The following is a 72,089-nucleotide window of genomic DNA, read 5'->3' on the forward strand; positions in this document are numbered from 1 at the left end:
CTATTCTGGTTTTTGCCCCAGATTTCACTTCTTTGAAAAACTAGCATCTGAGTGGCGACAAGAGATCTAGCCATTCTTTTTCCTTTAAAGGATCTTTGAGTTGGCTCTGTACAACCTGCAATAAATCATGAATCAACACTATATGTTTTAAAGAATATTAACCAAAGGATCTGTGAGACAACTAGGTCAGCAGTGGGCAAGATGAGGTAGGGAATGGAGACAAGTGTCCCGATCAATCAGAGCAGGCGTCACTCGATTTGAGGTGGGGATTATCTGGAAAACCTTCTCAGCTGTCTGGTTCATTTGCAGTGCTTGCTCAATAAGCCATTGTTATGAACATTTTTAAAAACCTTCTAGTCTGCCATGAAGGTTGGGGGTTGTAATGGTCCACAAACTTGGAAGTGTGGAAAGAATTCCTTTTTTTTAAAAAATGCATGAAGTCCACTGGCTTAAACTAATTATGATAAGACAATGCCTTTCACAGAGAAAATAAACAGGTTATGGAACCATGCTTGCCAGCTACCCTGCATGTGCCATCCATCCAGCTAGCTCTGAGTGTTATCTCCTCCGATTCTCAGAACTACCGTGTGAGATCAGTTTGGTTACCCTGAAGCAGATAGGCAAAGGAACTGAGTCTTGGAGATGATAAAGAAAAAAAAAAAAAAAAAAAAAAAAGAGGCCTGATCCCAAAGCACAGTTAGTAAGTAGAAGAACCAGGATTCGGAGAGCAGGTTCTTTGCATTGCATGCTGCTACTTTAATTCCCAGCTCCTTCCTTCCATGACTTGAATTTTTAAAACTTACAAATCTCAGGGAGGAATAAGATGTACTCCTCATTCATCTTTCATAGAGAGACCATAGAAAACCTGGAAAGTTCTTAATGAAGTAGTCTAACTGTGCAAGAAGAGCAGAACCCAAGCATCCTAATGGCCAAAATTGATGGTTTTTCATGGTATCTTGTTTTCCTAAAACCAAAAGAGAGACTGAGTCATACCATGTTCCAGAGCAAGCTGTTTCTCTGTGGAATCCTGGTTAGGGCCTGACAGGTACAGGAGTCAGGATGTCCTCAGGCAAATCTCTCTCTCTCTCCATCTGGTTTTGCCTCTCTGGAAAGCAGAGTCATGAAACTATCTTCCAGCCTGGGATACTTCTCTAAAGCAGGCTGGGAACAGCCTGGTGATGTCGGTTCCCTGGATATTATTTTGCAGGAGTTTAGGCATCCGTGGCTCTTTACCACACCCTGAAAAAGGCATCCTCCCCAGGCACTGAGTGACTACCTCGCTTGCTCTCCTTGTGGAGCAGCCTTCCCTTGGCCCCCCTTGGTTTGGGCTGTGAAGAGGGTGGTGCAGGAGGGAACTCCATCAAAGTACAGTGGGGAAAGGTGGTAGTGAACCTGTTCTTGGAGGATTCTCTGAGGAGAGAAAAGGGAGGAAGATACCAGGGGGAAAACTCCTGGTTTACAAAGTACCAAGGTGGGCATAGCAAAGAGGGTGCCCTCAAACCTGTGTCTTTCTCCATGTCTGTTGCTTTGTAGGAAAATAAGGATTCCACGTACACCCGTGGGCCAGGACACATCCCAAACTGGCAGCAGTGTTTCCTTTGGGGAGAAGAGTGAGGAACAGGACTTGAGCAGGGATTGGAGAAGATTGTAGTCTCATAGGTGAAGATTTCATTTTTAAGAGGAAGAAGAGGAGAAAGGGGACCTTGTCTGATAATAAAGAAGCTTAGATGTCCTGAAGGTAACTCTCTGACATTGGGTTCTTCAGAGAGAGAGAGAAAACAAGTGAGACTCCAACATTGCAGATCTAGCCCTAGGGCAGGACTGGACAGTGGACCCAGAACCCACTTAGGGAAAGTATATAACCTACGTAAGAATATATAGTTTGAATGGGAAATTATACCCCCTACTCATGGTTAGGCCTCAGGGGTCTCATCTGTGAAAGGGGATTCAGAAAAACTTGTCTAAACACAGGAAGTGATCTTTCTGCCCATTGAAGGGAGACTAAATTTCTGAAGGGCAGAGCCCTAGAGAGCTTCCATTTGCCCCATTAGAAAGGTGCCTCAGGTGACAGTGTCTTCCTTTCTTGCAGGTCCATTTAACCCTGCACAGAGCCCAGTCTCTCTGCCTTCCAGCCCAAGATAGTCCCGTACCTGGCATATCCCAGCCTCCCCAGGACACTGCAACTCTATGCGTACAAGATGTTTCAAAACTGGAGCCATCACCCCCACAATCTGTGGGATGTTCAGAGGACCCGGCACCTGGGGAGGGGGGAGGAGACAGGCAAACTGCCAGGCCAAATACCTTTCCTGAGGCCCCATGGAGGAGAAACCATCAGTCGGAAGGCAGGTCCCACTCAGGTAGGCAGCATCAGAACTGGAGGGGCTGGGCCAGATTCGGGACGATAACAGGAAAGTCTGCATGTAGCCACCAGCCCAGGCAGGGATGCATGTGCCTGAAGACTCAGGGCCCCCGAGAATGGGTGCAGCCATGCGGTTTGCCTTTCGTGGTCACAAGCTACCTGCCAGGTGGCAGGAGACTGCCGTGGGTGGTTGGCTGGTCTGGGAAGTGTAGTCCTTGCCCTGAGAGGGGCAGGATGGCACCAGGGAGCCCATGTGCTGCTCCTAGAATGGGCACACTGGAACCCAGTGCCACTGGGCACAGATTTCTTATCTACAGCTTCCTGAGGTTGTTTTTGGCTGGGACTCCCACACCTCTCCGATCCCGGCATTCATTGGCACTCATTGCTATGTGGAGTGACAGCCTCTGCTTCTGGCTCAGATCTGGTTGAGCCTCCTAAAGAGGTGATTTGGTGGGGGGGGCTAGGGGTCGAGGCCACCGTGTGTCACTCCTGTCGTGGCTTGAATTTGCTGTACATTTTGAGAAAGTCACCTGACCTGCTATACCTTGGATTCCCCTGGTTCCACTTAAACTCCTGGTTTACAAAGAACAAAGGTAGACATAGCCATTCTACCAATCCTGACCGTGTTGAGGAATGAGAAAACTAGTCTCTCAAAGATGGAAAATGAATTATTCAGGACAGAAAGTGAAGCTGAGTCTGCTGATTTTCACTGGTAGCTATTAGCCCCTTCTTTAGAAACAGAATCCTAAATATTGGGATTCATAAACTAAGCAGAATAAAGATGACATTTATCAACCTCCTTGTGGCCAGTAGAATTTAGGGGAAGTGTCATGGGAAAGTTCCAGAAAGTGTCTTTAAAGGGAAGAAGCATGTCCTTCACTACTTCTTGTTTCTGCTGGTGGGCTGCTGCCAAGAAAGCTGGAGCTCAACAGTCATCATGAACCAGGAGGCAGGAGCCAAGTTCTGAGAATAGCAGACAAGATGGAAGGATCTTGGGTCCCTGATGACCTTAGGGAGTGCCCCAGGACCCCTTACTATCTCCTCCAGACTTCTTCTATGAGACAGAGAAATGTATTTCCATCTTGTTTAAGCCAATAATATTTTGGGTTTCCATTACTTGCAGCCAAAGCTATAACTAATTGTTGCAAGAAGACAGTATAGTACATTTAGAAGGAATAGCCAACTCTAGAGATATGCTAGATTTGGACATGCTACTTTATTTTGTGTAGAAGAAAGTACCCAGTAATCTTGCAAAGGGAGGTCTCTGCAGGTTGAAGACAGAATCTGGAACCCTAAGTGAAGATCTCAAAAGGGATTTCTGTTTTTATTGATTGAATAAAAGAAATGTCTTTTGGAGAAGTTACTGCCCAAAAGGAGCTATTTGGGTGGTATTAATCCCCATGCCTTGTTTAGGATCAAGAAGGTAGAAGGGGAACTTTACAGTACATAGGTCATCAGCTCCTATGAAATAGCACATTTGGGGATCCCTGGGTGGCGCAGCGGTTTAGCGCCTGCCTTTGGCCCAGGGCGCGATCCTGGAGACCCGGGATCGAATCCCACGTCAGGCTCCCGGAATGGAGCCTGCTTCTCCCTCTGCCTGTGTCTCTGCTTCTCTCTCTCTCTCTGTCTATCATAAATAAATAAATAAATCTTTAAAAAAAAAAAAAAAGAAAGAAATAGCACATTTGCGCAGCAGGCAGGGAGGAGACCCTTTCAGAAGTGAAAGGAGATGGTAAAAACAGTCGAGATAATCAAGTCACATAACCCATTGCATTATGGTTGCTTATTTGTGTAGTTTATTAAGCAGCTATTATACTCAAGGCAAAAGAGGTTACAATGATCAGACAGATCCAGTCCTTATATGCCTAATAAAATCTAGTAAAAAAAGGTAAGACATAGTTAACCTGTAAACACATATATAAAGTGATACCTACCTGGAGAGAGGTTTGGATCAGGTGGTGTGGGTCTGCAGAGGGAAAGAGGTCCCTGCCAGGTATGTTTCAGGGAAGCTTTGCAGAGGAGCAGGGCTTTGTATGTGGTCTTGGTGGATGGGTAAGATTTGGACATGCGGGACTGGCGGGGACAGAGAATGCCTCCTCTTTCTCCAAATCACTGTTAAAATGTTGACTTTCTTCCTGTGTGATGACTAACCAGGCCCTCCCAAGAATATGGATATTATATATATATATTTAAAAAAATTTTTTTTAGATTTTATTTATTTACTCACGAGAGACACACAGAGAGAGAGGCAGAGACACAGGCAGAGGGAGAAGCAGGCCCCACACAGGGAGCCCGATGTGGGACTCGATCCCAGTCTCCAGGATCACACCCTGGGCTGAAGGTGGCGCTAAACCGCTGAGCCACCCGGGCTGCTGGAATATGGATATTACAGTTGCTTGTTAAAGGCAAGAGTGTAGACTGTATGAATGCAGATGGTTTGGGGAACGTTGTTATGACCCGCAACTGAGGGAAGAAAGATCAGGTAAGCCCTCGGTTTCTGATTTAGACACACTAAGATTTGTGCCTTAGCTCAGTTCCTAGAGCTCCTTGGGACTGAAGGCTCAGAAGGCCTGTTGAGAATGCCCAGTCAGCTATAGCCATGCCCTAGAATCAGGACTTGGGAGAAGCCGAAGCAAGTGGTTGTAAGGGGGTGTCTAGGGAAAGGCTTGGACTGGTTGTCTCTGTTTTCTGAGCTCCATTAATCCACTTCCAGGGCCTTTGATCAAAGTCATGATGTAGGAGGTGCCTCTAAAAGCAGGTGAAATTACCTGGGGGATAGATTGGATGAGGGCCTGATACACTGACAGCCTGGTAGTTGTAGGAAGCTGGTGGTCAGACTGTTGGGGATACTGAAGCCAAATTCTGAGAAGCCCCTGGTTCTGGGCTTCCTGGTAAACAGATGTGCTGACTGGTAGAGTCGTGGCTTTCCACAGTTCGAGGTTTCCTCCTTTTCCTTTGAGGACGACTCAGTGTAGACCCATGATGATTCATCACCACCACGACCAGAATGTACGTTTAAATACCTAAGGTCCAGGCTCAGTCTACCACCTTGCCAACAGAAGCCAGGGTCCTTCTTCATCTTTAGTTTACGAGTAAATTAGAGGCAGAGGGATGAGGGAACAGGGCAGTGATCAGTAAGGAAAGTCCTTTGCCTCCCTTTGCAAGAACACTGAGGAAAAAACCCAAAAACTCAATCTCAGTCTGTGAGGTATTTGTTGCTCCAGAGAAGAGCATGTCTAGGGGCCGGGGGAGCAAGGGAACATTTTACTGTTCTTCTTTTAGATCTTTGCCTGGAAACAGGAAGTTTGTTTGGCCCACTTTACCTGCTGGGGCCACTTGCTATCTACCTCAAGGCACAATCTGCTGTTTGTAATATCACAGCCGGTTGCCATGGAGACAGTGACGTGAGCACATCAGCCTTCTGGCTGTAGGAAGGGAACAGTCTGCTGAGATGGGGCCCCGTGTACAAATAAATACATTCCAAAGCAACAGGTGAGCCTCAGAGAAGCCAGGTCTCTGGTTTCTACTGAAATGTTTCTGCCATTAAACAAACATTGGAGGAAACACAAACATCTGTCTAGAAGCAAAGCTGGGAGCTCATGAATTCCAGGGCTGTGCCATGGCCCCTGCATCTGATTTCCTGTGTGGGCTGAGACAATTGGCTTAACCTCTCTGTGTTTTAGGTAAATTGGCTCTCTCTCCTTCCTGGCTCGCCCACCCCATGGTGGGATTAAGAGGGCGGATGCAACTGGAAAAGAAGAGGAATGGTCTTATTCCACTGGGACTCTAGGCAGAAGCGGGCAGGAGAGGTGCTTTTATGAGCCCCTGCCAGGGCTCATAAAATCATCTCCACCAGCAAATTACCATCATGTATTAACCCTTTTCATCTCCAGTCATTTTGCTACACTAATGCAGGAGGAAGCTCCAAAGAGAAGATGTCTCTTGGGGAGATCTGTTTCTCAAGGGCAAAGTCACTCTTGGGGAATTTGGCATGTGAAATAGTTCATCAAGCCTATGCACTTGGTTTCATTATATTTTCAGTGTGTCCCTAGATATATGGTTTAGCTAATGTACAAGATATACCATGTTAGCTTAAGAACAGCTAGCAGTATTGTGGGGACCCAGCATTTTCCTGCAAGCCCCAATCACTGATGATCTATTCCAAATTTCCAAGCCTCCTCTTGACATACGCAGACTGATACACCAACATAAATAGTCTGACTTTACATTGAAAGCCAAATATGCGTCTGGCCTATGTTCGCCTCTAATTCATAATTGAGTACAAGTGTTGCTTTGCACTTAACAGGTACCAATAACTACTTAATGAATTAATTAGTGTTAGCATTCACAATCTGGGTGCAATGCTCTGTATGTGTGTGCATGTGTGTTACAGAGAAATATGTAATCCTAACACTTTAGAGTTGGAAGGGACTTGAGAAGCATTTGCTCCAATACCTTTTTCTACTCAGTAAACCTGACTCAGAGAGATCAAATGACTTGCCCTAAGCTACAGCTCAAAGCACGGTCTGGACCCGACTCCATAGATTTCCAGTCCATCGCTTTTTCTGCCTTTTTTCTCCACATTCTCCCCTGCCCCCACCACCAACTATTTCCCTCTTGCTCAGGTCACAGGCGCAGGAGGCCTGAACAAGCTCCTGAAGTCAAGCAAGCTCCTATTGGTTGCCCTGGCTTGTGCACAGACAGCTCTTGACCACTTGTGCCTGCAGTGGGGCCCAGCAAGGCCCCTCACACACCTGGGAGGCCCCTGTGGCCAATCTGGTCCCTTCTCCTCCTAAGTTACTCACCCTGCTCTGAAAACTAGGTCTCTTTGAAGCCTGAAGTCCTGTGTTTGAGTTTCAGCTCCATGATGGACCAGCTGTATAACCTTGGCCAAATCCCTTCAATTCTCCGGGCTCAGTTTTCTCATCTGTAAAAGGACAGTAATGATTTCTGCCTTGAATGGATCCCAAGTTTTGGAGGATCAAGTGAGGTAATACGTGTAGGAAATGTACCTGTATCAGGACATAATAATATAATAAATCTTGTTATTGTCATGATTTGCAGTAATTTCTTACCTGCGAGTAGTGATATGCCCAGTCAACTGTGTCCTAAAGTGTTTCTAAAGCATATTGACTCCACCTCCATTTTTCTGGCTTCCTTTCCCCACCTCACCTCCCCTTCCAGCCTTCCCAAGTCCCAAGAAGCCAGTGCTTCTGGCAATAATCCTATTGGCTCCTAATCATTATTGCTGGTGAAGACAGCAGAAGCCCAGGAGGAGGGGAGGCATCCTTCACTCTTGGGGGATAGGAGAGCTAATGCCACTTGCTTTGAACCCTCTCCGCTTTGACTAGTTTCTTTGGGATTCACATATATAGGGTTGATGTTTTTTGTAATGTTTGAGTAAAATGAACCATAAACACCAAACAGCCCTTAGCCTGTACCTCTGAGAAGCAAGATGGATGGCTTCTTCCTCTTCTGCTCTTCCTGTTAACTCTGTAGGAGCCCGAGCTTACAGCTGTGGAGCACCCTCCTACGCACAATGTTTGGGACGGTGTAGGCTGCTTATGGGGGCTCCCACCCCCAAACGCCTTGCCAGAACTTGCCAGAATCCTCCAAACTGAGCTGTCTTATTTATTTATTTATTTATTTATTTATTTATTTATTTATTTATTTATTTATTTATGATAGTCACAGAGAGAGAGAGAGAGAGAGAGAGAGAGAGAGAGGCAGAGACATAGGCAGAGGGAGAAGCAGGCTCCATGCACCGGGAGCCCGACGTGGGATTGGATCCCGGGTCTTCAGGACTGCGCCCTGGGCCAAAGGCAGGCGCCAAACCGCTGCACCACCCAGGGATCCCTCTTTTTTTTTTTAAGATTTTATTTATTCATTCATAGAGACACACAGAGAGAGAGGCAGAGACAAGGCTCCATGCAGGGAGCCGGATATGGGACTCGATCCAGGGTCTCCAGGATCAGGCCTTGGGCTGCAGGCGGCGCTAAACCGCTGCACCACCGGGGCTGCCCTGAGCTGTCTTCTCAATGTGAAACCTGGGAAGCTTGCTCCTTCCTGCCTTCTACCCATCCTTCCCAGCAGAAAGGATGGATCCGGGAGGATTGAGTACAGGGTCAGGAGAATTGTATCACCACAGGGAGGTCACATAACCTGTGTTTGTACCAATTTCATCTTTAAAATGGGGCCATTCCTGTGCTGGTTTACATCAACACGTACGTAAAGATGATTGTTATTTAGGTACTACCATCATTCTCCTTTTCCTTTCTGACGCCTCCTCATGCCCATATTGTACCCCAGATTATGCTCCCCCTTGGGACCTAGGCACACTTTACACATACCTGACTTTTGTCTTCATCGGTACCATTTATGTTTTACTAGGTACCACATGGCTCGTCAGTGTGTCAGTCTGCGATACACAGAGGTGCTTGATGTGGTCACTTATGTGTACTCTCATGTGTGCATGGGCCTGGCACACGCATTGTCAGGTCTGGGAGTGGCGAACTGGTGTATCCAGTTCTCTCGTTTATCAGATAGAATTGACTGAGGTCCAGAAAAACTCGTAGTTGAAGGATATCCCTAGTGCTCACTCATTACTCTATGGTAGAAAATCTTATCTCCCAGTTTTTGAGGAAGAGGACGCAGGGGAAACAGCCCATCTGGAGCTGATTGAATGCAGTAGGTTGGGTGCAAGGGGCCCCAGGGTGACGAGAAGTCCTCAGCCAAGAACCCGATGCAGGCTAATTGTCAGTCCCATTTGCCCGTCCCTCGCCGAGTGTACAAGTGCTCAACAGCTGCTTCTTTGTACCCTTAAATATTTGAGCAGCCTGCAATCATGGCCCAGTGCTTGCTGCTGCCTGCGCCTTCCAACCCGGAAGGAGCCCAGGTCTTGCTGAGGCTACCCCTCCTTCCCATGATTAGATATGGTGCCTGTCAGGAGATAAAGAGGGGTCAGAGGCCCTGAGGGGAAGAGGGAAGGAGGCCGTATCTTCTTTTCCCAGGAAACAATTCCCACAGTTTCTGAATGTTATTAAGAAAGTATGAATGTAGAATTCAAGTTCATTCTAGCACCCAGTGGGTTTGCCCAAGTCTAGCCCAGGGGGTTTTGTGGGGCAAGGATTATGACCTCGACTGTCCATCACTGAAGTCTATGTATTAAGTGAAGGCAGGTCCTTCTGTCTTGACAAAAACAGCAGGAAGAAGCTAACTTTGGAGAGAAGGAACTGAGAAGTGGGTGCGCTCTGGTGCACACACGTGCGCACGCTGCACTCTTCTATTGATTGATAAAGGCACCACTGCCCTCTACTGGCCACTGCCTCATTTTTATCCGTGTTAGAATCTGCGCGGGAGTCGCGGTTTCTTCAGGAAATAATTTAAGTACTTATTGCAAATATTTTTTCAAATAACTTGCAGGTAAAGTATTTTTCGTAGGTTCCAGACAACTCATTCTTTCATTCGTTCAACAAGCAGTCACCGACGTGGGTAGGATGTATATGTCCCTGATCTCAAGAAAGTTATAATATCGTATTTCTGAAAGGTGGAAGGGAATGCTAATTTATGGGGTACGATTTATTTCACCTTGACCAGATGTGGTACCCAAATCACAAACCCCCCGAATAACAGAGCAAAACTTCGGGCCTACCAGTTTGTACCCTCGGCTCTGATATGAGCTCTTTCTCACTGTCCAAGAACATCTGGACTGGAATAGCTAACTATCATGGAATCATGGGTCTAGAAGGTCGGTCAAAATTCCCGTAAGTCAGAGTGTGAGATTTCCGAGTCCAGATGGAAATGTGTTCTCACCACTGTCAGTCTGACACCTCCTGCAGCTTGCGGAGGAGTGCTCAGAGTGCTCGGTCTACCTCTTGCCTCAGGCATCTTCTTGGCTTTGGATTCTCCGAAGCTGTGATAAAGCATTCCCTTTGCCTAGCCTCCTTCCTGGGATTTTCAAGCTCTTTGTTCCCACTGGGGTTATCCCAGGCAACCTAAATAGGCATGTTTCCATCCAAAGCTTCTGATCCTGGGTTTTCTTCTTGTGCTGTTCTTTAATCAAATTAGGCAAAGTACCGATCTCTTTTTCCTCCAACATTTTTTTGGATTAGGTAATGCAATTCACATGGTCCAAAATCAAAACAATGAAAAAACTTATGGTAAATTTCAACTCACCATGTCACCAGCCTACCCTTTCGCCTCTTTTCCCTCTCTCCTCTGCTAGGGGCAACCATTGTTATTAATTTCATGTGTATTCTTTCAGTATTTCTTTATTCATATGCAAACACATGTAAATATACATTGTTGTCATCCTTCCTTTTAGACAAAGAGGAAGGACACTATGTACACATTTTGAACTTTTTCCACATAACGATTTATTGCATAACTTTCCATATCTGTATACTCTGGAAACTTCCTCATTCTTTTTTATTGATGTTAATATTCCACTATGTGATAATATTGTGGTTTCTATAGCCAGTCTCCTATTGATGGATACTGGATATTTAGGATAAGTGCTCTTGAGGTTATGTGAGTGAAATATTTTTGCTCTTTTTCTCTCCAGCCTCAGCCACTATTTGATGCTATTTAAAATAGTGTTACTGAACCATTGGACGGTTTCCTGCCTGATACATACCCTGGCCATTCCTGGGGACTCACTCCTGAACATCAGCTGCTCACGCGGAGCTCTGTCAATGCTCCGAGGGTTGCAGAATGCAGGGCTGAGCTCTCTGTGGCCATGTGCACAACACTGCATCTTAGGACGAGATCTGCTCAGACTCTGGCAACTGGCATGGTGAGAGAGTGTTCACTTCAGAAATCCTGCGAGAAATGATGGTACTTACTGGGGAAATGGATGAAGATGATCCAAACTGTGTGGTCCTTGCATAGGCACACCAGCCCAAGTAGTGAAGGAAGGAAAGAAATGAGGATTGAATGAAACAACATCAGCCAACAAGCTTAAAAAGAAAAGTGTAATAGATATGTTTGTCCTTTCCAAAGCTGTACCATAACATTCGAAGACTATTGTGATCCTCTCTGCTCATGTCAAGACCACTGGGAGATTCCCCGCAAGGACCAACGTGTTTTGTGCGTGGTTTGTAGCAATCGGGTCATAGACTGACACTGAAAACAAGTTATGACCACTGGTGGACTCAGCTTACACCTGGTACTCAGTCTCCAGCCTGTCCACCCAGACAAGCATGAAACAAGATGACCAAAGAGGTGATGCCTTTCATTACTATTGCCCATAACCATGATCCCCAAAGACAAGTTTCAGTTTGTCCATGGCGGTGTAACATACCATCCCATTACCTTGTGGCTTAAATAACAATTTGTTATTTTTCTCAATTCAGAGTTTCAGGAATCAGCACTTAGTGGAGCAGTTCTTCTGAGAATGAGGTGTCCTCTTGGGTCATTCACTCAGTTGCATTCTGTGGACAGCTGGGCTGGACTGAAAAATCTATGAAGATGTCAGTCACGTGTCTGGTGACTTGGTGCTCCTCCACGTGAACTCTCAGTGTGGCTGCTTTAAGCCTCCTTGTAGCATGTGGGCTGAGGCTAGCTGGGTTTCTCACATCCCTGCTGGCTTCCAAACGGAGAGGAAGCAGAAGCTACTAGGCCTCTGAAGCCCCGGGCTTGGAAGTCCCAAAATCTTCCCTGTGCCAAAATCTATGGGTCAAGGCAAGTCACAGGCCAGCCCAGATCAAGGCAAGGGGAAAGAGACTCTGCTCTCATTGAGAAGAACTCATGCAAGTACAGAGAGGGGAAGGATTATGGGGAGGGCCAACTTTAGAGGCTTGCTACCATAAACAGTAAACTGAGAGGACTGTGGGCAGAAGATGCCACAGAATTTGGGAATGTTTTGAATAAGACCCATGGGCTGTCAGTATCTCAATTATTGGTTTTTATTTGCATATTGGAGGTTGAGGGGTTCAAAAGCCTTTCCTCACCACCAGAAAACTACTCCTCTCCATGGCCTCGCACAGGCTGGAGAAATCCCAAGTCTCCATGCCACAGGCTATAGCAAGAGTAGAAAGGAAGCTCCTTAGAAGGAAATATGGGTGGAACCCGTGCAGGCTTGGGGACATGTACCCTTCCAGGGGCACACCAGCTTGCCTCTCCCAGTGCCAAGTTCAGAGGTTACAGTTTAAGTGTGGCCATTCTCCCTTCTTCAATCAATGCCAACACTCTTCCCTTGTGAACCCAGATATGGATTTGGAATTCTTGTTAACACAGCACCTAGATGACACAGATAGATCTGGATTGGCATATGCAAGAAAATCTATTAACTGATACAGGCTATCTACTCTGGAAGGCATCAAAGAGACACTCATGGTCCCCTGCCCCGAGATAAAGTCTGGCAAATCTTCGACTGGACATGCTCTCCTCCATCTAGGTTTGCACTCAACAAGAGAGGACAGAAGAGCATGGGAGAGAAGGATGCACTCCCAGCAGGTACTTTCCTGAGCATCACAGGGATAGCGTGCCATTTGAGGTTAATCCGAAACTGTGCTCAGGTGTTCTTGGAGCCAGCGGGCAGAAGAGAAAAGAACACTACATAGTGCACATGAGATTTTGTTCTATTTCAAGCTTTCCTCAACTGCTGAGAGAGCTGGTCATTTAATTGGTGAGATCATGGGCACTTTGGAGTGATGCTTGGCCCCCGGGCTCTTGGTTTCATCATCTGTAAAGTCATGGAGTTTTTTTCCTATGATCCTTTCCAGCCACAAGATGCTATGGCCATATAACCAGATGAACTTTGGAGGTCTCCCACGCATCGAAAGATTGGTAGCTTTTCAAAGCAGATGAGGGAATGTGATCACTAGCCTCCCTGCTTCCCACGCAGTGAAACTGATGTGGAGAAGAATAGTAGCTTGACCAAAATTGTACTTTGCCAGAGTCAGAAATGAAAGACTTCTGGGAGTGGGCATGACGGCTGCTGGGAGGTTTGTTTGTTTCCTGTGACAAGAGTCAGAGGTTGGTAGGGGCGTGACGGGCTTCAGGCCTCTGCCCAGGATCCAGGTGTCCACACTCTGGCCATCGGTTTGCCTCACCACCAGTCTCCTGACGAAAAGAGCCCCTGTCACTAGGGGTGGGTTTAGGAATGCCCATAAAATCCATTTTCGTCCCCACAACTTCTTCCTCTCAACATTTTCCCCCCTTTTTAGACTTGCACCTGGTGTCATTGACTTTTCCAGAAAGACTTAAACCTTGTCAACTTTGAGCGATGATAAATCCCACCCACCCACCCACCCACTCCCCACAGCCCCAGTGGCCTGATTAGGCTTCAGGAAGAAGGTTCAAAATCCTCAAAGATGTTAATCAGAACATCCCAATCCTTGAAAAAGAGGAAAACACAAGTTGAATTGGGCTCTTGAACAAATCCAGATGGAGTGGAATCCTGCTGAATGAACCAGACTGTGCAAGAGGGAACAAGAAAAAAGAGGAAGAGCACAGAAAGTGACAAAGAAAAGGCGAAGAAAGATCTCAGGAGACAGCTTTTGGGGACTCAGAGACTTGAAAGGCCAGGATCCTCACTCTAGGCCATGGGGACAGGAGCCCTGTGAATAGGGGCCAGGCAGTCTCTGCCTTCCCTGAGAATGCTCGGAAGGCGAAGATGCAGTGGGGTGGGGACAAGGGGGCCTAGCGGTGGGGGAGCCTCCAGGGCTGTGACATTGAGGCGGTCTCCAAGGCCTGCTGGGGCAGGGACAGGCCTCCCCACACGGTCTCCTCAGCGGGGCCTCAGCAGCCTGGCCCCACAGCAGCCTGGGCCCCAGCCCCAGCGGCGCAGCCCTGCTCCGAATTTCACACCATGCCTAATCCAATCACCAGCAGATTGCAAGCTCTCTGCCTACCTCCCAGATAGAGAATTCTTGGCTGGCTCCGGTGATAGGCCCCTTCCCAGCCCAGCCGGCTGTCCTTTTGCTCATCCATGTAAACCATTCTGTAGCTCACCCCCAGCCCCCCACCTCCCCTTCTGGGCCCACAGAGTTAATCCTGTTTGCCTGGTCTGTCAATTTAAACAGCTTTAAATATGCCTCACCAGGTCCGGGTGGCAGAGCCCTGATGCTTATAAAACAGAGGCCTTGCATCAAAGGGAGCTGGGGTTACAGGGGCCACAAGGGTGTCATTCAGAGACACAATAACAACCCCTTGTTAAAAAAACAAAAAAAAAGCAATTCAAATGAATCACACACGCTTAAAGGGAAAAAAATCACCCCCCAACAAAATGGAGTTCCCTGTACTAAGTGCAAAGACAGCTCCAAAGTGGGGTGATGTTAGAGGCGTAGCTGGCAAGGCCATGGGTACGGGGGTGGGGGGTGAGGCGGGGGAGAGGTGTTTCTCCCAGGTGAGCAAAGACAGATGGATCAATCCACCTGGAGGAACATTCCTACCTACCTTCAAAGTCACAGGACTGGGGTTGGATCGCTGGGACCAGCTCAGAGAAGTGTGTGTGGTGTAGGAAGAGATTCAGACACTTGGACACACATGATCTTGCTCTCGGTTGAGGTTCCTGTCCCAAAGCTGGCAGTGAGTAATGGAGAACAAGCCCTAGCCCGGTGCATCTCAAATTTTAATGTACAGATGAATCACTTGGAGATCCTGATTAAAATGCAGAAGCAGATTCATTAGGTTTGAGGTGGGACCAGAGACTCTGCTTTTCTCCTGAGCTCTCAGCAGAAGCTGATGATACTACTGGTCTGTGGACCACTCTCTGAGTAGTAAGGGTTTAGATGGAGCCTAGTGCCCTTAGCCTTGGACTCAACTGTTTTGATTTTGACTTCCACTCCTTCCTCTGGTCCTCCTCCAGCCTTTTCTATTCTGTCTCTACAAGGAATAAGACAAGAGAAACTGATCTTGCATTAGAGCATATAACATCTAATCCAGATCTCCAAAAGGTGGTCACTGTCTGTCACATACTCGTGGAGTTGCTCATCACTGGAACAGAAGTATGAATAAGCAGGGGCCACTTCAGGGCAGACAGCCAAGGGGCTATCTGTAGAGGAGTACAATAAAACTTAGCTGGAGACAGGGGAATTCATGAAATGACCCTTGAGGGGGCCTTCCTAACCCAAGATTCTGTTATGGTAAGTCACGTCCTTGGTTGTGATAAGGGAAAGGCATCTGTCCTCCCTCCATCTGGGCAGAGGGTGACCCGGGGTGCTGGCTAGAAACTGGTATCTGCAGAGGACTTGAGCTACAAGCAAAGCAAGGGAGGTGGGGTGGGGGTGGGGGCTTGGGAAGTATGGGACAGAAAGGCTATTTGCCCTGGGTTTTCTAAGTTTTGTTTTGACTTCTAGAGAGAGGGGCAGTTCCACTGTCCCGCGGTAGCTAGAAAACAGATGTCTAACCACAGTGGCATCTATACTGCCTTTTAGCATACTCCCTCCACCACACCTTTCCCAAACTCCACCTGTCACCCCAAATTATCATCTGCACAAAAGAGAAAGGGCCAGTCCAGTCCACTCTGCTGGAAATTTCTCTATACTTGGACTACTTACTGCAGAAAGTGAATGACAGGAGCCATGAGTACAATGTCTGTGCCGGGGAAAAGAAGCAGGGATGGATGCTAGGGATGGTCAGGTGGCCAATGCTCCAGGAAGACAGGGAAGTGAGCTTCTGGCAGGACAGCACTGGGGGAGGTGACCCCAACCAGGATGTGGCTCCAGGCAGCAGCCACACTGGGGATGGGGAGGTGGGGAGGCACTCTCGGTGGGGGAGGCTCAGGTGGAAGAAGCAGGGGGGCTGGTATGAATGTAAATGCTATTAAAGTTCAAACCCAAACCAAATGAGCAGTGAAGCTCAGAGCACCCAGTTAAGATCTCTGCCTCTTTACCTGGAGCTTTACCTCAACCATACGTAATCATCCCCTCAGACAAGCAGAGGTCAAGGGTGCAAAATTTAAGGAGGCATTTGTGCAGGTATGTCTTACTTCCTTCACGCTAGTCCTAGCCCTGTTTTCAGTCCTGAGTTGGTCTTCAGAGGAGAGAGGCAGATGTTGATCCTGGAGGATTGTTTTGTCTGCTCTAAGTGGAATGGTAAATATGGCCTGTGCTGCTCCATTTTGGCCAGAAGTGGAGGTTCACGTTATTTTTCTAGACCTTAGTGTCTTCGTCTGTAGCATAGAATTATTAGATTAGAAGTGGCTTATATATTCTCATTACTCCAAGCCTTCCCCTCAGGTTAGCCCTTTAGTAGTTAGTTCTTTGAATAAATCATCGATAGTGCAAGACTCTCAGAATGTCATCTACCTTATGCTTTACTAAAACTTACACTCTTCTGATAATCAGAGGGAGATTCCTCAATAATCCCTGCTTTCCTTCCCTCAAGTCTGTTTCTAGATGTCTCTACACAGTTGCTGGTCAGGGAAGATCCTGTCTGAGTAAGATGTGGGATCCTCTAAATGCTGGTGGGTCAAGGACAAGCTTCCTGGCCCTTTCCTCCCTTCCCTATATAACTCCCAACACATGTTGAGCTCCTGTTCCATCTGACACTGTGCTAGGCTCAATGACGAGATCTCTTTGCATCCTGGAGAAATAGCTGCATGAAATATAATTTCCAGCACCCACGCAGCGTCTGAACACTACACTATGTGAGCCTTGGCCCACATGCAATGGCCCCTTGGAGTAATGAACAGAAACTCCATTCCTTTGTCATTCTCTTAGTCTTAACCTCTGTGGGATCACTCAACTCAAAAGGCAAAGGGAGGGACTCCCAGGTGGCTCATCGGTTTAGTGCCACCTTCGGCCCAGGGTGTGATCCTGGGGTCCTGGGATCGAGTCCCACTTCGGGCTCCCTGCTTCTCCCTCTGCCTGTGTCTCTGCCTCTCTCTCTCTGTGTCTCTCATGAATAATAAATAAAATCTTAAAAAAAAAAAAAGGCAAAGGGCAGCAAAAAAAAAATTGCAGGGAGGGTCTGATTTTTATTTGTTCATTATCTTGAAAAAGGATGTCAGTATTTTGTTCTCTAGAAAACTGTGATGTGAAACTTCCCAGCTAGAAGACATTGCTTTTTCTTTTCCTCCTCCTCCTCCTCCTCCTCCTTTTCGTCTTCCTTCTCCTTTATGGATGAAAACTTCTTTAGATTATTAGAGCTTCATCATGTTTCTTTCATTTTATTTATTTAGAGAGAGAGTGTGTGTGCTTGTGCAAGCCACCACAAGTAAGGGATGGGCAGAGAGAGACGGAGAGAGAGAATCTTAAGCAAGTTCCATGCATGGTGCAGAGACTAATGGGGGGCTTGATCTCAAGATCCTGAGATCATGACCTGAGCCAAAATCAAGAGTCAATGGTTAACCGCCTGAGCCACCGAGACACCCTTCGTCATGCTAATTTTATAATGCTGTTGCTTTGGTGACCTGGAGGTGTGATCTGACTCTTGCCAAGGTGTTTACTATCCCCTTTGCACCAGTGTGAGGTCTCAGTCCATTGTTCACACCTTTTTGACTCGGTGGGGAAAAGAAAGCCTCCACCTAGCTACTTATTTCCCACTGTTTTGTGTATGTGTGTATGCATGTGAATGTATGTGTGTGTCTCAACATATATTTCCTCTTCCTCGGGGCACCCCACCCCCACCGTGTGCAATTTTGGTGGGACCATTCCTTCCATGCCAAGGGGTGGTACATGAATTAAACTACACCAATCTGATCCCTTTTCCAAATACTTAAGATCTTGAGCAGAGAGCTGAAAGGAGGAACACCAACAGCAACAAAAGACTGGAGTACATTGGTCAGGGCAGTGGTCAGGAGAGGTGTCCAGAAGCTGTAGTGATGCTAACTCTAGTCCCTCTTTGGGTCCATGCCTAGTGCTGCAGCTTCCTATCTATTTGTGGTCTCCCTCTTTTCCCATCAGCAGATTAAGGGAGCCAGAATTGAAATCTGTGTCCTTCTACCATGGAACCCCAGGTGAGTCAGCCACCCTATCAGTGTGTGGTACTCAGATAATGAAAATTTCCCTTCCTGCAAACTTCCAGGGAAAGCCTACTGTGCTGAGTGCTGTGACTTACTGCCCAGAATCCACTCTAGGGTGAAGCACTCATTCTCTCAGCTGCTGGAAGTGTGGGTGGTTGGCCCATCTCTAGGAATTGCCCTTTGCTGAAGCCACCTTACCCAAGCTCATGTGCTTCACAGGGGCAGCCCACATCCAGTGACACACATGTATGTAAAGGTATATAAAGACCTGCTCCCCTTTTCCTCAGGGCAGGACAACTCCTAGAACTAATCTTATCTCCAGAACCCCACATCGGGTCATCTGAGGCTGTTGGGACTGTACTACTTTCTTTACTCACCACCCCCCCACCAACCCCCAACACTGCCTGGCAAACTTTCTGTAAACCTCCAGCTCAGAGTGTTTCCTGAAGAACTGACCTCAGATACCCACTCAGGATACCAGTACACAAGAAGGAGCAGTCTCTGCTAGCACCTGTTGGTACCTGTTTCTCTTCCACATACTGTGGGGTTTCAGCAAGCTTCAGGTAAATGGAAAGAGACAGTTTCCTGGGTTTTAGCAGCATTCATCATAGTCAAGAAATGGACAGACTCTCTCTACTTTGTAGCAGGAACTGTTCCGAGTACTTTGGTAATATCAACCAACGCAAAGATAAAAAAGAAAAAAAAAATCCTGTCTTCATGGGGTTTAAAGGTGTTCTCAAGGATGGGAAGTCCAGTACTTCAAAACTTCTGCTCCAATACTTCAAAAACGTCCCCTATGGAGCTGCTAATCTTCACTTTTCTGCAGGCAATACTTTTCCCTGAGGGATGCAGGTACCACTGCATGGGTTCATTTTTTTTTTTTTTTTTTTTTTTTACGAAACAGTAATTTACCTTTCAAGTCTGATTTGCCTTCTGATTACTCCCACCCTGCCTAATAGTTGCCCTGATACACAATTTGGGAGGGGGTAGCCCTCTTCCCAGGGTAGGTCTCTCTTTGAGGATATTTATTATTTTTTTTCTTTTCTTTAAAAATAGGGGTGTGATGGATTCCCCAGGTCTGAGAAGTGAAGCTCCAACAGGATAGCAGCAAATTCTTCCTCCCAGGCTTTTCTTTATGATTGTTCTGTTTAAGCAATGGGACTGCAACTAGTGGTCTCTATCATCCCAGAGTCCCCTGCAGGTCATATCCTAACATGTAAGAAATAGTCTGACCTCTGTAAAGGCAAAGGAAAGCAGCAGATACATAGGCAGGTAGACAGTAGGAAGAGAGGAGGGTGGGGAAAAAATGGGACATACCAACTTATGGTCCCTCCAAAATCATAAATGCCATAGATGATATCATTAAAGGGATCTCCATGGATTACCCAAGTAATCTTGGCCATTGTGCAATTAATTAATACAGAAGGCTGCCATGAACAGAGTTTTGAGCAGTTCATCCACTGGGGACCATATCACACTCTGCTCAGCCCATGACGGATGTTTAATAGAAGGCAGAAAGGTCAAACTGAAGCCAATCCTCTTGGTTTCTTATGAGTTTCTTTCAGAGAAAGAGAAAATAAAGTTTTTAGAATATCTGTCAATTGCCTTTGTCATTTTACTCATTCCTTTTGCCTGCACCTGCCCCGGCTACCCACCCTCAAGAGTTGACCAAATACAGTAGCGGAGATGACAAGAGTCATGTTGCCAGTTTGCAGCTTAAAGGTCATGGCTTCTATTAAATAATTCAGAGGAAACCTAAAGTTCAACGGGTCGACTCCCTTCCTCTGTCTGATGAGAAAGCAAAGGCCAGAGAGGGAAATGGCTGGTTGAAGGTCACACAGCTGCTGGTGGAAGGGCTGCTCTTTGTGACACAGTCACCGCCCTCTTTGTCACACTGTGCTATTGACCGTCACTCAGAAGGATGGGGGCTACACAGCAAGCCTTGCAGAGGATGATGGTTTCCTCTTCCTAGCCCTTGCCGTGAGTTTAGGGGAACTGCCATCTCAAAGAGTGCTGGTGCTTGCCCTTGGGTATACAGGCTTCAAGAGCTTCCGGCAGGTGAAGAGAAGTTAGAAACGTGGAATTGGCTCCTCAGTGCTCTTTCTACAAGAATGTAATTCTTTTTTACACTCTTATCTCCCATTTAAATAACTCTCCAGTATCTACTTGTGCAAATTAGATCAATGTTCAAAATCATATAATGCACCAAGAGACTTGGTATTTAACTTCACATTTACCAAACAGTTCTGAATAAAATGCTCACTGACTAGGAGTGCCCAGATTTATTTTTAACAGCCACTAACTAGCTTTTCTATTCTGTTGTGGGTGTCTATCAGGGTTGACGTGTCTTTAACTTTTTTAACCCTATGCTCTATGTTTTGATGCCACAAGAAAGTTCTTTTAATGTTCAACAGAAAAACACATCCTGCTTATCTTGCTGGGCTTGGCTGTCTGCTAGCCCCTGTCTGTGTCTACACTGTAGGAAAAAAACTTATGTCATGTCTTTTTGATGGTTTTTCTCTAGAGAGATTTTGTCTTAATTTTATAACTAGTTAAATTCCCTTTTACCTGTTGCCAAAGATTGTTTTAAAACAAACAAGCAAACTGCCTTCATTAGAAGAGCAATGTAAACATTAGCCAGCATCACTAATCACTAAATGATAATGTGCAAGTATCGCAGCTTTACAAAATGAAGGAGTTATGACATTTCTCACTAATAATCCTAGCTAACGCTAATAATAATGGGCCCTCTACTAAGTACTTTAAGTCTTTTAATTAACCAATCTTTGGGAAAATCCTGTGAAGTAAATATTTTTATTATGCCCAATTTACAGATGATGATACTGAGGCAGAGCAAAGTGAAGCAACTTCCCCAACGTCGTACTTTCGTTACTGGTGGGCTTGGATTTGAACCCATGCGGTCTCTGCATGTGGCCCCGGACGCTTCACCACCACCAGTACTTGCCTCTTCACCTTGAACTCACTCCCATCTCTCTTCTAAACCAGGGGAGGCTGAGTCCCTCCCCTCAGCCCCACCAGAATATTAAAAAACTCAACATAAACATAGCAGAGTGGCAGTGAAACCAGGTATTACATCATTTGTTAGAAATAATAGAATATGTGAGAATACTTAGACAGCATGAGATTTTCCTTAACTTTGGAAATGGACCTTTTGTGCAAAAGTTGCTGGGGACATAACTCTAGTCCAGGGGTTGGCAAATTACTTCTGTCAAGGTCCAGAGAGTAAATGTTTTAGGTTTTGCTGGTCGGATGGTCTTTGGTGCAGCTAGTTGGTTCTGTCTCTGTAAGGCAAAAGCAGCCATGGACAGTAGGTAAATGAACAAGTATGGCTGTGTTCCAATAACACTTCATCTATGGACATTGAAATTTGAATTTCATATTATTTTCATATGCCACAACATATAATTCCTTTTTTTTTGTATAATTCCTTTTTTGATTAAAAAAAAAAAAACCACAGGTGTAAAAGTGAGAACCATTCTTAGCTTGTAGGCTATACAAAACCAGGCAGTGGGTCACATTTGACCTGGGGGCTGTAGGTTGCCGAGCCCTGCTCTAGCTAGCCCATTTTTCCACCTTGGGGGGAACACTGCCATAGACATCCGTTTACCTTCAGAGTCAGGTTGGTGCATTCCAGACACTTAGTAGAAGTTTGCTGGATCGAAATGAATTGAACCTGGAAAGAGGGAAAGGAAAGGGGCATTTTCAGAAACCCCATCCGTCTTGCCTCAAGTCCAGACAGGAACTAAACTCAAACAAGTGTGGGACATTCTGGCTTTCCTGCATACCTCCCTTGCTTTTCGTAATAGCTTTGTTCACTTTTGATTGCACTGGTACCTGGCCTATCCAGGTCTCCCCAACAGCTCTCTCTCACCATCTCTGTCTGGCAGGTCTCATAAGGCAATTTGTAGATAGAGATCTTGACGGCAAGAAGAAGAGGCTAACAGCCTCCTCAGCTGGGCTCCCTGCCAAGCTGCCCTGCTGGCACTTCAAGCAAGGGGGACCTTCCAGGGGATTTAGAGGTTCCTCATTTGGCTGCATAGCAAAGCAGAATGCTTCTTTTTGATTTCTGCTCCTGATAGCATGGCACACAGATCAAAGGAAGAAGTGCTCTAGATAATTCTGAAACCTTTTGCCTCCAGCTGCACAGTAACTATTTGGGAAGTATGTGAATCTAGAAAGTTTGCAGCTTAGGGGAGTAGGGGGTTACCTCACTGAGTTTCTCTGAAGGTGTACAAATTAGAGATCCCTGTGATCTCGGGACTTGTTAAGATCAGGGAAGTTCCACTTTGCCTATGATAGAGGGAGACTATGAGCCCTGAAGCTTTCTTCTGGTTGGGACACTTGCTTACTAGAGACAAAAGCCTCATCCTCATCTACTGGAAGTGACAGGTGACCCTGAAGACTCTATAGCCAATCAAGTTATCGAGTGCAAAGCCAATTTGGAGGTGCTTTAAGGGTTTGGGGCTTCCAGAGGATGCCTCTTTGTTTTAGTGCCTGGAACTGGTTCTTGACAGAGCAGAGTGAGAAAAGTGGAGTTTTCAGTTTGGGTGGTACAATCCCAACATGAGATTCTCTCCTGCTCCCCCACCCACACCACCTACATTCCCCAATAATATCTGCTCTGAACAATAAACTCCACAAGGGAACTTAGAAACTATCTATGTTTTTCCCCTCCTCTCTGCTCAGGTCTGCTTTTCAGAGTGCTTCGTTGATTAAGGAGGGGGTTTCCCCATCAGTGTTGTAATATGTCTCTCTGGAGGATGCACTTCCAGTTTCTTTGTTCTTTTTAACTGAAATAATTGGCACTCCCTTTTGTTTTTCCTGCCCATTCTTGCTGCATATTATTTTATTTTTTTCAGAGTTTGCCCCTGACTAGAAAGATGCATACACAGAGTAGGGGGTTGCCCAGTCTGGAGACCTGAAGGTGTCCCAAAGATTTTTCTTCAGAACTGTCTGATACTTTACTGTCACTGACTCACTTGTTTGCATTACGCATTGACCCTTTACTGTAATGCTTAAAAATCAAAACAAAAACAAACTAAGAAAAGCCCAACAAGCAACCATGGATATGACTGAAAGGGTAGAACTTGAATTCTTAATGATTTATAATTTCATTTTCTACTTGACAAGAGTAACCATCCATTACGAGAACAGTGAACACCATGGGAAAGGCTCAGGGTTCTTCGTGATATATTCCAAAAGAGGGTTCAAGCTAGAGGGAGTATAGTCTAGGGTCAAGAACACCAAAGTTCTCGGAGTTCCCAGTTAAGAAAGCACCCAATGGCTTCTCATTGCACTGTGACCCAAACTCCCAATTCCTCACCACAGCCTCACAGGGGACCCCGTGCAGCTTGGCCCTGAACCTAATTTCTAATCCCATCATGCTCCCCTCTTTTCATTGTGCTTCAGCCATAGCATCTCTATTTCTCTTTCTCAAACACATCAAGCTCATTCCCACCTCAGGCCCTTTGCAAATATGGTTCCCTCTGCCCAGAATGCTCCTTCTCTAGATGTTTGCATGGCTACTTTCTTCTCATTCAAGTTTCCATTTAAATACCACTTCCTGGTACTTAGTCTGAAGTTGCCCACAGATACTCTCCATCGCATTGCCATATATATATATATATTTTTTTTTTTAAAGTAGACTCCACACACAGTGTGGAGCCCAATGTGGAGCTTGAACTCAGACCCTGAGATCAAGACATAAGCTGAGATCAAGAGTAGGATGCTTAACTAAGCCACTCAGGCACTCTGCCTTATATTATTTTTAGGGTAGTTATTAGTCTCTGAAATTATCTTGTTTTTTACGTATGCTTCTTTCTTGTGGTTGATTCTCCCTGGATGGCAGGCCCCTGGGAGGAGGAACCTTCTCCACCTTACTTAGTAAATAAATGAATGACAGAATGAGAGTCAGTTCTTCCAGCAAGGACCAAAAGCAGAGATAGGAAGGTTTTTTAAAAAAAAAATTTAAAGATTTTATTTATTTATTTGACAGATATATATATATATATATATATATATATATATATAGAGAGAGAGAGAGAGAGAGAGAGAGAGAGAGAGAGAGAATGAGATTGAGCACACAGGGAGAGGAGCAGAGGGAGAGGGAGCCCAATGGACCCTGGGATCATGACCTGAGGAAGGCAAACACATAACCACCTGAGCCACCTAGGAGCGCCAGAGATAGGAAGTCTAAGTGGAAGCTTGAGGGAAGTAGGGCTGTGGCCTTGAGGTCTTAAGACAGGTGGCCAAGCCAATGCTGGGAGCCCCAGAGGGTGATGTTCCCTTGGAGGGATAGTGGAAGTGTCGATGTAGAGGTCTCTGGGAGGGCTCCATAAACGGAACTCCTCTTTTCCATCTCAATTCAGAACCATCAGAGATCTAAGACAAAGAAGGAAGTGATCAGGGCTAAACCATCGCTTTATTATTGATTTTTCAGGGAATGTGGTTTATATCTATGGGCAATGGGGCTAATTAATATAAAGCACCAGCAGTGGGCAGACTGCCTTCCCTGGGGACAGGCCTCATGTCAATCCAAGGACATGGAGGAGCAGGGCAGAAAGCATGCTCTGTGGGCAGCTGTCCTGCAAGCAGAAGAAGAGGAAGTGGCCGTCCAGTGAGGGAATGCAGAGAGGCCAAGGGTCAAGGATGCCCTATGACAGCTCTGGGTGGAGGTGCTTTCATATGGAGGGAAACATCAGAGGTGGGGAATACTGGCTCTCTGATGTCAACCACTGCTAGTCTCAGAGGTGGAAATGGATAGACAGGGAAGGGGGTCACTTAGGACAGAACGTCTGAGGACATTGACCACCTAGCTGCACCTGGCACTGGCTCCCCTCTGTCTGACCATGGTCTGTTCATTCAGTCTTTATTTATTCATTTGTGCATTTGCTCTGCAGACACTGTAGAGACTATTCAAGGCTACAGATGAACCAAAGGGACCTAGCGCTCCTTTTGGTGGTCCCCAGCTAGTGGAGGAGGAGACCTGGTCTGGCCCCTACTTCTCTGGCACCTCTCCCAGTGTCTTCTCTCTCCTCCCCAGGGCTCCAGTCACTTTGGCTTCCTTCAGCCCCTGTATGTGGTCCTCCCTCCACGACAAGCCCTCCACTCTTGCTGTTCCGCTCTGCTGCAAGTTCCTCCCTCTGTCTTTCGGCTTCTCAGTGACTGTTCCTTCTTTTGAAATCAGCTCACTCTTTGCTTCATCTGGGAAAACCTCCCTTACCTATAGTGATCTCCCCATTATGTGCTCTTATTGCACCATCTACGTCTTCTTTGGGAAACTTGACATAGATATAATTTTGCATTTTTGTGATTCCTGTATTTATTTAAAAAAAAAACCGTTTTTAATGGAAAATTCTAAACATTTGAAGAAGTTGAGAGAATGGTAAAAATAACTCCATTTATTCACCACCCAGTTTTAACAACTACCAACTCATGACTATTCTTATTGATTCTTTTATTGCCCTATTAATTTTCCTGAATAGAATTTAAACTCCAAGAAGGTGAAGAGAGTGCTTTTCTTTTGTGTCCGTAGTTCCTAGCACAGTGTCTTGCTCGTGTAAGGCACTCCATGTTGAATGAATAATGGCTTGAAAAATGAATGATCTATATTATGTAAAGGGGCAGCCCAGGTTGCTACAAGAGTACACAAGAGCAGCATCTAGCCTAGCTGAGGAGTTTGCACATGGAGAGGCTGCCAGGTTGGTTCTGACACTGAAGCTCTGTGAGGGCAGAGGGGAGTGTGTACAGGATGGAGGGGGATGGTCTGAGAGAGGGTCCACAAAGTGCAAGGGAGGGCAATACAGACCTGCACAGGTGTCCTGGCTACCATCCAGTCTACTTGCCTTGCCTAACTGACTTGTCATTCTTTTTTTTTTTTTTAATTTATTTTTTATTGGTGTTCAATTTACTAACATACAGAATAACCCCCAGTGCCCGTCACCCATTCCCTCCCACCCCCCGCCCTCCTCCCCTTCTACCACCCCTAGTTCGTTTCCCAGAGTTAGCAGTCTTTACGTTCTGTCTCCCTTTCTGATATTTCCCACACATTTCTTCTCCCTTCCCTTCTATTCCCTTTCACTATTATTTATATTCCCCAAATGAATGAGAACATATAATGTTTGTCCTTCTCCGACTGACTTACTTCACTCAGCATAATACCCTCCAGTTCCATCCACGTTGAAGCAAATGGTAGGTATTTGTCGTTTCTAATGGCTGAGTAATATTCCATTGTATACATAAACCACATCTTCTTCCAAGATCTATAAAGAACTTATTAAACTCAACACCAAAGAAACAAACAATCCAATCATGACTTGTCATTCTTTAAGCCAGAATGGATACTCTGGCAATGTTAGCCTCAAATAACAATTCTAAAGGGGTGCTGCTCTGGAGAGCTACTTTGTGAAGGAGGAATCATTTGCGTAGTATGATTGGGAATGTTGCTTATTCTTCACTATTCACTCTTGCAGGTTTTTCATTTCTTTGTTTTAAGTTTTAATTTGTTCTAAGACAACCCTCCCCAGATTTATTTATCTCAGAAGCCATCACCACTAACACACAACTATGAATAGCATGGGGAACCAGTGTCTGAAGACTATGCTTTGGGATACATTATAAACACGTTTGCTCCATGACTGTCCATTTCTGGAAAAAAAAAATTAAGTTTGTTCCTTTTCCTCTCTTAACCTCCCCCTCACCTTTTTATTTATTATTTATTTATTTATTTATTTATTTATTTTTATTTTATTTTATTTTATTTTTTTCCCTCACTTTTTTATTATATAATTAACATGAGGTCAATAGAGGAGAAACAGAAGGTAAAAGTAAAATAAAGGAGAAATAAAAAACTGCTTATAATTTCATTATACAAAAATAATCCCCTTACTATTTTGGTGCATCTATTTCTGGACTTTGGAAAAATGCATAGTTACTACACGTATTTCTTGAAAGATATTTTAAAAAGTGATCATTGACATTAATTTCCAGTGACAATGACAAAACAGTCTTAAAAGAAGATTGCATTTCCTGACAACTTAAGTATGGGGTTCTTCCTCAAGAATTCCAATGTGCCTTTCCACCTTTTGTTCCTTTGTTTTATTGTGAGTGCATTCCAGTTGCTTTCCTCTGTCTACCTGACATCCCCCCAGGCTAGAATTAGTCCAATTTAACAGACAGATTGCTAGCTCAAATATAGGTAGGACACCATATTTTTAATCAGAGTATGGTCCAGGGAAAGAATGCAAACTGTCTCACTTCTTGATATCAAATGACTTGAAAAGTTCCTTACCAATCTTTTCTGGTGGAGAATTGGGAGTGCTTGCTCCTCAAGATAAGACCAGGACAGTTGGGAATGAGCTTGGGCTTCCTTCCCAAGGATTTGCCTTTATAGTCTCCAAGAGTAGATTTCAACTTGGTCTGCTTTTCTTGGAAGTTGGGTGACCCAGTATTTTTGACTTTTCAGTGCTTGCCCTATTTCCCCCTCTTCTCTGAAACTGTTACATAGCATATATTTATTTGTATATGAAATTAAAATGGTTGGAGAATTTTGAAAAGAATGATATTTTGAATGGACTGGAAACCTATACTGAGAGTTCTGACATGAGTTGCAGGCATTTTTCTCTTTGACTCTACACTGTGGTATACAGATCAGTAGTCTCAGCCCTACACCCCCTGCAACATGTCTCTCCCTTGCTGTGGTCTCATTGTAGGCTGGGTGTTCTTCCCTGCCCCGGACTTTGAGCTTGGCATGTTGACTTTCTTTGGCCAACATGCTAGAAAACATAGCATGAGCAAAGGCTTGAATATACTTAGATGGTTGGTCTTGCCCTCTTGTGCACCTTTATCCTGGGATGAATTTACGCTGGAAAACCACTGGCCCAAGGAGGATGAAAGACATGTGGAGCAGGTTAGAAGCCAAGGCAAGCCCAGGTCACCCTACATCAGCTGAGCCCCTGCTGACCTATAGATGCAGAAGCAAGAAAAATGCTTATAATTGAATGCCATTGAGTTTCAGACTTTTATCCCCCCCGGCCCCCACAGCATCATTGTAGTATTGCCAACTGATACACACAGGCTGGGCCAGTGCATGTGGAAAGCAGAAATAGGATGCCTGATAAAACAGCCAATTAATAACCATTAAATAGTAAACATTTAAGAGGTCTAGTATTTTTCTAATACCAAATTACAACCATTTGGCTCTGTTTCCTCTGAGACATTCTCATCCAGGTATGAGTGATTTGGAGAACAATACCATATGTCTGGCACTGTGCTTTGAGGGGGCCATTATAGGGAACACAGAAAGGAACAGAGGCAGTTTGGTGTAGATAAAAGAGCATTGACTTTGAAGTTGGAAAATGTAATTTTTAAAATTACACTTTTTTTTTTTGCTACTTGCTTGTTGTGGGGCCAGTGACAAGCCATTTAACATCTCTAAGGTATAACACACAATGTGAACGTAATACTATTTAATATATCCCTATCTTACAAGATGTTAAGTATCTAGCACAATGTTGACAGAGAAGGCATCCAATGAAATAGTCACTCTAAAAATTATTGTTGTTAATGAAGCATCTCAAAGAGTTACTGATCATTTTACATACAGGCTTATCTCATGGAAACATAAGTAAGAATGCCAGACAGGATATGGGAGATGCTCACTGAGTAAAAATGTTGGCTGGAATGGAGGAATTCATGTCGAGGTCAAGAGAAAGACCTAGAAAGGTAAGTGTGGGCAAAAGTGGGTGTTTTCATGAATAAAGCTTGAGCTTCAGTCCCCCTCATTGCCGCAGACCCCTTCTATGACCCTGGGAAAGGCCCTAGGTATCTTATATTCTTTTTCTTAAAGAGGGCTCCACAAGCTGTATAGGCTTCTGAGATCCACTGCTACACAACCCCAGGTATGTCATGGTGTGGTGAGCCTCACGGTCAGGCTGAGAATTTCAGGTTTCTTGTGTAAATCCTGGAGAATTATCCAGTGGGGGAGGAAGTGGCAATGTTGGTGCTCCTGGAAACTGCTCAATTTCCTGGCATCCAGAGAATTTGCTCAGCTCCTCTGTATTGGTGAAGACGCCTCACAGAGCATGCCCAGATCAGCAGACAGAGAGAAAACCCTGAACTCTACTCCCCTCCCTTGGGCAAGCCAATACAGGTTCCTCTGTTCATGTGGGATCTGCTGTGGCTCACCCACGGCCTCTAACAATTTGGGGAATCTAAAGCATGGTGCCGCTTTCCTGCCGGCTCCAAGCCGGCTGACACCACCATCCGGCTAAGGAGATTAAGCAGGCTTTATTTACAGAAGCCTTCTAGTGACAGCAGCACCCACCACACCCAGGTAGAGCCTGGGAAGAATGAAAACACATTCTTTTCTTGTTGCCACTGAATGCCAGGGCAAAGGCTCCATCTGCCACAAAGATTGTCTACACAGGTACTAGAGAGTTCTGGTCAGAAGCTACCCTAACTAGCCCTCATGGAAAGATCAACTCCAGTTGTAGAGTCTAGAGCATGATGATGGCCAGTGCAGAGACCAGGTCTTGTATCCAGGGAGGCCTGTGTCACCTATGCTATGCTTAGCATAGGAAAGGGACTCAATGAACATTTGCAGAATAAATGGATGAAGGAGTAGGAATGGCAATCACCAATGCCATTGCCTCTGTGTCATATCTTTTCCCCAGTCTTCATTTCAGGAAGAAAGAGTTTTTCAATAGTAAGTATCTTTTAAACACAAGTATTAACACAAAAAAGGTGATTTTATTAATAAGTAATAGAAATCAACCCCTTAATGTGGAACTTTTATTCAAAGAGTTTAAATAGACACAAAGAAATTACTCCCCTGTCCTCCCACTGTATGCCTTTCACTTGTGTGCGTGTGTACACACACATACACACTTACATACATGCGTGGAGAGAGGTGCTACATGGCGTTAAATGTATATTCTCTGGAGTTACATACTTTGGGCTGGGGTCCCAGTTCTTTTATTTATTAATGGTATGACCTTAGGCAAGCTACTTAGCTTGTTTGGGCCCTGATGTACTTATCTTTAAGATGGACTAGGGATCCCTGGGTGGTGCAGCGGTTTGGCGCCTGCCTTTGGCCCAGGGCGGGATCCTGGAGACCCAGGATCGAATCCCACGTCGGGCTCCCGGTGCATGGAGCCTGCTTCTCCCTCTGCCTATGTCTCTGCCTCTCTCTCTCTCTCTCTCTCTGTGACTATCATAAATAAATAAAATAAAAACTAAAAAAAAAAAGATGGACTAGTGGTACCAATCACTTCACAGCGTTTGTGAGGAAGGTCAATGAAGATAATATAAAGTGCCTTAAAACAAAACACGGGAGAGGTTTTTGCTACGTACAGGGCAGCCCAGAATGAGATGGAGATGAGCACTTTGCTTTTGCTGTCATTCTGTGGGGACAAGAAAATAATATGTATTCCTGCCTACATTGCATGATAGGGCTTGGTGGATGATGTGGGGAATATTTCTGTAAATTCCTAAACCTTCAGGGAGAAACCAGTGGGAGGCTAGGAAAGACTTCCTAAAAGAAATGGTTTTGAAAAGCATATGAGATGCCTGATCTCTCAGCACTTAACCTCACTTTTTAAAAACCCAAATACCTCAGGTATCTGTGACCCCTATAAAGATACTAGTGCTAAATTATGACTTGTGTTTCTGATTTCTATCCCAAGATCCATGTGTTTTTTTCAATTTCTCCCTCTCCATGTTATTTGTGGATTTGTCTACTGTCAGTTGCATAACCAGTGGTTTTCTTTGTGAGGACCTTAGCAAACCCCTCTTGGTCAGCTTGGGCTGCTATAAAAAAATGCCATCAACAGGATGGCTTAAACAGCAAACATTTATTTCTCACTGTTCTGGAGACCTAGACCTAAGATCTAGGTGCTGGAGGATTTAGTTCCTAGTGTGAGCCCTCTTCCTGGCTGATTGACAATGGTGTCCTTGCAGAGAGGGAGAGGGAGATGGAGAGAGAGAAGGAAAGGGAGAGGGAGAGAGAGAGATAGAGAGAGATCTGATGACTTATAAACACACTAATCCTATCATGAGGGCTCTACCCCATGACCTCATCTAAGCTTCTAAGCCCAATTACATTCTAAAGGCCCAATCTCCAAATACTATCTTACTGGAGGTTAGAACTTCAACATACAAATTTTGAAGAAGACAAAATTCAATCCATAGAATTCTGTCCCTTGTCCCCCCAGATCATGTCCCTCTTGCATGCAGAGTGCATACAGTTCATCCCAATAGCCCCCAAAGTCTTAACTCATTCCAGCATTAACTCTAACATCTAAAGCTCAGTCTCATTTAATGCCACCTAAATGAAAATTTGTTTTAAAAATTTTATGTATTCATGAGACACATGCACAGAGAGACAGAGACATAGGCAGAGGTTCCCTGCAGGGAACCCAATGTAGGACTCGATTCCAGGACCCCAGGACCCCAGGATTATGCCCTAAGCCAATGGCAGACACTCAACCACTGAGCCACCCAGGTGTCCTAATCTAAATGAAATTTGAATGAGATTTGAGGTATTTTTTTTATCCTGAGACAAAATTCCCCTCTGGCTGTAAACCTATAAAACCAAATAAGATGTACTTTCAAGGACAATAGTGGGACAAGCACAGAATAGACATTCCCGTTCGAAAGAGAGAAATTGGAAAGATGGCAAGGGTAATGGGTCCCAAGCAAGTCCAAAACCTAGCAAGGCAAATTCCATGAGATCTTACAGTTCAAGAATAATCATCTTTGGCTCAACACTCCGCCCTCTAGGCTCACCATGGTGGCAGCATCATACCCATGGCTGCACAATGTGCAGTGGCTCTCTGTGGGGGTGGGGAGGATAGCCCATGCTGTGACTCTCTGCAGTGGTCCCATTCTTTCACAAAGAGGTAGAGATAGCCTTGCCCCTGCCTGTTCCCTCCAGATCCCTGGGCCTATGCACTCTGGGCCTGGGGTGGGAGTGGCAGCCCTGATGATCTCTGAATTGCCTTTTTGTTGTTGTTGTTCTGAGAATAGTTTTTTTTTTTTTTTTAAAGATCTTATTTATTTATTCATGATAGACATAGAGAGAGAGAGAGAGGCAGAGACACAGGCAGAGGGAGAAGCAGGCTCCATACTGGGAGCCCGACGTGGGACTCGATCCTGGGACACCAGGATTACCCCCTGGGCCGAAGGCAGGCGCTAAACCGCTGAGCCACCCAGGGATCCCCTCTGAATTGCCTTTGGGCCCTTCTTCCCTCTTCTGGAAGGATAGCGCAAATTCATAGCCAAATAGCTTTATGGTCTCATCTTGTAGGATCTAAGAAGTCCAACAGCTTTCATGCATTTCCTCCCAACTTTCCTTGTCCCCTTTAGTTCAAACTGGCAGGGTCTTGACTGGTATAATGCCATCTCCTCTGGCATCTGTTGAAAAGGCAGATTAGACTCATGAGTTGCACTCATGATCCTTTATTATGTGGTTGCTCAGCCACACTGTTAGAGATCTCTTCAGAGCAAACTTTATTTTTTGCAACATGTATGGTCTGAGAATCTTCCAAACCTCCATGTTCTGGTTCCTTTTTGATTAACATTTCTGTCTCCAATGACTTTTCCCCGTTGCATTTTACTGTAAGCCGTTAGAAGGGACCAAGCCACTCTTTCAACACTTTGCTTAGGAAGCTCCTCAGCTAAATAGAAAATTTCATCTCTTGCAAGTTCTACAAAGCACAAGAACACTAGAACACAAAACACTAGAACACGAACACAATTCAGCCAAGCTCTTAGCATTTTATTTTATTTAAATATTTTATATATTTATTTGACAGAGAAAGAGAGAGAGAGAGAGAACACACAAGCAGGGGGGAGCAGCAGAGGGAGAGGGAGAAGAAGGCTCCCTGCCGAGCAGGGAGCTTGACTCGGGGGCTCGATCCCGAGACCCCAGGATCATGACCTGAGCCAAAGGCAGACACTCAACCAACTGAGCCAGCCAGGAGCCCCAGCTCTTAGCATTTTATAACAAGGACTGCCTTTCCTCTGGTTTCCAATAATGTGTTCCTTACTTCCATCTGAAACCAAACCACAATGTTTTTACCGTCCGTATTTCTACCAACATTTTGTTCATGATTATTTTATAAATTCTCTTAGAAGATGGAAGCTTCCTGTACAGGTCCTCCAGACTAATACAGTCATTATGGAGATGAGATCCAGGGGCTGGCTCAAAACTGAGCCAAAGGACATTTCTAGGACCCTTTTTCCTACAGCTAACTTATCGTCTATTCTCCCAAACATCTTTCGTGTTCTAGCCACAATTCCTGCCACACTTGGCTTAATGTTTTAATCTTGGATTCCTAGTGCTCCAGGGTTGCAAGCCATTATTTTTTCTTATCATATAGAAACTTAATATCTTTGCTTGGCATTTTCTCAGTAGTTGGGCAGTCTCCTGAATTATTTTATGCTGCAAGGCAGAAATATAACAACTGAGTGCTCTGGCTTCTCAGGAATTGGTTTGGCTTACTCTGGGACACCCTTGAAAGCCTGATATATAGAAGGAGAAAAAGGCCTACATTCTAATCTTGTTTTTGCTACCAAGTAGCTGTGTGACCTTGGGCGAGTTGACTCATCTCGCTGGTCCTGAATTTGTTTATCTGTTAAATAAAATTTGAGGGTTAGGTACATTCATTCTTGCTCTAAAGTTCTATGATTCATCTGTTTTGCAACAGCGAAGGGAAAAAAAGAATCCCTGACCTTTGAATCCCTCAAAGGCACCATCCTTCCTGTAGCCCAGAGAGCTATGCTTGTGCTCTATCAAAAAGTTAATTTCTTTTTTTGTATTTAAAGTACTGTTTATTTGTGATTTCACATTAATTGGCATTACATCTAAGAGCAATTCCAGATAACATTATCTGGATACAGAGGTTCATTCTTTATGCCAAAGCAAGTAAGTAGAAGCACTATCAAAAGGTGCAAATAGTTCACTGTTGTGTTAAAAAATATTTATGCATGTTGAATTCATTTAATATACATTATACATTACATATATATACATACATTTAAAAAGTTATGGAAAAGCATAATCCACAGGTTACTTTTTATACATGTGTTGTAATACAACATAAATGATGTCGAACAGTAAAAAAATTCTCAATTACAGAATCAAGCAACTGAAAGTTTCCACTAAGAAATTAAAACATTGATTCCAGTAGTTAGTGAGATCTAGAATGAAATTTCCCAGCTCGGTTTCAACTTTGCATCATCGTACACATACAGTCAAATAGAACCAGGTCTAGAACATACTGTAACCAATGCAATTTTTTATGTCAATTCACCCTCCAGAAATAACTAGGATTATTTTTATCCACCAAGCATCTTGGATCATTGATTTTACACTGATTTGTGACATCACTTGGATGAAGAGGGAAAATCCTATAAAAAGTCTAGGTTTAAATTTGTATTTACATTTGATAGAAAGTTGATTGAAAAGACAAGAAAATTTTGTAAAAAATTAAGAAGTGACAATTTTCTCTCTGGGGGATGAGACCCATGCTTTCTTCTCTTGCTGCTTTCTAAAGATACAGAAGATAAAAGGATTTGACCCTTTTAAAACTCAAATATCAACCAAGAAATGCAATGATTTTGGCAGAGAAGCAGATTTTTGAAATTTGGGACATTCTATCGTGACTATGAGTCTTTCTCAAGTTAAAACCATCCTCCCTGTGACACTGTTTTGTTTTCTTCATTTTTCATTTTCTTATTCTTTCCCTTCTCATTTGGTTACTTTACTAGAGCTTCATTCATTGGTAATACTAAGAGAAAAATACATACTAAGGTTCAAATATGAATCTTGTTATACCTTGAAATGTTCTAATTCCCTTTTGGATACCAAGCCCCAGATTCCAGAATTTGATTTAAGTATATTCAGTACCAAGCAGTACCAAGTTCAAATATTCTCAACGGTTAAATGACTAATATGTTCATGATGCTTTTGTACTGAGCAGTGTACAAATGTCTCAACATATAAAAATTGCTGGGACGCCTGGGTGGCTCCGCGGTTGAGCATCTGCCTTTGGCTCAGGGCATGGTCCCAGAGTCCTGGGATCGAGTCCCGCATCGGGCTTCCTGCATGGAGCCTGCTTCTCCTTCTGCCTATGTCTCTGCCTCTCTCTGTGTGTGTCTCTCATGAATAACTTTTTTACTTATTCATGAGAGACACACACACACACAGAGAGAGAGAGAGAGAGAGAGAGAGAGAGAGAGAGAGAGAGGGAGAGAGAGGCAGAGACATAGGCAGAGGAAGGAGCAGGCTCCATGCAGGAAGCCGGATGCGGGACTCCATCCCCAGACTCGGTATCACACCCCGAGCCAAAGGCAGACGCTCAACCACTGAGCCACCAGGCGACCCAATAAATGAAATTTAAAAAAAAACATATAAAAATCGCTTTGGCCAGAGTTAAACTAAATAATCCACACTATATGTACAAAATCCTCTTTGTTGTAAAATAAGGGGCTATCTCAACTAATAAAAAAGGAAGTTTTCAGAAATTATAGTTCATCAAAATGACTCTTTTAGGCAAAGTTACTTCAGGTGAAATTTTATGCTAGACAAAAATTCCAAATGAATCTTAAATTAAAAAAATTATGTGCCAGTGTATGTTATTGTTAGAGATTCTTATCTTAGAAACTTTTAAAGTAGTCTGTTAATGCCCACTGAAACAATGGAACCCAAAAGGTACAGTCCATATTCATGGTAAAAAATTATAATCTAATTCCCAAATGAAGCAGATACTGAGAAATAAAAATTCTCAAAGGGTTAATTTCTTGCTCATAGTCAGCAGATGACCTTTGCATGGGGTTATATATATATATATATATATATATATATATATATATCCAGCTCCATCTTTTCTTGGTCCTTTCTTTAGGGGAAAGAAATAGGGGATGGTACCTTGTAGGCTTCTATTTGCCAAGCTGTAAGGAAGTACACACCACTTTGTTTCTATTATGTTGGCCACGATTTAGTAACATGATGAAATCTAATTGCTAGGGAGGTGAGAATATGTAACCTAATTTTGTATCCAGGAAAAGGCAGAGAACATGACCATGGGTAAATGACAGCAAAGTGGGGATACTGAGGCACCAGCTTATCTTGATGCAGCTTGACGTGGATAGCCTCTGGGAAGCTTCTGGATCTCTTTCTTTCTGCACAGAGGTTCTTGCATCCTAGTTTGGGACTGTAAGCTATAGTGAAAAATATGTTCTGTGTTTGAACAGTGGCCATGTTCATTCTTTGACTCATATGTTCATTCAGCAAATAGTTATGGACATCACATTTAGACTAGAAACTGTGCATTTACAAAAAAAAAAAATCAATATTTCATGGTCCAAGACCTCAAGGAGCTTACAGTCTAGCAGATGAGCCAGGGCAACTGCAAGAACAACTGTCATACACGGCAGTGTGTGGTAACAAGCATAGGATAGGGACAGCATGTTATAGAATATCTGGTGTGGAGAATACTGATTGATTTATGGTGTTTTATGCAGGCATCTGAGAATAGCAAAGGTCTTACAAATGGGTTTGTGATGAGAGCAGAGAGTGAGCAGAGACAGGTAGAGAGGATGAAATGACATGATGCTGAAGATGGAAGGATAGAAGTCAGGGAAGCCAACTTCGCGAGGGCCTTGAAGAGTTTGGACTGTATTTGTTAGAAAATGAAGACAGTCTTGAACATTTAGGCAGGTTGGCTTTTGAAGAGAAAGAAATCTTTAGTGTACCACACCCTCTGACCTTGGCCCAGAATACTTACGAATGCTGCCTGGTTACAGAAGAGACAAGGGAACAAATGTGCATGGTATAGGTTCCTGGAAAGCAGACCAAACTCAGATCCACCAAGGGAAGGTGGTAGTGGTACTAAGGCTAATGTTGCTGTGGACACTACCTCTCCACAGGAACCCACACTTCATTGTTAGCAAACATTCCACTGACCTCTAGTGGTCAAAATGGTGCCCAAACGATCCCACTTATCCCTGTTCCGCAAGTTTTTTCCTCGTAATATATGTTGAGGAAGAAGTTGCTTAGAATAGAGCTTTTCTTCTTCTCATGTCATCTTTTTTGTCCTGAATGATCTTTTCCCTTTCATTCAACTAAATCTATTCACCATTCTCTCAGCAAAGGTGGTTGGGGCAAGCTTTAGGGCTGGAGGAGACATGATATTTGAAGTTGTGTCCAAGTTGGTCACAGCCAGCAAAAGCTCTTTTCATCTCTAGGTTGCAGTGAAGGATGTGCACAGACTAAACGTCAGTATCCTATTCATAGTTAAATTTTATTAGACTGTGGAAGTGGGGTCAAGTCTTCCAATAATAATCACTAATGCTTGGCAATCACTATATATTAGATGCCATTCTAAATACTTGAGATATAAAAGTTTATTTAATCTTCACAAAAAACCTTGGAAGCAGGCATTGTTATCCTTAATTTTCAAGATGAGGAAATTGAGGTACAAGGGGGATAAGCTACTAGTTCAAGATTACATAGCTAAGCCCTGATGGAACAGACATCTGACCCAAACAGCTTAATCGCAGAACCTGTGCTTTCAGCCACAACAGGACATTAGTTCCCAGCATCATCTTGAATAGCCATATGACATTTCTAAGGTCCCCAGGCCTCTGCTTCCTCATCTGCTACACAAAGGGACTGAACCAGAGCAGAGATTTCACTTTGCTTAGAAGGGAAACAGACGCAGATAATAGGGCATTTGCTGTAGCTAGAGCAGGGGATCCATAACCCACCTCACTTCTCCTTCCCTCCCTCAAGGAACTCTTAAACTCCCGGGAAGGATCTCAGGACTTCACGGAGCTGGAGGGCACCAAAGAATTGTTTAGCTAGTATTTATTTAGTACTTATTGTATTTCTGGCATTGCATTAGATGTTTTAGAACTATTGTACACTTAATCTTCACAAAAATCTTATGGAGTAGCTGTTATGATTTGTATTTGACAGAGTAAACCAAAGAGAGAATTAAATATCTAGCCTGAAGTCATACAGCTAATAAGCAGCAAAACTGGATGCAAGTCCAGGTCTGTTTGACCCCAAATCTCATGCCTTTCACAGCAAAATTTGTGGTTCCTCTCATTAGTGAGACTGTGTCCTGGGGTCTGGTTTCAAACCTACTCTCAGAGTGGCTGTTCCAGATAAGGAGAAGGTGAAGATGATCCTACCTGCAGGGCAGCGGGGAAAGCTGAAGGTAAAGGGGAACTTACAGAAAGAACCCAAATGACACTGGGACATCCTCACTTCAGCTTAGGTCACGTCAAGCAGAGAGCTGGCCACCAGGGTCACTGTCAATAAGAATGGAGGCCACCTCTGCTCTTACAGAATGTTTATGTCCAAGGAAACTGTTCTTACTTAAGTACCTGCTTTCAAGGCTCCTTTCTAGATTCTGGCTCCCACACTAGGAGATAGTAAAGTAGAAGCCTTTGTCACCAGCCTAGACATGAGTTGCGTCTAGGAGGAAACTGCAAACCCTGGGTGAGCAGGGCTGTCAGATCAGCCCACATCACCTAGCTCACTTGGTGGTTGCTTATCTCCACTTGGCAGGTATGAAGAAATTGTTGGTTAGAGGCGCCCTTGGAGGCCCCCTTTCTTGAAGGCATATGTGTTGTTCTTCAGATTTATAGTTTTTGCTCTAAATCTAGGGTCTGGATAGAAAAGTAATCATCTATAGAACATGATGCCCTCTCCTAATTTAAAAAAAAACATTTGATTTTTTTTTTAAACATCTGATTTCTAAGCAGTGCGTTTTTATAGAAGAGATTCAGAAGACCTGAGTCCTAGCCCTAGCTCTGCTCTTACTGGCTGTATGATGTTGGGTAAATCTTGTTTCCTCTCTGGCCTTACAATAGGGAAGCAACTGACTAAGTGTACCCAGTAAGCTAATGCACGGTTAGGACTTAAAGCTAAGCTGTTATTCCCTCTTCATATCATGTGATTGATGGATTTACTACATAATTGGATTAATTCACTAATGCAACAAATGTTTATTAAGCTTTCCCTCTATGCCAGGGATCATGCCAGAAACTAGGAATACTGTGATGAATAGAAAAAAACAGACTCCAAACAAGAGGGAAACTCTGAAATCATCAAGTTGCTCATTTTTTATTAAAGATGAAGAAAGTGAGGCCCAAAGCGGGAAAGATAGTGACTCGATCACAGAGAAAGTGAAGTGATATAAAATAACCTTGACTCTCTGTGAGCATGAAAATGGACTATGTAAATTAATTTACTATATTTAGCTGAATTTTGTGTATGTAGGGTCAAAAGGACTGATAAAAAAATAAGGGGGGGGGCCTTATTTGGAGGCATAGAAGTCATAGTAAGAGGTCAGTACCAAATGAACCCAGGCAAGTCTTTTATTCCTCACTGTGGCTTTTTGTTCTTTAAGAATAGTAGGAATTTCTGCGTTCAGAGGAATGTCCAGTATAAAGTGTGATTTCCCTAATATGAATTACAGCTGGGAGTGAAAGCAGGGTAAAGGATATTAAGTTTAGAGAAATTGTTCCCCTATAAAGTCCTTGCTCAAATGCTGGCCACTTGATAAAGAGCAAAATGCCCTTGAGTGGTTCTGATTGTCTGAGCTTGGCAAGTCCAAGGATGCATCTGAGGATGGTGGACAATAAGCTCCTAGGAGACACACAATCTGATTGTGTGTTAGAGCCAATATTTTGTGCTTTGTGATCACAAGAAACATGTTGCCATCTGATTTCTGGCGATAATCATTTCTCCTCACTTGTAACCTGAGGATTACATTCAAGACTGGGAGCAAGCTAACATTATCTGAATGGAACCATACACAGTTTTGAAGTTCAGCATTTTACCTCATTTCTTTAAATATTTTTTTATTTTAGAGCAAGAAGGGGAGCGAGAAAGAGAGTGCTCGTGCATGAGCTGGGAGGAGAGGGACAAAGGAGAGAGAGAATCTCAAGCACACTCCCTGCTAAGGAGGCTCCATCTCACTACCCATGAGGTTATAACCCCAGCCAAAATCATGAGTCAGATGCTTAACTGACTTAGCCACCCAGGTGCCCCATGAAGTTCACCATTTTAAATTAATGTATTGCAAACCAAAGCATCACACCTTAATTTATCTTTTAAGTAGATGTTGATATTAATTGTTTTATACCAGATTATTTTTAGTGTCTGAATTATTGGATATGATGGTAGTTGAAATAAGCCCTGAGATAAATCCAAAAAGATGAAGAATAAAAGTTGAATTCCCTCTGTATGGGCTACCTACATAAACGTCACCTTCATCATTTATTTACTCCTTTACTTACATAAATGATCAAGCAAGAGCCCTCATCTTTGAGGAGTTCACAGTCTAGTGGAGGAAATAAATGCATGAAGAGAATAGTTCAGTAAAAGGTGATACATGCTCTCGAAGAAGCATACTCAAAATATGACTGATGGTTAAAACCATACTTTCTAAAAAAGATGAAGCATTTTCACTTCGTATCATAAGCCCCCACGAAAAAGAATGCATTTTATGCCAACTTGAATGGCAACAGTATGAAGCACAAAGTAATATGCCCATTAGAGCAAGAATTCAAGGGATCCCTGGGTGGCTGGGATCCCTGGGTGGCCCAGTGGTTTAGCGCCTGCCTTCGGCCCAGGGTGTGATCCTGGAGTCCCAGGATCGAGTCCCACATTGGGCTCCCTGCATGGAGCCTGCTTCTCCCTCTGCCTGTGTCTCTGCCTCTCTCCCTCTCCCTCTCTCTGTCTCTCATGAATAGGTAAATAAAATCTTAAAAAAAAAAAGAGAGAGCAAGAATTCAGTGCTTCTGATGCCATAACCACCCCCCCCCCCCCCCCCACTCACCCTCCAACAGTTCCAGCCTGGTTCCTCTGGAGAACCAGTGCTCCTTTACATCTTGGCTTTCTCCTGAGAGTGCTAAGCCTTGGCCCAAGGAACTGTGGGGACCAGTACTTGCTGACATTTCTTGACTGAGTCCCTGCGATGTTTCCCAGTCATGTGTTCTCACCAGTATGTGCCCAGGTTCCCATGTGGAGCTCATCTTCCTTGAACCTTAACCTCAGAGAAGTGATGATGGTCTCTTGAAGGCAAGAGTGCCTGAAGAACAAATAAGACTGGGAAGTGAGGAAATTGAGGGTATAGAAGGGAATGGGGTAAGAAAAGGGGAAGTCAAGACAAGGAAGGAGATTTTATAGTTTCTGGATCTAGTCACATCCTACCTGGTTGAGTCCCAGACCTCATTTGGCTTAACGATGATCCACCACGATGAAGGAGTATGTATTGGCCCTGGGCATTCATGGTTGAGCTGGACCGCAGCTGTAGTCTCAGGCTGAATCCATCTGTGGAGGTCGGCCCCAGGGTGACCTTGGCCTCTTCCAAAAACCTGTTCAGTCAGACCAGACTAAAGGATGGGGGGAATGGCAGGAAGCCAGATGGCAGGGGCTAAAGCTGGGGTGGATGCTGTGGCTGATGGGTTCAGGGCCCCTGGCTGGACTTCTGTCCCTGTCCTCACCAAACTCTCTTTCTTGTGGCTAGCAGGAGGAACCAAGTGGCTGTGGGGAATTAGTAATGAGATATGGAGTCATTCACCTCTAGGTCACTAGTTCAAAACCAGGTCAACACTGAGTCAAAGTTCCCAACCAGGGAGGGCGTGGTGTGTGGCTTGAAGGCAGATATTTGCCCTCCCAGTAGACAGCTCAAGCAGATCAGCCTGGGCCACAGGGCAAGGAGCTCTGTCCCTGGTGACATGCTGTGCAGGCCAGAGAGGCCTCCATGTGGGGCTTGTCCTTCTGGCTCCATTCTCTCCAAGACTAGATTCTCTGCCTCCAGGCCAGGTCACACTCATATATGCTTACACAGGGGTCTGCATGTCAAAAGAATCCAGGTAGGCAGCACTCAGATCATCTGGCAATAGCTCTATGTCCTTAGAAATAAATCTCTGGCTCTCTGAAGTCAGAGACCACATCAATAATGTAGATATACATACATCACTCTTTAGCACATCCCAATTTTGTTATTTTGCCTTATCATTATATAAACTAGCTTATTTATTTGTCTATTGCCTGAAACTTACCACTATTATCATGTAAGTACTTGAAAGCAAAGACCCTATCTATGCCTGGCACTTTATTAGGTACTTAAGAATTGTTTATTGAATGAATGAATGAATGAATGAATACGTAAAATAAGGAATGAATCCCTGGTGCCTCACACAGTGTCTGGCAGAGAGGATATCCTCAAAGATATTTGCTAAATGAGTGAATGAATGAATTCATGGATCACAGAATGAAAGTTTTAAGAAACATTAGCTCCTAGCATGCTCCTAGTAATCATTTACTGACAGAAAATCAGCAAGTTTTTCTCAACATCAAACTAAAATTCCAAGCCAAAAGCACAGTGCTTGGCTCACAGTAGATGATTGGCAAATGTTTCTTGAGTGAATGAATGACAAATGGATGGATGAATGGATGGACAGACAAGAGGATCAAACAAGTAAGGCTAGCATACATGAATGAAACAAAACTCAAAAGATTAATAAAAGTTAATTTTTTCCTTTTCATTGAAAATGTTGGGCTTTTGTTTTCTCTCTTTCCATAACTCTAGATCTGGAATGTTCTCATGTATCTCAGCCTGATTAAGTCTTTTAAATCATTTATTCATTTCCATGTGTTTTTCCAGTATTCACTGTATGCCAGACATATACAAAGATGAGTAAGACACAATACAAGCAGTGGAGTCAGACAAGTCTTGTAACTTTCTTTGCCTACCATTTGGTTAAAGTACCTTTTATTTATCATATAACCTTTTGTCCACTCATTCACGTGTTCATTGGACACTTGCTTCCATGCCAGTCCTACACTATGTAGTTACAACGCGTTAGACGGTCTGGTTGTGTTTTGTGTGGTTATCCTATGTCTTGTAGCTATAGTGTCTTTCCTAGATAAGTGACTACTCATTCAGATACAGAAGCAGGAATTATTCATAAATCAGAACTAACTTCTAATAAAAATTACAGGCAGGGGCTATACTGAACACATTTGCTCTAGTACCACTGACAATTAGCAAGTATGTGGAGATTTTCAATAATACGACTGCTTATAACACCTAAAAGTGTTGTCATTTCAAGCTATATTTCTCCAGGGAAGAATTGAAGTAGGCTTGTATTCAAGAAAATTGCTGTAACATCTTTGAGTGTCTACTATATGCCAGACATTGTGCTATATGTTGAGAATGATGGATAAAATCTTGATCTGGGTTTCTAAAAGATCTAAATCTAGTTAAATATATAAAAACACTTTGGTCAATATGATGAGGATTATAAGTAAGGTATGTTTGGATGCAGTGGGAGTAGAGGGTTTGATTCATTATGTTTTGGGAAGTTGAAGTGGGTTTTACAATCTAGCCAATATTTGAAGTTTGCTTTGGCCAAGGAATAGAAGTTTGTGAAAGGAGAGAAGGACCATTCAGGAGAAGGGTGTGGCATAGCCTAAGTCTGCTGGTTGTAGATGTGTGAAAGTTTATAGAACCAGAAGTAATCATGAATTGTCAGTGTGGCTAGGATATAGGGCATTCTTTTCAGAAGAGAATGGAACTGGAAAAGCATTTAGGAGCCAGACCAAAGGTTTCCTAAAGATTACACTAAAGAGCTTGATTTTTAATGTCGAGGTAATAGGGAGTAATCAAATTAGTGCTTTGGATTATTATGTCTTGGTTGAGGGGGGGAATTCCCCATTTCCTACAATATGGCAAATTAGATGACCTGAAAATTCTCCTCTCAAAGTTCTTAGAAATGATGAAGCAAAATATTTTTAAAACTTTATCTACATGCTAAGCTGAAATCACAAGAAAATAAGGAAGATTCCCCCCAGGGGAAAACAAATTGAAAATAAATGTTGAATTTATTTGAAATTTTCAAATTGAATTTGAAATAAATTAAATTGAAAATAAATGCAGCCAGCAATTGAACAGATATGAGAAAATCCTGGCTGTTGAGGCAGTACAGAGAGGACTGAGTTTTTAAGCTTTCAGAATTTTACAGTTTTAAATTTTGATTGGGTTTTTTAGGTACACAGAAATATTGAATATGAGGCCTTGAGTCTATGCCAGATAGAGAGTTAAAATTAAGGCCTCGTGTAAAGTTAGAAAAAGGCTTATAAGGAAACATTCTGTTCACCTACAAAGGGAGATGCCACATAACCTTATCTGTTGAGCCTGGCTGAGTAGAAAAAAGAAGCGTCCCTAATAATCTCATCACCACATGCTCACCTTCATGTGGGTGGATCAAGGGTTTGCATTTACATTACCTGAGTGGTGAGGAGTCTCCAGGTCAATGAGGTAATGAAAAGTCATCTTGGGCAGATATTACTACTGGGACTTCATGATACACAAAATGGCCCTGTGGGACACAAGCTTAGTGCAGGTCATTCAGAATTCTCATGATTGATGTAGTGAATTCTCAGCTCTGAAGTTATAGTGTCACAACTCACCACTGGCAAACATCAGCGGACACATGAACAATTGTTATAGAGCTCTAAGAATCATCATTCAGAAAGTAGAGCAATTGGTGAGACAATGTACACTAGTATCTTTTAAAAATAATTAAAGATGGGGAGCCTGGGTGGTTCATTTGGTTAGGTGGTTGCCTTTGCCTCAGATCATAATCCAGGGGTCCTAGGATTGAGCCTCTCCTTGGGCTCCCTGCTTGGCAGGGAGCCTGTTTCTCTCCCTCTGCCTTTCCCCAACTTCATGCTGACTCTGTGTCTCTCTCTCATACTCTCTCACACACAAATAAATTAATAAAATTTTTAAATAAATAATAATAATTAAGGATATATAAAGGGAAAAATGGAAAAAAATAACATATCGTAAAACACTATGCAAAAAACCCCAGACAAGTTTGAAAAAACAAACAGAACTTAGAAAAACAAAAGTATAGTAGTTGACACTGATCTGCATAGCAAAAGCTAGAGTTTAAGAACTGGCAGCTTTCAGAAAACTCCTCCAAATGAAGCAGAGACATAAAGATTACATAAAGATTAATACAAAAACAAGATTATGAGACATGGAGGACAGAATGAGGGTAAACAAATGACTAATAGGAATTTCAGGAGGAGAATATTAAGAAAATGAGGAAATAACCAAAGAGAAAAAGACCGTGAATTTTCTAGAATCTATGAAAAAAATGAATCTTCAGAGGCAGGAAATGAGTTCTAAGAAAGATAAAATTAAATCTGTACTAAGTAACATCACAGAAAAAAAAAATTAAAAAACCCCAAATGGGGAGAGCCAACCCTGGCTGGCTCACTAGGTAGAGTGTGCAATTCTAGCTCTCAGGCTATGAGTTCAAGCCCCATGTTGGGTGAAGGTATTACTTTAAAAAATAAAATCTAAAATAAATAAATAAATAAAATAAAATCTTAAAAAAAAGATCTTAAGAGTGCAAGAGAGAAATATGGTTTGCTTACAAAGGAATGATAATTAGACTGATGATTGACTTCTCAAAAGCAGCAATGAAAGCCAGAAATCAGTGGAATAACGTTTTTAAGGTGCTGAGAGAAATTAATCTTCATTTCTATCTCCTTCAACAATCAATAACCAGGAGAATTTACTATTAAAGACCCTTATGGAGAGGATTTCTAGAATTATGCATTTTAGGAAAGAAGAAATTGGACCCATAGGGAAAAATTCAGAGGCAAGAAGCAATGGTAATTCAGAGAGGTTGGTAAGCATCTAAGCAAAGCCAAAAAATGCATTCATTGCTCAAAAATAGCAATAACATCAACAACAACAACAACAAAATTTAGATGTAGAAAAGTCAGATGGAAGTGCCTAAAATGCTGGATGGTGATAACACGTAACATTAAAACATTCTGGCCTGTGAGGCGAGCGGAGCCGGAGTCAAGAGCAGAGGCCGAACTGGGGATCTGACAGGACGGCCGGGCTGCCCCGCAGGATTATCAAGGAGACCCAGCGTTTGCTGGCAGAACCAGTTCCTGGCATTAAAGCAGAACCAGATGAGAGCAATGCCCGTTATTTTCATGTGGTCATTGCTGGCCCCCAGGATTCCCCCCTTGAGGGAGGGACTTTTGAACTTGAACTATTCCTTCCAGAAGAATACCCGATGGCAGCCCCTAAAGTACGTTTCATGACCAAAATTTATCATCCTAATGTAGACAAGTTGGGAAGAGTATGTTTAGATATTTTGAAAGATAAGTGGTCCCCACTGCAGATCCGCACAGTTCTGCTATGGATCCAGGCTTTGTTAAGTGCTCTCAATCCAGATGATCCATTAGCAAAGGATGTAGTGGAGCAGTGGAAGACCAGCGAAGCCCAAGCCATAGAAACAGCTAGAGCACGGACTAGGCTATATGCCATGAATAATATATTTAAAATCGATCTGATCATCAAGTGTGCATCACTTCTCCTGTTCTGCCAAGACTTCTTCCTTTTTTGTTTGCATTTAATGGACACAGTCTTAGAAACATACAGAATAAAAGCCCAGACATCTTCAGTCCTTTGGTGATTAAATGCACATTAGCAAATCTATGTCTTGTCCTGATTCACTGTTGTAAAGCATGAGCAGTGGCTAGAAGTACCATCTGGATTGTTGTGAAACAACAATTTGTTTTCCAAATATATAAAAGCAGTGGCCCCTCTCCGCTTTTATTAATTTCCCCCATCATGGTTTAAGTATAAAGCACTGTGCATGAAGGTAGTTGTCAGGGTTAGCTGCAAGGGTGTGGGTGTTTTTCTTTATTATTATTTTTGAAGGGGAGAGGTAGTTTTATTTTAATTTTATGGGCTCCTTTCCCCCTTTTTATGGTGATCTAATTGCATCGGTTAAAAGCAGCTAACCAGTTCTTTATAATATGCTCTCTAGCCAAGTCTAACTTTATTTAGACACTGTAGATGGACAAGCTTGATTGTTTGAACCAAAATGGGAACATTAAACAAACATCACAGCCCTCACTAATAACATTGTGACTTTGCTGTCAAGTGTAGAATCCTTCCTTCAAGAAAAAGCTTGTGACCATTTTGTATGGCTTGTCTGGAAACTTCTATAAATCTTATGTTTTAGTAAAATATTTTTTATTATTCTAAAAAAAAAATAAAACATTCTTAATTCCTTACATCATATGGGAAGAGGTAGAGATATTAACTTTAGACTTTAGGGCCAGTATGCTTGACAAAAATTGAAGGTTAACCATGAAAAGAGTAAAAAAAAAAAAAAGAGTAAAAAAAAGAGTATGCAGTTTTGAGGTTAATGGAGGGAGAAATACAGAAAACTTGATCCAAAAGAAGATAGGAGGGGTGATTCAGTAAGTGTCTGCCTTCAGCTCAGATCATGATCCCGGGGTCCTGGGATGGAGCCTCACATTGGGCTTCTTGCTCCATAGGGAGCCTACTTCTTCTCCCTCTCCCTCTGCCTGCCACTCCCCCTGCTTGTTCTCTCTCTCTGTCAAATAAATAAACAAACAAACAAATAAATAAATTAAAAAATATATTTTTTAAAAAATCAACAAAAGAATATAGGAAAAAAGCAAGAAAAGGTTTTTTTTACTGTAATATTATTTTTTTAAATAATAAATTTATTTTTTATTGGTGTTCAATTTACCAATATACAGAATAACACCCAGCGCTCATCCCGTCAAGTGCCCCCCTCAGTGCCCGTCACCCATTCACCTCCACCCCCCGCCCTCCTCCCCTTCCACCACCCCTAGTTCGTTTCCCAGAGTTAGGAGTCTTTATGTTCTGTCTCCCTTTCTGATATTTCCTACGCATTTCTTCTCCCTTCCCTTCTATTCCCTTTCACTATTATTTATATTCCCCAAATGAATGAGAACATATAATGTCTGTCCTTCTCCGATTGACTTAAAGAAAAGGTTTTCATAAAGCAAAGTAAATAGTACAAAAAAGAAATCGTGAAAATAAATCCAAATATCTTAGGAAACACAATACATTTAATGGATTAGACTCACTAGTTAAAAGACAATTGTCAGGTTTGATGTGGGGAAAAAAAAGCAAAAAGCAAACTTACTTCTGCTGTTTTCCAAATATATACCTACACCAGAAGGATTCAAAAAGGTGGAAAGTAAGAGGATAAAAGGTATACCAGGCCAGTACTAATCAAGACAAAACTGTAGCTATGACAACTGCAACAGAGTAAATGTCTTTTTTTTAAGGCAAAAAAAGAGAGAGATCATTATATAGTGATAAAAGGAATGATTCATCAGAAGATATAACAAATGCTAATTTGTATTAAATACTCTCAAAATATATAAAAACAAAAGTCAACTGCATTACAAGAAGGAGCTGACAAATCTTCATAGGATATTTTTAAAAATTTCTTTTCCTTATAGGATATTTTAAAATACACCTTTCTGGTCATTGATAAATAAAATGACATAAAAATTGGCATTGATTGGGGTGCCTGGGTGGGTCAATCCATTATGCGTCTAACTCTTGGTTTCGGCTCAGGTTTTGATCTTAGGATCATGAGATGGAGCCCTGCCTCAGGCTCCATGCTCAGGGGGGTGTCTGATTGAGATTCTTCCTCTCCCTCTGCCCCTCCCCCACTCCCTCACTGTTTCTCAAAAATAAATAAATAAATCTTTTTTTAAAGAAAACTGGCTTTAATTTATAAGAACTGAATGACATGAGCCTATCTTGCTAAACATATGTAGAATCTTGCACCCAACAACTGAAGAACAGAGACTTTCTTTCTTTTTTTTTTTTTTTAATATAGATTTTACTTAGTTATTCATGACAGACACAGAGACAGAGACAGGCAGAGACACAGGCAGAGGCTCCATGCAGGGAGCCTGACATGGGACTCGATCCTGGGTCCCCAGAATCAGGCCTTGGGCTGAAGGCAGAGCTAAATCGCTGAGCCACCTGGGCTGCCCAGAACATAGACTTTCAAACACATAAGAAATGTTTGCAAAAAATTAGAAGGTTCTGAGCCACAAAGCAGGTCTCAAACAAAGGGCCAAAGCATAAATACTGCATAACTCACCCTTTCTGACCAAAATAAAAGTAAGTTCTAAATGAACAACAAAAAGGTAACTAAAGCAGTAACAGCGTATGTTCAGCATTTAAAGCATTTCTACACAATCCACGGGTCAAGGAAAAATTGTTAATAGAGATAAACACATACTTGGAACAAAATTTGAATTTCTACTTAATAAAACTCGAGGGATACGTTAAGAAGGACTGAGAACATTGGGCACCTTTGCCCCTCAGGGGATATTTGGCGCCGTGTGGAAACAATTTTGTTGTCACAACTGGGGGCAGATACTACTAGCAGCATGTGGTAGAGGCCAGAGATGCTGTTATCCTACAATTCAAAGGCCAGCCACCCACAATAAAGAATTATCTGGCCCCAAATGTCAATACGGCAGATGTTAAGAAACCCTGACTTGGAAGGTAAGTTATGGTACTAAGGGTTATACAGGAAAAGTAGAATGGTAACTATGTTGGCAAAATGAAGCTAGATTAGAAGCCAGAGCTAGGTGGCAAGAAAGTTAGTAGGTTATTGTAATAATAAAGATGGACAATAGTGGGGACTTAGCCTAAGGCAGTGGCAACAGGAAGGGAGGAAGAAAAGAATTTAAAAGTGCGTTAACAGAATCTGGAGACAAGTAAAGGAGATAGAGGTGTGAAAAAATGACATGGCTCAGTAGGGACACCCCAGGGTAGAAGCAAACTGCAAAACTTCACAAATTTCTTAGTCAACCATGATGGTCTCCTGGGGCTGATGTCAACTGGGCATCCACAAGCATCCAGCCCAGGGAACATGGTCAAAGATCTGTGGCTGAGTGCCATGGGTCCCCAACAAGGAAGTGAGGTCGAGGCCTTGTCCTGGAAGGCGTGATGCTGGCAGATACAGGTTCCCTGAGAAGGAGACAGTGGGGAGAAAATGTGCTTTCTGAATGATCAGATACAAGAGCACCTGTGGTGGGGGCGTGAGTGGTGGAATTCGCTAGCCCCCAAGGCCTTATCTTGTTCACGTGATCATGATACAAGCCACGGAAGAAGTTTCCAATTCCACCATGGTAGAGAAAAAGAAAGAGACCTGACCACATGTACCACAGCGCAGAGTTTCAAAGACCACATTTAAGGTGTGTTTCAAACAGCCATTGTGAAGCTAGAGCAAGTCCCAGACTCCTGTCAGTGTAAACAGAGTTATATTTACTAGCAGGAGGCCTAAAATAGAAATCCTGTGCGCAGCAAGCTCTTCCTCATTAACATTGTATCTTCAATACCTAAGTGGATATCCATGGGAGAGTTGCTATCAATTGTTGATGCCAAAAACAGTGGCTGGTGGGCAATTCTTTTTCTTTTACATTTTATGGGGAAATTCAAATGGCACCAGTCACAGTCTGGCAACAGCATTGGTGGAAATGCTTAGAGAGTTCTCTCTTTGGATCTAGTTGTTCTCCACGGGTTGATGTTTGGTATCTGAAGAGCCTCAAACAGGTGGCTGAGGGAACTTGTAGGCTCATTGTTCAAAAGAATGTTACAGATAGTCACGAAATTAACTTCTCTGAGCCTCTTTCAGGGTCTTATGGTGTTTCTGACCTAATGTGGTTTGGGTTTTTTTTTTTTCCATCTAGATAAAAGACAATCTATTAGTCAAAGTAGCTGGTAATTTTTATTTATTTGTTTCTCATCAGACTCTCTCTCTGAAGTACACGCAGATATTTACTTGGCTTGTGAGTGTATGGGGGGGAGACACACAGGGTGGTAGACACAAAGAAAGGCAAAGAGACAAAGGACTCATCTATTCATGTTGCCTCCTCTGTTCAGTTGTCCGTCCTGTTGAACCACCTGTCTCTGTGAAACTTAGGATAAATAGAACTTCTTCTGAGTACATGGTGGTGGTGGTGAGGAGAAAAGAGTGCAGAGAGAAAGACTAAAACATGGGAACAAAAGAGGCTGAGGAAGGAGGGATGGATGGTAGGAAGGTGAGTGTGTGTGGCTATTTTTTCTGCTTTTAGCCAGCAGTTTCTTGGTTCTGGGTCTTACTGTGGAGAAGACATGTCCATGTTGCTGAGGATGGACCATCTGGTTGCTTGGGGGCCCTGGGGCCATATTTATTTAGGGTCTTGGGGTTGTAAGGGAGGAACTGAAGTAAAGGTGCAACAGCTCTAGCCCCAATCAAAGTGAAACTGGGGCTGAGGGAGGAGCAGGGGAGCAGGGGGATCCAGGACATCTTGTATAATGTCACTGCCCACCTGGCACTGGGCTGTCTCCTTCCTCTAGTAAGGGTCAGGAAGAGACATTGTAGAACTTGTACAGACTGGTTGACCTGTTTGTAGGCTGAAGTGATTGTTGGATTTCAACTTCAAGATGTTAGCCTATTGAAAGTATCTTTGCCTACAAAAGTGAATTTATTCAGCACATTTCCAGGAAAAACAAGGATGTTACAATGAACATTTTCTGTTATCTTGTGAAAGTATTCCAATAGCAATATCTCTGTGTACTTCATAGTACCTGATGTTTGTTTAAGTTATTTTCACAGCTACAATCTCATGTGGTTCCATAAGGAAGTAAGAGATATCACTGCTATCTGTTTTAATCCTTAGGACATTGGTATGCTTGCTCCTTTCTGATAATAAAAATTGTATGATTGATCATCTCTTATTTTTTGCTTTGGTTACCAGGAAGCTCAGAACCAAATTTATTTATTTATTTATTTTTTTTTTGTCCTTCAGCCCAACCTCTTTATTAGATCCTGACCCTCCCCATCCCACCCCCCAGAACCAAATTTATAGCCTAAATATAACTGACTTTATTTTTGATTATGGTTTTGATTTTTTGCTTATATTCTTATTTTCCCTGCATCTGTTTTTTTTTTTTTCCATTTCTGATTGTATTTTACCATTTTATTCTCCTTTGAATTTGGTTAGAAGTTCATTGCATTCATGCAAAAAATATTTATATTATCCTTTATGCTCCCTTTTCCTCTACCCTGTTTTGTCTCCATAGCACTTAACATCTTCTAATGTGCCACATATTTTACTTCTTTATCACTTATTACATATCTTTTCTAACTTCCTAACACTGTCAATAGAAATTAAGCTCCACAAAGGTAGGGATTTTGTCTCTTCTGTTCTATACTGTATTTCCAGAGTCTAGAGCAGTGCCTGGCACATTGAAGGCTCTCAATGAATACCTATTAAGTTAAAGAATCATTTTCTACATGCCAGGTTCTGTGCTAGGAGATGGGAATCAGAGTTGGCTCCATGGTATGTGATCTGTGCAAGCTTACAGAGCCCTACACTTGGACAGGCCGCACACTTGGTTTAATGCTCTGCTGTCACCATCTTGAAATCCTTAATACGTTTTGAACAGAGAACCCCACATTTTCATTTTACATTGGTTTCTGGATTCTATGATCAGTCATGATGGACATATACCAGTGTAATTACCTGAATAGGTCTTGAACAATTCAATAGAAGGTAAATCTTAGGAATCATAAAAAATATACACACCAAAATATTTATTTTAACCAAGAACATATATATGTATACATACACACACATCTGCATGAATCTTTTGATACAGAGTCAATGCCTTTTCTCTGTCATCTTCTTTATATAAAACCCACCCTTAATGCATCATCTGTGATTTCCTGTTTTCATTTCTTTAAAGTGGAAGGGAAAATTAAAAATAGAGTTGAAAAGAAATCTGACCACAGAATTCTTCTATAGTTTTATAATTCTTTCTCCAATATTTTATAATTATTTCACTCATTCCAAAGCAAGTTTTGGTGTCTTATCCTTATCAAGTCTTTCTAAATTATTAACTTTGTTTTCATATAAATGAATACCTTTTTGCTTTCACATTTCATTGGCTTATGTAATATTAAATTCAATTATATAATTTACAATTAGCACGTACAACTAACAAGAGTCAATTTGGGAACAAATATAAAAGACTCTTGATAAGCAAAAACTAAACAAGAGAGAAGTAGAAATACCCAACTATATTAAAGAGTGGCCTACCTGCTTCCAGCATTCAAAGCACTGTGGGCATCAATCAGTATACTTCACAGAAAGATGGAAAGAGTTGGTGAATCTGGAAATTCAGTAAAATAGAGGTTGTTTAAGAGAGTTTCTACTGTTATTCATGCTATGGCAGCATATAACAGGGAGATTCAACTAGGTCAAGGAGATCACAGAAGGCTTCCCTGAAGAAATTATGACTGGAAAGAACTCATAAAAATATTAAAATAAACTATAGGGGTAGCTAAGATGAAGGGAGAGGAGTATTGTAGCCTGTACGAACAGCATATACAAAGGCCCTGTGAAGGGTAGGGGCAAGGCAAATTTAGAGACCTGAAAAAAGGTGGATGTAGCTGGAACTTACAGAAGGAAGAGAACAGGGGTATGATGAGTTGGAGAAGTCAGGAGGGGAAGACCTGATGGACTTTGTGGACCATATCAAGTAGTATGGGTTCTATAGTGAGAGAAAGGAAAGCTACAATAGATTTTAAGTAGGAAGCATAACATTATCACATTCAAGTTTCACAAAAATTGCTCTGGCTGCAGTGGGGAGAACAGATTGAAGGAGAACCAGAGTGGGAAGATCAGCAGGAGTCCAGGTAAGAAATACTATTAGTCAAGTTGGGTTGTGATGCTGGAAATGAAGAGGAGACTGCAAACTTAGTGATAGATTACATACGAAGGAGAGTGATGACACCTAATTTCCAAGTTGTCATACTAGGTGGATAATGTTTCCATTCATCGAAATAGAAAATATTGAAAAATAAGTATGTTTTAGAAATTTCAAGTTCAAGTTGCTTTCAAACATGTAAGTGGGAGAGTCAGTTGGATTTAAATATATAAACCTGGCTATAGGAGAAAAGATATAGAATTAAAGGTAAATTTCTTTTTTTAAAAAAGATTTTATTTATTTATTTATTTATTTATTTATTTATTTATTTATTTATTTATCACACAGAGAGAACCAGAGAGCACAAATGATGGGAACAGCAGAGGGAGCAAGAGAAGCAGGCTCCCCACTGAGCAGGGAGCCCAATGCAGGGCTGGATCCCAGGACCTTGGGATCATGACCTGAGCTGAAGGCATATGCTTAATGGCTGAGCCGCCAAGGCACCCCTAAAGGTAAATTTCTATGAGGGAAATAGTATTTCTTTCTATGAGGAAAAAGGATTAAATCTTTAAAGGATTAAATCTGCAGGTAAGAATATAGAATGAGAAGAGAATTTCTTAAAGAACTCCAATATTTAATTGCTGGATAAAAGCCCATAGAGGAGAAAGAAAAATATCAGCCAGAGAGGTTGGAAGAGAATTAGGAGGTTTTGGGTGGTGAAAGTCATGAGAAGAGAGTAATCTTAGAAAGAAAGGGGTCAAATGCTCCAGAGAGTTTAAGTAAAATAAGGACTATAACAACAATGAACAAAAAACAAACAAAAGTCCAGGACCAGATGGCTTCATTGGTGAATTCTATCAAATATTTAAAGAAGAATTAATGTCAATCCTCCTCCAATTCTTCCAGAAATAGAGAGGAGGAAATATTTCCAAACTCATTTTATGAGGCCAGCATAATTCTGATACCAAAACCAGAGAAAGACACTAATGAAAAGAAAATTATAGGCCAATATCTCTGATGAACATAGATGCAAAAATAACCAGTAAAATATTAGGAAACTGAATTCAACAATACATTAAAAGGATGGTATACCATGATCAAGTGAGATTTATTCCAGGGATGCAAGGATAGTTTAACATGCTCAAATCAATGTGGCATGATACACCACATTAACAAAATGAAGGATAAAAATCGTATCATCATCATAATAAATGTAGAAAAAACATTTGACAAAATTCGGTATTCATTTGTGGTAAAATCTCTCAACATAGTGGGTAGAGAGGAAATGTACCCCAACATAATAAAAGCTGTATATGATAAACTCACACTCAACATCATACTCAATAGTAAAAAGCTGAACGTTTTTCCTCTAGCATCAGGAACAAGACAAGGATGCCCACTCTTGCCACTTTTATTCATTATTTCACTGGGAGCCTTAGAACAATTTGGCAAGAATAAGAAATAAAAGTCATCCAATTCAGAAGGGAAAAAGTAAAATTTTCGTTATTTGCAGAAGACATGATATTATATATACAAAACTCTGACTCCATCAAAAAACTGTTAGAACTAATAAAGAGATTTAGTAAAGTGCAGGATACAAAATCAATATACCAAAATTTGTTGATTCTATACCCTTGAAAACAAACAACTAGAAATAGAAGTTGAGAAAATCTCATCCTATTTCAATTCCATCAAAAAGACTCTGATACCTAGGAATAAATTTAATCAAGGAGGTGAAAGATCTGTAGCTAAGAATCACAAAATACTGATAAATTAAAGAAGATACAAATAAAGATATGTGCTTATGGATTGAAGAATTAATATTGTTAAAATGTTCATACTACTCAAAGCAATCTATAGATCCAATGCATTCCCTATCAAAATTTCAATGACATTTTTCACGGAAATAGAACAAACAATCTTCAAATTGGTTTGGAACCACAAAAGACCCTAAATAGACAAAGTAATCCTCAGAAAGAAGAACAAAACTGGAGGCCTCATACTTCCTGATTTCAAACTTTATCACAATAACTATTAGCACAATAACTATTAGCATGATATTAGCATAATATCAAAGCAGTTTGATATGAGTATAAAAACAGACACCTATATAACTGGAACAGAAAAATGAGCCCAGAAATAAACATATACTCTCAATTAATTCATGACAAAGGAGTCAAGAATATACAATGGGGAACCGACAGTGTTGTCCATAAATGATGTTTGAAAGACTGGACATTCACATGCAAAAGAACAAAACTGGTCCATTATCTTAATACACAAAAACTAACTCAAAATGGACCAAAAACTTGGATGTAAAACCTGAAACCATGAAACTCCTAGAAGGAAACATAGGCAGTAAGCTCCTTGACATCAGTCTTGGTGATCATTTTTTTGGATTTGAAACTAAAAGCAAAGGCAACAAAAGCAACATAAACAGCTGGGATGACATCAAACTAAAGAGCTCTGCACCACAAAAGAAATCATCAATGAAATGAGAAGGAATTCTAAATGGGAGAAATTATTTGCAAATCATATATTTGATAAGGGACTAATATTAAAAATATATAAAGAACTCATACAACTCAATAGCCAAAAAAATCAATCTGATTAAAAATTGGGCAGAGTATCTGAATAGACATTTTTCCAAAGAGAACATACAGATGGCCAACAGGTATGTGAAAAGGTGCTCAATATCCCTAATCAGGAGATTCAAATCAAAACCACAATGAGATATTGCCTCACATCTGTGTGAATGGCTATTTATCAAAGAGACAAGAAATAACAAGTATTGGTGGGAGGTCGAGAGAAGGGAACCCTTGTATACTGCTGGTGAGAATGTAAATTGGTACAGTTACCATGGAAAACAGTATGCAGTTTTCTCAAAAAATAAAAATAGGGGGTGCCTCGGTGGTGCAATATGGTGGAGCCTTCGACTCTTGGTTTTGGCTTTGGTCCTGATCTCACGGTCTTGGTATTGAGGCCTAAGACAGACTCTGCATTCAGCATGGAGTCTACTTGGAACTCTCTCCCTCTGCCCTTCCGCCCTTCGTGTGCTCATGCTCTCCCTCTCTCTCTCTAAAAATGAATAAATAAATCTTAAAAAAAATTAAATACAGAATTATCATATGATCCAGTGCTCCCACTTTTGGGTATGTATTCAAGGAAATGAAGACACTAAATTGAAAGATACATGCAGCCCCCCCCCCCCCCAGTGTACATTGCAGCATTATACACTAGCCAAGACATTGAAATAATCCATGTGTCCACTGATGGATGAATGGATAAAGGAAATTTGGTATCTATATATACATATTATATATAATGGAATGTCATTCAGCCACAAAAAAGAAGGAAATCTTGCCATTTATGACAACATGGATGGTCCTTAAGGGCATTATGCTAAATGAAATAAGTCAATCAGAGATAGACAAATACCATGTGATCTCACTTACATGTGGAATCTAAAAAAAACCAAACAAACAAAAACAATACCACCACCAACAAATTTAGAGATATAGAGAATTGATTGGAGGTTGCCAGAGGCGGGGGATAGGAGTTGGGTAAAATGGGTGAAGGAGGTCAAAAGGTGTAAGCTTCCAGTTAAAAAATAAATAAGTCCCAAGGATGTTGTGTACGGTATGGTAACTATAGTTAGTAATGCTCTATTGTGTATTTTGAAAGTTGCTAAGAGAATAAATCTTAAAAGTTTCCATTACAAGGGAAAAATTGTAACTATATGTAGTGATGAATGTTAACTAGACTTGTTATGGTGATCATTTCATGATATATAACAAATAATGAATTATGTTGCACATCTGAAACTAATGTAATGAAATAAATAAGGACTGTAAATACCCATTGGAAGCAATAACATGGAGGTCACTGATAACTTTGGTAAAAGTTGTTTCCTGGAATGATGAAATAGAAGGCAAATTGAAGTGGGTTAGTTAAGGAGTGGGGAGATAAGGAGATGGAGGATATATATATATATCTCCTTATCCCTCTCAGAAGGATTTTCTGTATGACTTTCAACAAATCAGTTAATTTCTCTGAACCTGTTTTTTCAACATTAAGATTGGGATTTATGTGTGCGTGTGTCTGTGTGTGTGTGTGTACACAAGTATATATTGACATGTATGTATATTCATATGGATAGTCATGTCTATCTCTATGTATACATTTGCACACACACACACAAATCCACAAATCCCTATCTATTGTTGCTAAATCGGGTTCAAAGAAATTATACAATTTCCTAAAAGTCAAACAGAAAATTTGTAGCCAACCTCTGACTATAAATTCATCAGAGACAGCTCAGAACAGGGAAAGAAGATTAGATTTCAGAGCTCTAGCAAGTCACTCATTTTCTCCAAACCTCAATTTCTTTGGTTCTACCTCCTTTGTCGTGAAGCTCAAATGCAATCATAGTGTACAGAACATGACACCAGTAGTGTTCAGTGTCGATTTCCATGTCTTCATCCCACAATTGCCTTCTCACCTTTTCTCCTTAATCTAAGAAGACGAGGGTAACTTGAAAGGATATGGGGCCTTTGGATATGTATTTTGAGAAGGGTGATGAGCTGGAAATTAGGTTAAAATCAGCTGGAGAGATGTAGGTTACATGAAACAAACAAGGTATTGCCTGCCAGCGGCCTGAGAGAGCAGAATGTGGCCTCAAGGAGAGCTAGAAACTGTCTTTCCCTGGAAGTCTTTCAGCTAGGCAATAATTCCTTTCTGGGTTCTTCAAGCCATTTGTTTAGTGCTGCTGTCTCTAGCCTTCAGAGGGAATGATACATTAACAAGTCTGAGAACTTTGTTAGCAATTCTGAAATCAACTCTTCATTAGCATTTCAGAGGAATATCTAAATGCCACCACTAAAGTGCAGGCTTCCTTGGCCTCCTCAAAGCACATGTGCAGATTCCAGTGCTGCCAGGCCACTAAGCTGAGTTTCCAAGGGTGACCGGAGGGAATGAGGCGGCTCCCTCCCATTTGCCCCACCTCTTCATTCTGTCCAGAGGGTACAGAAAACGCAGGTTACCCAGGCGCCTATGACCAGCCGGCCACTGCCTCAGCCCAAAGATATTAAACCAATTTAGATGGCTGGGTTTTGGCGGAGGGATTAAGTTGTTCTGCATGTTTTCAGGCATGCCGTAATTTCCTAAGTGGAGCCCAGTGTAAGAAGAGAACAGTTCCTTGTCAGCCTGAACTAATAACTCTATAGTTTACCTAAAGGTTGGAATTGAGGTGAGGGTGGCCAGTGAATGACCCAGCACAAAGGGCATACATGCTTCAGCCCGGTAGATTACGTTTGGGTTCTCCTACCCAGTGAGGTTTTGTTTTTGTTTTTACAAGAACCAGCCCCAGGAGTTGCAAGTGCCATTCAACATGCTTGAACAGCGTCACACGTGAGAGCCAGGGGCTCTATTTCCTGCTAGTTGGGGAAGATATTAGAGGGAGAATTGGGGAGGGTGGGAACCAACTGGAGGTAGTTAGAATAAATCTGAGAATGGAAGGGATGCATGGCTGATCAGACTCAGCTTGCAGAAAAGGTTAAGTAAATACCCTTCAGCTACAACCTGAGTGAAACAGGAAACTCAAACCAACCATCTATCAGCGAGGTTTCTACAGTTCATGGACTTTGCTGTCCTTAAGGGCCCCCCATCACATAGTTGTTTCTCTCTACCCCATAAATACTTAAGTTCAAAGCTTTCAATCCATTTTTTCAGGGCTTGGGCACTCAACCATGGTGTCTCTTTCTTTTGGTGAATTTTAGGGAGTGGCTCAACATTTGGTTTACAATTTAAACATCACCCTTAAAACATAATGAATGTTTATAGCAGGTAATTGTTAGTCTTCTCATAGAATATTAGAGATAAAGAAGGTCTTAGAGAATCTAGGACAATTGGGGTATAAAGATAAATAATAATACTAAAGGAATATGAGTCATTAATAAGCAAGAATCTGTAAGTGCAATGTGATATAAATAAATATAGAAGAAATGATAGCATTTGGCAACCATCATCATAATAATTGATTTAGACAGGAAATCTCAATGGGTGTTGAAACTGATGGGTGAAAGTTTGAGTATTAGAATTCTACATAATCTGTTTCTTCCCATATAAGACACTGACACTACAAGGGGGAAATTAGTCATTTTACTGTGGAGAAACCTGACACACACCACCTTAAATAAGCAATCAAAATTAACATCACCGGTAGTGGGACAAATTGACATTCTGTGCCTCCTGAAATGATCCACTAAAGAAGAACACAACATCACGTCACTCTTTGTGATGCTTTTGCCAAATATATAAAATCTCATCACCTTTCACCAGGAAACATTAGACAAATGGAACTCAAAGGGCATTCTACAAAAGAACTGAGCTATATTCTTCAAAAATGTCTATGGCGTGAAACAACGCCAACTGAGGAGCTGTTCTAGATTAAAGAAGACTAAATTAGAGACATGGTAAAAGAACACAATAAGTGTCTGGATTTTCTTTTGTGATAAAAGGTATCACTGGAGTAATTGGTGAAATTTTTATAAAGTCTGTAAATAGTAGTTGTGATTGATGCTTTTTAATTTTTATAATTATACTCTAGTAATATTAGAGTATGTCTTTTTAGGAAAGATATTCTGAAGTATATAGGGGTGAAGTGGTGTCATGTCTGTAATTTACTCACATATACAGTTTACACATGTGTACACGTGCATGCACAGAAAGAAAATAATAAAACAAATAGGGTGAAATGTTAACTTTTGAGGAATCTGGATGAAGGGCGTATACAAATTTGTATTATTTTTCACAACTTTTCTGTATATCCAGAGTCAAATTTTAAAAACTCTTAAATAACATCTTACAGATCAGCTGTCAAATCCTCTTATTTGATGACAGAAATCATTCATGAGGACCAAGGAGCTAGGCTGGGAGTCTGGTTCTGTCTCATGCCATACATTCAGAGATACAGAAGTACAACCCCCCTGCCTTTCATTGCCAATCACATATGGGCTCTCCTTTGAGACCTTTCTGGATCTCTATGTCCTGCTTTAACCTGAGATAAGATAACCTAAAACAAAAGAGGACACTTAGAACACTAGTGCTGGGGACTGGTGTTGAGAGCGAGGCTTCTCTGAAGACTCCTTGTCAGAACTGTTCTTGATTCAATAATTTCTAAGTTCACCTTAGGGTGGTGAATAAATCTATTGCTGAAAGGAAGGATGTTTGTGTCCTCTCCCTGGCATTATTCTCGGCAGATCTGTGACCTTGGGCAAGATCTTGAATCTGTGCTCCTAAATTTCGACTCCGCAAAATGAGCACTTTTCTTTTTGCCCTCTCAATTATTCAGGAATGCCTTGATGTGACATTGTGAAGATTTAAATATGTGCCGTTTCTTAGAGAAGGATAGCTTTTAAATAAAGCTTGAATGAATGTAGCCTTTGTATTCAGTATCCTTAAAGAACTACCCACATAGGGTTTTTCTCCATCATGGTAATGTCTATATTTTATCTTCGTTTGATGTTGTGTGGAAGGGCTGGAGTGAGGGGAAGTGATAGAAATCCAATTTCCAGCTGGACTGTGAAATCCACAACACATGGCCCTTCCTCCTCAGGCCCTCCTACCATCCATTAGCAAATCCAAACTCCTCACCAAGGGTTTATAACCTGTGGCCAACTGTTTTCTTTCCTCAGTGCTTGGGATGGGGGAAAATTGAGAATGAAATAGCCTACTCCTCCCACCTTTTGTAGCAGCCTTTCCCAAGCTATCCACCACCCCGCCTCCCAATTTGTAACATTTAAATCCTTGATGGAAGGACACTTTTTCTATGGAGACTTCCCACATTAACACCATCACATTTACTGAGTTCAAGTTTGTGACAGATTTTATGTGCATCAAATGAGAAAATGTAGGCAAAGCATGAAGCACCATGCCTAGAAAAAGCATTTAATACATTTTAGCATTTACAGGTCCTCAGTCCTTATCCAAAACCCTCAGGGCCAAATGAGTTTTGGAATTAATTGTTTCATTTATTTAGTTTTGCAGACATTAGGAAGGTAATGAGGTGCCTGTACAATATATTATTAAATATATAGTACATTTGGGTCTGGGGCAGCATGTTCTAATCAAATGCATTCATATTTCTATGGTGCAATGTATGAATATTCATATTTAGTGGAATAAATAAATACTATATATAGCTTGACTTCAGGTCAGGCAGGTTGTGCAACCAATGAGTTTCCACCAAACTTGTGGTAGAACTTACTTTCAGAGCTTTGGGGAATTGGCGATTTTGGATAAGGTCATGGTATGTTGGTACTCCTATCTTACGTATGGAGAACTGATGCTCAGAGAGAGGAAGAGGTTCTTGCAGCTGGGAACAGGGCTGTGAGGCAAATCCAGATCTTTCCTCATTCTGGAGTTGGCACTCTGACCTGGGAGTTTGTCTTCTCCCCTCCAGCTATTTTGGCCTTCCTGGAAACTTTGCATGCCTGTGTCTCCACTGTTCTAACTCCATCTGGCACACGTGCCCACCTTTCCTTTGCAAGTGGGTTTTGAAGTCCTCGGACTGTGAGCCAGAGATTCTGCCTTTAATGTGTATTCTCTCACAAGTCACGGAGGATTTTCAAAACTGGTGTGGACACTGCCCTAGGGAGACGAAGGGCCCAAAGCGGTTCACTCTCTACGGTTTCTTTTTGTATTTTACCATTTTATAGAATATTTAAAAAGTTTTATTGCAAATTCACATAACAAAATTAACCGTTTTAAAGGGAACAATTCAGTGGCATTTAGTACATGCATAATGCTGTGCAACCACCACCTCTAGCTCGTTTCCTAATATTTTCATCACTCCAAAAGGAAACCTACTTCGTACCATTAAACAGTTACTATCCCTTTCCCCCTTCCTCCACCATTTGACAACCACCAATCTGCTCGCTGACCCTATGGGGTTCTATTCTGAATATTTCACATTAATGGAACCATACATTATGTGATCTGTAGTGACTGGTTTTTTCACTTAGCATGATGTTTTCAAGGTTCATACATATTGTAGCATGTGTCAGAACTTCCCTCCTTTTCATGGCTGAGTAGTATTCTATTGTATAGATTACTATCACCTGTTTATCCATTCATGTGTTCATCGACATTGAGATTGGCTATCATACAAATCCTGTGATGAGCATAGGTGTTAAGTGTATTGTTTACATAATTTCACCTTTCCCTTTTACTGTCTCACTCTAGTCCCCTCTCCTAGGGTTTGATAAGACTGGAGCTGATCCCTTTGCCTATAACGAGACAGATTGTGTGAAGGTCCAAAAACGAGTGAGTGGGTGGAGGAGGAGACAAAAATGTACTAGTTTGTGTTTGCCTTGGCTTTAAATTGTATTTTTTTTAATGCACAAAGTAATACATGTTCATTATAAAAATTTTTAAATATGCAGGAAACACAAAAAAGAGATATTTGAAAATTCTCTTCCAGTCCATCACCCAGGCAAGGCTTCCTGGTCTTTTGCAATTTGCATTGTTTATACGGTTTGTTTATTGGTTTTTAAAATAGACTTTACTTTTTAGTACATTTTTAAATTTTTTAAAATAAATTTATTTTTTATTGGTGTTCAATTTGCCAACATATAGAATAACAACCAGTGCTCATCCCATCAAGTGCCCCCCTCAGTGCCTGTCACCCAATCACCCCCACCCCCACCCCCCTCCCCTTCCCCCACCCCTAGTTCGTTTCCCAGAGTTAGGAGTCTCTCATGTTCTGTCTCCCTTTCTGATATTTCCCACTCATTTTTTCTCCTTTCCCTTTATTCCCTTTCACTATTTTTTATATTCCCCAAATGAATGAGACCATATAATGTTTGTCCTTCTCCGATTGACTTATTTCACTCAGCATTACATTTTTAAATTTATAGAAAAAATTGAGAAGATAGTACAGAGATTAGTTTTGACTGACTTTGTATTTTATATAAATGAACATACTTTTGTGTTCTTTTGCTTGGTGAGATTCATCTTGTGGTGTGAAGCAAGAGTTTGTTCATTTTAGTTTTCATATGATATTTCATTATATAAAATTTGCCACAATTTATTTATCCATTCTGTTACTAAGGGATATTTGAATAGTTTTCCATGTTAGACTATTATGAATGATCCTACTTTGGACATTTTTGTACCTGTCTTTTGGGCATACACATACACATTTCTACTAAAAATGAAAAAATAGGACCAGTCAGTATGCATGTGTTGATTTTTAATAGGTCCTAACAGCTCCTTTCCAAAATGGTTATATCAATTCATATTCCTAAAAGTACTGTATGAGAATTTTAGTTATTTGATATTCTCACCTACCCTTGGTATTATGAGTCTTTTTTAAACTAATATTTTAGCCACTCTGGTGGGTATTTAGTTGCATTTCAGTGGGTTTGCCACCCCTGATAACTGAGTTGAGCATGTTTCCTCACTTTTTTGGCAGCTTGGCTATACTTTTTAGTAGATGTCTATTTGTGACATTTGCCCATTTTCCACCACTTGGTTTTCTACTTTTTTCTTATTGTTATATAGGATCATTGATTTTCAAATTAACTTTTTTTCCCCCTGAATATATGCACTTAAGGCTATACTTTCCCCTATTAGCTGTATCCTACATATTTTACATGTCATGTTTTCATAATAATTTAATTTTAAAAATATCTATTATTTCTTCTTTGTCCTATGTGTTATTTAGAAGCATATTACTTAATTTCAATTATATAGAGTTGTTTTTAAAGACTTTATTTATTTATTTATTCATGAGAGACACACACAGAGAGGCAGAGACACAGGCAGAGGGAGAAGCAGGCTCCATGCAGGGAGCCTGATGCAGGACTCCATCCTGAGACTCCAGGATTACTCCCTGAGCCAAAGGCAGATGCTCAGGCATCCCTTATAGAGATTTTCCTACTACCTTTGTGTTATTGTTTTCTAGTTTAATCTATTGTGGTCAGAACATAGTCTGCATAATTTGAAAATATTTTCAGACTTGCTTTACAAACTAGCATACAGTCAATTTTAGTATATATGCTTTGCCAAGTCCATGTGCATTTGAAATGGATTCTACAGTTATTTGGTATAGTACCTATATGCAACTTAAGTCATTTGTTAATTATGTTGTCTAAATCTTTTATGTACTTATTGATTTTTGTCTGCTTATTTTATAGTTTTTAAAAAAGCTTGTTAAAATCCCACTATGGAGCTTTACACTTATAATTTGTGTACTTTTTTGTATATAATATATTTTGATAAAAATTTCACCAAATATCTCCCATTGTAGTTGTGAGTTGTCTATTCCTCCTTTAAGTTTTGTCAATTGTTTATATATTTTGAGATTATGGTTTTATTTTGGTAAATACAAATGTACAATTTTTATATCTTCCTAGAAAAATGACTATCTTTATCATACTGAAATATCTTCCTTTTTCTCCACTAACTAGATATCTCTATATTGCTTACTTTACTTTGTCTGATATTAATACATCTATAAGTCTTATTTTGGTCAGTGTTTTTATGCTATTTTTTTCATCCACTTATTCTTAAACTTTCTGTATCATGATATTTAAGGTATTTATTATGTAAAGAATGTAGAGTTGGATTTTGTTTTGTTTTTCATCTAGTCTTAGTTGTTTTGTCAGCTGGACATTTAATGTAATTATGACACATTTGTGTCTAAATATATCATTTTACTGCTTAACAGCAGATTAGACACAGCTGAGAAGAGGATGACTCAATGGAAAAATATGTCAGAAAATAATTAAAGGTGGAAGCAATGAGAAACAAAAGAGTACATAATATATAGAAAAAGCATATGACAATAGAATAAGTGAAAGGCATAATATATTTGCAACTGGAGTCCCAGAAATAGCAAGTTCCACGTCTTTCTTTCTTTTTTTTTAACTTTTTGGAAAGTATTAGTTTTATTCAATTTCTATTAGTTTGTAAAATATATCTATTTAACTATGTATATGTTATTTGTTAATATTTATATATATTTAACAAATTAAAAGAATACACACATATATGTATTTACTACTTACCCTACCGATTATAACCTGCAATCTTTATCTTATTTTAGGCTAATATAAACGAGTACTTTTTCTTTCTGGACAATTGCAGGTCCTTAGAACATTTTAACTCCATTGATCCCTTTGTATCTCTGTACTATTATTGTTGGTAAATTAATTTCATGTTTATTTGAACTTTAAAATTATATTTTTATGCAGTTAATATTTATTTATATTTACCCACATATTTTCCCTATGTTTCTCATTTCTTTCTAAATTTTTGTGCTTCCACTTCAAACCATTTTCCTTCAACCTGAAAAATTCCTTTTTCTGTTTCTTTTTGTCTAAGTTTGTTAGTAAATTTTCTCAAATTTTTGCTTGTCTGAAATTTCTTTACTTCATCCTTATTTTTGAAGTATATTTTGCCATACATAGAATTCTAGATTGCCAATTATTTTCTTTAGTCTTTTGAAGACATCATTCAATTTTCTTTTAGCTTTTATAATTTGTGTTGAGAAGTAAGGTATTAGTGTTGTTTTGCTCTTTTGAAAGTGATATGTCTTTTTTCCTTTTCTGATTTTAAGATTTTTTTTTAGAAGTTCTCCTATAATGGTCCTCAGTATGGCTTTCTTTGGTTTATTCTGCTTAATGTTCAAAGGGTTTCTTAAATATATGGCTTGCTGTTTTATTTCACTGAGAAACTCTCAGTCAGTATTTCCTCAAATACTTTTTTTGCCTCATTTTTTCTCTCCTGGGATTTCAGTTAAATGTATACTAGGTCTTTTCACCCATTCCAGTGGTCTTATGTGATCTTCTGTCTATTGCCAATCATCTTTTTTCTCTGCCTGAGTTTGGATTTTTTTTTTTTGCATATCTTTCAATTAATTATTTCTTCCTTTAGCGGTGTTAATCTAATCTTATCTCCTGTCAAATCTATTAAATTCTTAATTTCAGATATTGAATTTTTAAATTATAAATTTCCATTTTTATATAAAGATCTTTTTTTTTAGGTGTGTCTGGGTGGCTCGGGGGTTGAGCGTCTGCCTTTGGCTCAGGGCATGATCCTGGAATCCTGGGATCGATTCCCACATTTGGCTCCCTGCATAGAGCCTGCTTCACCCTTTGCCAGTTTCTCTGCCTCTCTCTCTGTGTCTCTTGTGAATAAATAAATAAAATCTTTGAAAAAAAAAATCTTTTTTGTACTTTTCCATTCTGTACCAAAGTTAACATCTTCTCATTTGATTTATTTTGCATATTTATTTTTAAGTGGACAGTCCTGATTTATATTACATATTATTCATTTTTTAAAAAAGTCTATCTGAAAAAATAAAAAATTAAAAATTAAAAAATTAAAAAGTCTATCTGATAACTCTACTATCTGAATGCCTTTGGGTCCATTTATATTGTTTGCTATGCCTCTTTCTGCTGTTTTGAATGCTTGTTTATTTGACAGGAGAGGGGGAAGTAGAGTACTAGACAAATATTTTGTATAAAATATTGGAGAGATAATTTGAGTTTCTAGATGATATCTTCCTGCATAGAATTTACTATGTTCTGTTACTATATAACTGTTCTTTGCAGACAGTTAGATGCGGGCTCATCAACTAGTTCCACCAGAGATTTGAAGATGGGTTTTAGTGTTTGTGAGGGCTGGTCTAATTCTGGTTCACCACTACTCCCATGGTATAGCCTTTGGAGAATCCCAACTGAAAACCTGGGAGGATAACCAAGACTTTCCTCCTGGGCTGTTCTGAACTTCAAATACTGCTCTCCAAACATTGAGATGGTGCTGGAAGTTCTACTTGGCTTCTCAGCTATAGTTTTTTTTATCAAACTTCTCTAGAGGAAGAGCCATATAAAATGTTGGACTCATCAATCTGGACTTCCTTTTTCTCTAGGTTCTTATTCCCATACATATTTGCTGCCCTGGTAGCCCTTCAGTGCCTTGAGTAGTTTGTTTGTTTGTTTGTCATTTAATTCCGCTCCTCTAGTTGTTCTCAGGGACATGTTTGGTCTAAAACAGGCTTGAACAAGCTTCCATTGCTGAAAGTGGGAAATTATAGCATTCCATGATGCCATTTTAAAGTTATCTTTCACTACCTTTTCAATTTTTGATGTGATTACTGTTTTAAGTTAGGTTTTCTACACCTTTTGAGTAAGTCTCCTAGACAATCATCCATTTTTTTAAGTTAAAGTTTATTGTTATAAAGTTATATATGGCATTCTCTCATAATGTAATGTTAGTGTATCTTTTGCTATGTTTCCTTTCTCATTTTTAAGTTTCTAAAAATACGTGGTTTTTAAAATCAGAGTTGGCAAATGTTTAATCTATTTTATTGTTCTTTTCAATAATCTGATTTCTTATTCTATCAGTTAAGTTTATGGTTTTTAAAAATTTGTTCTCAAGAGGATCTCAGTTTTAAGCCATGTCAAGATGGTAACTTGAGAAACAATATTCAAACAAATATATAAATAAACATTCCCTTTTATTGAATCCATTCCAGGTTTCAATCCTGACTATCATTTACTATCTGTCTCAACTTAGGCAACTTGCTCCAAGTCTCTGAGCTTCATTTGTAAAAGGGGAATATTAATATCTATTCTATAAGATGTTGTGAGATAGTATATTAAAGAATTTAGTACAGTGCAAGGCACATGGTTAAGTACTTCAGTGGTTGTTGTTATTTTGACATGTGAACAACTGAGTAACAATATAGTTAGAATTGTCACAGGACATATATCACTGCTACTGACAAATATTTGGGATGTCATGTAAAGACAGCAATTACTCTGACACTAATGGAGTGTGGAAGGTAAGAGCTTGGATTTAATTAGACAGACAGGTTTGGATCCTGGGCTCTACCATTTACTTAGCTGTGTGAACTTGCACAGGGTACTGAACATGTCTAAGCCTCAGTTTTCTCATCTGTAAAATTTGACTAATAATAGGAACACTTCAAGGGCTAACTGATAAAAGACACACAAAATTCCTAATACAAGGCCTGGTACATAGTCTTTATTACATTTTGGCTATTGTTATTAAATTACTAATTCCAGAAGGCAGAACTAGAAACAAGTAGAGATAACTAGGGGTAATCTTTGGCTCATTATGGGATGGATGTTTCCAAAGATTAAAGTTCTCCAAAAATGGAAAGATCTAGCCTTGCAAGTAGTAAGTTACACAGCGTTTAGCTAAAGTTGAGCTAAGTGTTCAATCTCCAATGTGTTTTCAGCTACGAGATTCTATGATTCCATGACAGTATCAGTGTTCCAGACCTTTTCCTTTTTCCAGATTCCTAGGCTATTTGCCTTTGCTGTATCACTTGGCAATTACTTTGCTGTGCAATGTGTTCTTCTGGCTTGTTTGTCTATTCATGCATTTAATCATGGGAAGCCCCATGCGAGATGTTGAGAATAAAATGAGAACCAACACCAGACACCCTCCCCCATATTGTCTATGCTCTTGTGAGGCTACAGTCCAGCAAGCAAGAGAGACATTAATCAATGAAACTTCCTACTGTGAGTGTGTGACTACAGCCTGAGATAAGCACCCTGAATATAAGAGAGCGTGGAGAATCTGACCCAGACCCACAGCTCAGGATTTCTCTGAGTAAATGACATGTGAAGTGAGATTCACATTTGACTAGGGATGGCTGCAGTAAAATGTGGAAATGACTAAGTCTTGTCTTAGATGTCAGTCCACCTCTCCTAAACCTCATATCCCCCAACTTATGTTATTCTCACATTGCATCCATTGCTCTGGCAATCCTTACTTCAGGCATCTCTCCTGATCATTCTCCCTAACTTACCCCCACTAGTCAGAGCCTATCTGTCTGACATCTAAGACAAGACTTAGTCATTTCCATATTTTACTGCAGCCATCCCATTTCTTGATGCTTAGCTGAGAGCTAAGTTAAGCTTAATATAACCCTTCTTTTAGTTTAAATCTTTGCATTTTATCAAGAGGCTTTTAAAGTATCAAAGAAGCAGGATGAGTAATGAGGTCATTCCAGTCATTCTTTCAGGCTGGTAGAAGGGATATTTTTGGGCCAAGAGCCTTTCTCTTCCTCTAAACTACCTCATGCCATGGTTGTAATACTTGACCTACACTGAAGTTCCATTCTGCTGCTTTTCCCCACATCATCCTCCATCTCAATGCCTCTCCATCTTCTTACATCCACAGGCTTACCACAGTCAGCTCTGGGTCCTTCTTACACAACCATTCACACTTACCACATTCTTTCTGTGGGGTTCCAGCAGACAAAGGAATCTCCTCCACCAAACCAAAAGAGGGATACCTTGTTGAGAAAGAGACACTTTCTCTGTTCATCTTCTCCTTCTAGATAACAATTAGTATCAGCCACTGTCAGCTCCTCCTCCAAGGAAGAAAAATAGCTTAAGGGAACCAAGGAGTGTCTGCTCTGTCACCTTTGTGTCTGGCTCAGCTTGAATTATCTGCCTCAAACTCCTCTTTTAGGCATTGGAATACATAGGATTGTTTTACTTTTGGAGCCAATTGACTATGAAATGATAAATCAATCAGAAGTGTAGTACTGAAATAGATATGAAAAGACTGTCTGCTCTAAAACACTGTATGATATTAACTGTTTACTTTTTTTCTCTCTCTCTCATAAAAAAGAAATGTAGACAGTACCATTTGGGGGTGGTGTTATTGTCACTACTACTCTTATAAAATGTCATGTTGGGGGCAGCCAAGGTGGCTCAACGGTTTAGCACCGCCTTCAGCCCAGGACGTGATCCTGGAGACCTGGGATCGAGTCCCATGTTGGGCTCCCTGCATAGAGCCTGCTTTTCCCTCTGCCTGTGTCTCTGCCTCTCTCTCTGTTTCTGTCTCTCATGATAAATAAATAAAATCTTTATTTTTTAATTTTTATTTTTTTAAATAAAATCTTTTAAAAAATGTCATGTTGGTAATGATTTTTCTGTGTGCATGCATGTTCTGCCTAGAGTCGTGGAAGAATTATTTTGTGTCACCAATCGCAAATCAACTGATGGGAGAGGAGCAAGACTTGTAGTCTCGGAGAAGAAGTCAACCAGGGCTGTTTAAAACAATTGGGGTGGGGGGGGAAGTACTTGAGTGGCTCAGTGGTTTAGCATCTGCCTTTGGCTCAGGTGGTGATCCTGGGGTCCTGGGATGGAGTCCCACACTGGGCTTTCCTCAAGGAGCCTGCTTCTCCCTCTGCCTCTCTCTCTGTGTGTCTCATGAATAAATGAATACATCTTTTAAAAAATAAAATAAAAATAAAATAAAAACAAATAGAGGCTCCTGGCTGGCTCAGTCAGAAGAACACACAACTTTTGATCTCAGGGTTCTAGGTTCCACCCCCACATCGGGTGTAAAAATGACTAAAACAAATAAAAATCTTTAAAAAAATAAATAAAAATTAAAAAATATTCACAGACTGGATACTCTACTTCTACTGAGGATTTCAATAAGCTATCAATACAGAAACTGAGAGAAGTAATGGGTGATGTGGTGGACTAATGGTTTGGAGTGCTTGTTTATAAGGCAGTGGAAGGGATTACAACTATATGCAGGATGAGGGCCTACAAGAGATCTAAAAGAAAGCTCCAGAATTGACCAAATATGCAGAACATGGGATTTTGGAAGCAAGACACCAGAATTACTCAGTTCAGAGAAGAGATGATTGAGAAATCTTCAAGGATGTAAATGAGCCTATTATCATCACTGATGGATTACTGCTGGTCTGGAATCCAATATTATTTTGAGATTCCATCCATGGACATTTAAGCAAGACATTTATGAGTAGAATTGGTGCTTGGACCCTAGCCTGCACTGACAAGGCAACTAACAGCAAGATGATAAACATTTGAATGGTTAGTCACATCTTTGCCTAGGAGTAGGGATATGGAGAAGCCACTTTCATAGTAGTCATTCTAAACTTTACTGAAATAAGATTTCCTATGGGTTGGGCCAGTCTAGTACATAGGTGGAAGAGTCCAAAGCGCCTCCAAATAGCAAAGAGCTAAAGATGGCAGTTCTCTGTATCCTTAAGAGCACAGTATCCTTAAGGCAGGACATAAGATGACAGTCCTCTGGATCTGCCCTACACCTCCCTCTCCTTCAACTTTTCTGTAGATATGTGTAC

General features: G+C 41.3%; 1 protein-coding gene across 1 annotated transcript; it reads left to right on the forward strand.

Moving 5' to 3' along the window:
• The first annotated feature begins 13,288 nt into the window (after positions 1-13,288).
• On the forward strand, positions 13,289-46,823 carry LOC112669092 (ubiquitin-conjugating enzyme E2 N-like). The gene is made up of 4 exons (XM_025461938.3): positions 13,289-13,305; positions 16,236-16,281; positions 20,187-20,337; positions 46,183-46,823. The coding sequence occupies exons 1-4, from the start codon at positions 13,289-13,291 to the stop codon at positions 46,821-46,823; spliced, it is 855 nt and encodes a 284-aa protein (XP_025317723.3).
• The last annotated feature ends 25,266 nt before the right edge of the window (positions 46,824-72,089 follow it).

Source organism: Canis lupus, chromosome 27 (genome assembly GCF_003254725.2).
Source record: "Canis lupus dingo isolate Sandy chromosome 27, ASM325472v2, whole genome shotgun sequence".
Taxonomy (NCBI): domain Eukaryota; kingdom Metazoa; phylum Chordata; class Mammalia; order Carnivora; family Canidae; genus Canis; species Canis lupus.

Coding starts and splice junctions, on each gene's coding strand:
- LOC112669092 (XM_025461938.3), top strand. Junction 16,282..20,186: donor TTAAGGAGGCATTTGTGCAG/GTATGTCTTACT, acceptor ACCGTCACTCAG/AAGGATGGGGGCTACACAGC. Junction 20,338..46,182: donor CTTCCGGCAGGTGAAGAGAA/GTTAGAAACGTG, acceptor CTGGCCTGTGAG/GCGAGCGGAGCCGGAGTCAA.